The sequence below is a fragment of the Anas platyrhynchos genome, chromosome 1, assembly GCF_047663525.1.
Source record: "Anas platyrhynchos isolate ZD024472 breed Pekin duck chromosome 1, IASCAAS_PekinDuck_T2T, whole genome shotgun sequence".
NCBI lineage: Eukaryota > Metazoa > Chordata > Aves > Anseriformes > Anatidae > Anas > Anas platyrhynchos.
The window spans coordinates 27,993,614-28,065,702 of NC_092587.1; the positions used below are offsets into that span (position 1 = coordinate 27,993,614).

Here is a 72,089-nt window from a genome sequence, read left to right on the forward strand (position 1 = left end):
CAGGACCCCCTGGTCCTTCTCCTCAGAGCTCCTCTCCAGCAGGTCGCCCCCCAGCCTGTACTGATACTTCGGGTTGTTCCTTCCCAGGTGCAGGACTCTTATTTAACTTCATTTGGTTTCTTCCTGTCCATCCCTCCAGCCTGTCCAGGTCTCACTGAATGGCAGCACAGCCTTCTGGTGTGTCAGCCACTCCTCCCAGTGTCGTCGACAGACTTGCTGAGGGCGGACACTATTCCCTCATCAAAGTTGTTGATGAAGATGTTGAGCAAGACTGGACCCAGCACCGACCCCTGGGGAACATCCATCAGAGTCTGAAGTGCTTATTCAGGCAAAAAGAGAGGGATTAGACCACACATTAAACCAATCCTATTACCCTAGACCTCAGCGTTCACATCTTAGTTGATTATCTTGATTGTACACTTGCAAGCTTTTTCTGAGGTTCTCAAATCCACCAGCCTATGATCCAGTTGGTAGCCACAATCTTTTTAGATCAGGAAACAAGACTCAGAATGCAATGCTGTTGTTCATACTGGTCTCAGTAATGACTTCTTCTGAAGGCATTCATTTGCCCTATTTTATCCCTGCTAGAAATTTTCTGCCTGGCACATCCATAAGTTGCCAATATCTTTCCATCATACTGGTGGCTTTTCATAACCTTCTTGTAGGTTTTTTATCCATTTTGTTCTCCTCCTCTCTTATTTGCAGCTGAACAGTTGCCAGCTCATGGCAGAGCTGTTGAGGCTAATTAGCTCCAGAGATTGTGACTTGGCACTTTTGACTGTTTGATCACCCTATTTCTGTTGCTGAAACTGTAATCAGATTAGGCCCGAAGGGGTTCCTACAATAATAACATCAAATGTTTGATTTCATTCAATTCAAAATACTGGATTTCCTATAGATTATTTTGTGATTTCTGCTGCGATATGGGTCTTTATGGAGCAGTTGCAGACTGAAGAACAAATGCCTCACTGTGACAAGGACTACCTATTGTTTCCCCTACATTTCTAACAAAGAAGCACAAAATCAAACACGTGTTCTGCTATTTTAGTACCCACTTTGTAAATGGAGAGAATTTTAGAGAAGGATTAGACATGAAGACCAGACATCGAGGGCTTACAAATACTCTAATTACATCAAGAATAAGCAAAACTATATTATTAAGGTTTTCAGATTTAAAGACAAGCTTTCAGAAACTGAGGAAACTGAGGTTATTAAAGGGAGCCAGACTGAAGTGTTCAGAAATTCAAGTGCAGTAAAGACTCAAAAATCAAAAGCACAGAAGTTGAACTCAATCCTAAGCAAGAAGAAAAAATATGTAGGAAAGGGCTCCATACACGAACAGATGAACAGTCCTTTCAGTAGATAATATAAGGAAAGAACAATTCTACAGGGAATGAAAGATAAAAAGGTGAACAAAAGAGAGACATTATGAGGGGCTGAAAGCCCTGATCTCCAATGTAAAGATTTTATTTTATTTTATTTTATTTTATTTTATTTTATTTTATTTTATTTTATTTTATTTTATTTATTTTATTTTATTTTATTATTTTTTTTGTATATACCTGCAAAAAAAAAATTCATCCCATGCTTCTGGGTACATTGTTTGTTTCTCCTTTCTCTGTGTTATTTCTGGAATTAATTTTGTTTTCCTCTGAGTTCTATCTTTAAAAGGGAAAGGGTGAAAATCTCTCCTAAAATCAAGGTTTCTTACAAAAAATGTAACGCAAATTCCCTGTTTTATCCTTATCCTTTGTGGGAGTCTTGTCACTGCCTAAAATGTCTGCAAAGCTTTGACATTAGAACTACCCTCGCTTGCTCAATATCCAGTTTTATCTGAAAAGAAGAATCAAAGACAGAGAAAACATACTGTCTACTCTTCCTATACAGACTGTCTCCAACCTGGGGAAGCAGATTCTTCTTTAAATATCAACAAATACCTTATTAAAGCAGCATTTTTTTTTTTACTGCACTCTTTACAATATTAATAAAACATTGCATACTTAGAAATCTCAGATTTCCCACAAAACAGTATAAAAATATCAAATTGCTTTATCAAATTACTTTTCATTATGATTTGTCATAAATTAAATGTTCTTGAAAATATGAACCTGGAAACCAGTGTATCTGGAAATTCTGTTACAGTAATATAATCTGTTCTGAATTTTCGCTGTGCAAAGTTTGTCTTGACTGTCTTTTCCTCTGTTGGTATTTTGTTCTCTGTCATCAGTCTAAGTTAACAAGGGTTTTGTCAGTGATTTAGCTGTAACTGTATGAATGGACGCTATCCCCTTAAAATAATACTAATATTCTTTATATATGTATATGTATTTATATTCTTACAAAGATTGCAATTTTTCCACTTGACACTGTGAAAATAATATGACTTTTCAAGAGTGGGCTGGTTTCTTCTCTGGGCCACAAATTAATAAAGTTGATACCAGCTGCAGTCGGTTCAAAGTCATAGGACAAAGTTTTGTAAAAACATTCTGAAAGTCAATGCAATCCATAGCAAAGATCAGAAAACAATTGAGGGTAGCATATGTCCTCACTCAGCCTTTATTACTGATATTTAGCTTCAGTTGTGGAATTTAGACAGAATATATTTCTTAAATGACATTTTTTTTCTTACTTCTTTGAAAACGTACTTCCTTAAAAGTACTTCCTTAGTACTTTGAGAATGAATTGCTGTTTCAAAATGCCTCTCACAATATGCCAGCAACTTTTTTTTTTTTTTTTTTTTCCCTAAAGGATATAACCTTTTAAATCTTTCTTTTCTTCATCTAGCTCATCTACCTCTTGTTCAGCACTTTTGACCATTCAACAGTCAGCTGGAATAGTGTTCTCTGCAAGGAGAAAATGTTTTTATGCCTCATCCTAATAGATTTATTTAATAGAAGAGAAGTAAGTAATACATCTCATACTCTCAGCTGAAGAAGTACAGTTTCCTAGGGCACTAGGGAGTACACTGTTAGGAAGCCAAGTGGAACGAGATTTTATACTGCTCATCTTTAGCTGATGCTTAAGACATAATTGTATTTCAGTTGACACAGAAAGGTATATTCTCTCTCCTTCCAGATAAGGCCAAGAAAGATCAGCTGGCCAGTGCTAATAATAGACATGCCAAAAACATAGGCAGGAGCAACTATTTTTTGATTAAAGGTCTATTTGGCTATTGCTTTTTGTGCTCTGCTATTTGTTTAATTAAAGTATGAAAGGAAATACTTACTCTGTTGTCTGATTAAGAGATTTTTGGGCACCATATTGTAAGATGCAGAGAACAAAAAAGATATTATTTTTCATTACAATTATTTTTAGAATGTTAATGCAATTCCTATATGTGTAATTATACTTGCTTTGGTGTACCTGGTTGAAACCATGTAACTTGTACATGGTTGAAACCCTCGTAAAAAGTCTAACTGAGCACAAACTGTCCAGGCAAATCCTGGATCAGGTGGAGGAAGAGGCATAAATCTCCACCCCTCTGCACTGAAGAAGATGAGGCTTGTGGATAGGAAATTGCTTTCCACATAATTGTGGCTTTCTTCCATTCTCAGCTATGTTTCTTGGCCTCCACCCTTATAACCATTGAGATTTATCTCTGGTACAAGGAAAAAATCTTTACCTTCTCTTATTTCATTGTTTATTTCTTATACAGTGTTTTTCCTTATTTATTTATTTATTTGACTGGCCTTACTGAATACATGTTCCTTCTCTCACTAGATAAGGGCACAAGACTTAAAATTTTGTGACTCAGTGGTATCACTTAGGCCAAACTGTTAAATTACACTTTGGTTCCCAGCTGCCTTGTTTCTTTACATCCAGAATAGAAGTAAGGGAGTTGAACTCAATGAATGACAAGGCAGTTACAGGTTCACAGACTTCTCTGTGCTGATTAAAGTCATCACCATTTCTTGTGTTAAAAATAAATTAATAAAAGAAAAAGTAACTGAGTCATAGAATGGCTTGGGTTGGAAGGGACCTTAAAGATCATCTAGTTCCAACCCCCCTGCCATGAGCAGGGGCACCTTCCACTAGACCAGGTTGCTCAAAACCCCAACCTGGCTTTGAACATCTCCAGAGATCCAGAGATCCAGACATCTACAATTTCTCTGGGCAACATGTTCTAGTGCCTCACCACTCTCTGAGTGAAGAATTTCCTCCTAACATCCAATCTAAATCTCCCCTCTTTTAGTTTAAAACTTTTCACCTTTTCATATCACTATTTGCCTGTGTAAAAAGTCCCTATTCTATTTTATAAGCCCCCTTTAAGTACTGAAAGGCTCCAATGAGGTCTCCACGGAGTCTTCTCTTCTTCGGGCTGAGCAACCCCCGCTCTCTCTGCCCGTCTTCACAGGAGATGTGTTCCAGCCTCTGATCATCTTTGTAGCCCTTCTCTGGACAAGATCTAACAGCACATCCTTCTTGTGCTGGGGGCCCCAGACCTGGAAGCAGCACTCCAACTGGGGCTTCACAAGGGCAGAGCAGAGGGGCACAATCACCTCCCTTGCCCTGCTGGCCATGCCTCTGCTGATGCAGTCCAGGATTCAGTTGGCATTCTGGGCTGCAAGTGCATACTGCTGGCCTATGTTGAGCTTTTTGTCCACCAGAACCCCCAAGTCCTTCCCTGCATCAATGAGTTCTTCTCCCAGTCTGTACTCCTGCCTGGGATTGCCCTGACCCAGGTGCAGCACCTTAGACTTGGACCTGTTGAACCTCATTAGGTTCACATGGGCCCACTTCTCAAGCTTGTACAAGTCCCTTTGGATGGCATCCCTTTCTTCTGTCACATCAGCTGGACCACTCAGCTTGGTGTTATTGAAACAGAAATAGGTGTATCTTTTAGGAATAATAAATAAGTTCTCCTTGTTTGCATAATTACTACTGTAGTATTTTCTTAGATTATATTGATAGAAGAGATAAAGTTGCCATTAGAGCAAGAAGCCTCATTTTCCAAACTGCACCTTATTTGCATGGTGCAAAGCCAAAATATCCATACATCAAGTCAGCTGTGCAGCTGTGTGCAAGGCAGTACACAGGAGCAGGTAGAAGCGATGCTTCTGGGATTTCAGTGAGTGAAAGCCTGGACTCTTGCATGAGAGGAGCTCTGGAGATCTCACTCTCTTCTTAGGCCCTCATGAATACATGGCTGGATAGCACTACCATCTGTGTTTAAAAAATAAGTCTTCAGTGCTTTCACTGCTAGCCCTTGTTGAAAAATACAGCATATTCCAGTGCTGGTTCAATATCAATAATATTCCAGAAATTTACAGGCTGTGATAGGATTTATTTAGTTTATGGAAATCTATCTTATGAAACTCTCCTTTGTGTCTTGTGGAACAGCTGTCCAGAGATTAAGGCAGAGAAGCATTAGAAAGACCTGGAGATGCTCTCTTGGTGTAGGACAAAAATTACCTGTAACAACAGGAGAAAGGATTCAAGACAGCCAGCAAGAGCCGAGCCATTTGAAAGTCCAAATACTGAATTAGATTTCTGGCCTGGTCCAAGATCCATGATGATGCCACTAACGCTGTCAGTCTCTGGATTGTTTAATTCAAAGCAAGCCCTGTCGTATTTATTAGCTTGTACTACACCATTAGATTAGAGTGCAGGTTTGCCCTTTGAGAGAAACTCAAGGAAACTAGGTTAAGTAATATGAAGCAAAAATGTGTCATTTTAATTTCATGATCTTTGTCCCACAAACACTGCATTTTTCCATGCATGGCATGCCGTAAAAGTAGAAACCAAATGTTAACTGATTAAGCTGATTGAGAGTTTCATTTGATATCATGGGAAGGTACCCTGTACAAAGGTTGAAAACCATTTAAACAGTGAAGTGTGTTTCTTCCTCCTGTTTATAGCTGCGTGGCACAGGGTTTGTGTTTCAGGGTTGGCTGCACAAGTTAATTTTGTGACGTGCTTTTCTCTCCATTTGGCTGGATGATGCTATATGCAGTCTAGCACTAGATAATTTCATAATATAATTAGTCGTGAATTCAGTCATATTTACAATGGTGTATTACAAGTTCATCTCCAGTGTACTCACTTTGATGTTTTATAGCATTCCTGGTTCATTTAAGTTTTGGTGTCTGATCCTAGCTAGAAATAGCTGATATACTCCTAGGATCTGTCCCACTGATTTAGCATGGTTTGAGGTCAATTGTACTTGTAAGTACAATGTGGCATTGTACTTACAGGCCTTAAAACACTGCAGAAAAAGAGGCCTTCAAAACATATGCAGGAATAATTGAAAATATAGAAATTATTTGCCTGATACATGTTAATCAGAGATTAATAGCTCCTTCTTTGTGGAACGTGATCAGTTTGTTGTGCAATCTTATGTTGTGCAACATAAGATGATCACCTAAAGACAGCTGTTTGTCCAGTTAGATTTTAAGTATAATTTTTCTTCATAGCACACAGAGCCACATAAAAATAGGGAATGCAATATTTGAAATGTATCATTGAAATTTTAACTCCTAATACTATCAGATGGAGAACAGACAAACATAGCTAACACACCATAGCATCTATTAATAGGCCTGACTCCCTTTTGCAATGTCAACTGTAACACTAATCCTTGTTTTAAATCACAGTGTCTCAAATATCAGCTGTTACTAGTTGTACAGTTCTCTTTCAGTTTATATCAGAGAGCCCAATGGAGTCTTTTGAAGGACCTAGTAGGGTTAGCAAGGCTAACTTATTAGAAGTCCCTACTGTGAATGATTTCTCTTCTGAAGATGAAGATGTTAAACCTGACATTAAACATCGTTTCTCTCCACTTCCCCGAAGGCGGAATTCTGCTTCTTCAGAGGAAGAGGAGGCAGATACCCCCACCACCATTGCAAGAAAAGTTTCATTTGCTGATGCATTTGGGTTTGATCTTGTGTCTGTTAAAGAGTTTGATACATGGGAAGTTCCAAATCCAGCACAAAATAATGACTTAGAAGATGAAGTGTTCCCTCAGGAGGAATTTTTTTTATCTCAGCTGTTTACATTACCTGCTTCCCAAGAAGAACTTTTGCAAAAAGTGCGAGAGCAGAAAGTACTGCTGGAGTCAATTGTGTTCCTGCCTGGAATTACCTGTATGAACGGTATTATAAGAGTCCTCAATGTATCTTTTGAAAAGCAGGTATATGTTCGAATGACACTGGATGACTGGGTCAGTTATTACGATATCTTAGCAGAATTCATGCCTAATTCTTGTGGCAGTGAAACTGACCAGTTCTGCTTTAAGATTTCTTTAGTGCCTCCTTATCAGAGAGATGGAGCCAAAGTGGAGTTCTGTATACGATATGAGACATCAATTGGCACTTTCTGGGCAAACAACGATGACAAAAACTACACTCTGATTTGTCACAAGAAAGAAAATGTGTCCAAGCTGGATAATAAACCACACAGAGAAACTACTGATAGACATCTTAAAGGCTGCTTAAAGACAACACCAAGCAGGTGAGGTTTCATCTTCCCTTTTGTTAACTTACAAAATAGCTGGTTAATTCTAACTTTCTAACTTGCAGAAGCCAAGATTCCCATGTTGATTGTTATTGTTTATATAATAAATCAGACCAAAACTTATTTTCAGTAAAGCTCTTGCAAATATCAGACAGTAGTTTTCTGCAAACAATTGGTTGGAATCAAACATCATAGTTTTAATATATGGCATGCATGCCTCTTATATGAAAAGTAATGTGAGGGTCTACAAATTATGTGCTGTGTACTGATTTTGATCTCTGTAGCTTATAAACTGAGATGACATCAGTGGTCTGGTGAGCCTACTTTGCTCTAGACTGAAGTAGCTGTACGGTTAAAGCATTTCACATCCAGTCCCTTTGTAAGTCAACAAGAATTAAAAAGAAAAAGAAAATCCTGGAATTTCACATAATTTATTTCATATTTCATTCTCTACGTGCAGCTACTAAAACAGAAATGGCAACAGTCAGGAAGCTGGTAACTCAGGGAAGGGTTCTGTTGCAATTAGAATAGCTGGTACAAACTTTTCTGCAATTGGCTGGGCTGTTCTACAAGGTGCATCTTAGAGTAACAAATCCTCCTCCCTGCCATTGTTTAATGTTTTGTTTCACAACTGGTGAAATTAATAATGATTTATAAGGCAGAATTGGTAACATAATAAAAACAATACAATGTATTCAATATACATTGTTCTGATTAAACATAGGCAAGTATTCTGTTGATTATAAAGTGACAGTAGTTAACTTACAGCTTAACCCCATATGAAGAGAGAAGCAGGAACAGTAACTTTTAGCCTCCTACTCTGTTTTCAACTCCCTTTGTTTCTGTAAGTAAAACAATGTTACCCGTGTAAATCTAATTCTCAGGTTTTTGTTTAGTAAACTTCCTCTAAATCCATAGAAATTCTGCAGAACCAAATCTATATTTTACCTGCAGCATCCTCTGCAATACTTAAATCCCTGAACTGAATTCATCTTGATTTTTTACTTCCTGTTTTCTTGCCAAGTAAGATGGTGCTCTTTGATTTCCCAGGTTTTAACTGCCTGCACTCTTCCACTGAACAGAACTGGTGGGGAAGCGGGAACAAACCTGTGGCAGTGGCTGGAGCTTAATGAGAAGGGAATCCTCCAAGGCCATAGCCTCTCTGTTCTGTCTCCTCCTGTAGCCCAGGCTCACTGTGCTGAGAGCCTCTGGCAGCTCTAAGTGCATGAGTCCTGTGAGGGGATGTGTGAAATACAACTTAGTGCCTGCGTCACAAACATAGTGTAAGAGCAGGCCCCAGGGATAACCCAAGGTCCAGTTCATAGACAGTCCAGAGAGCTCTCCTGGCAAGGGTCTCTTGGGTCAGACCTGGTGCTTCCACAAGGAATGTTCTTGTACGTAAGAGCAGAGGGTTTAACGCATTTACCTGCTGTGTGGTCAGATCCTGACATTTGTGCCTGGTTCTGTACGTTGTATCTGTCCTTCAAGAAGTGTCACATGACTCATTCTGGGTAAATAAGGTAGCCTGAGGTATTCTGTAGAAGGGCCTTGATATCAGATAGCACAGGCATATGCAGGCAGTGTGATTTCAGGCTGAGTTCAGGTAGCCTACAAGGAGGATATGGATATGGAGAGCTGTCTTAATTTAGGGAACCCTGGGCTTCCAGCTGTGTTTGGGACTGACCTGCAAATTTAGATACAATTGGGCAGTTGATGTTAAGTGACAAAAAAACAGTGTAATTCCCTGAAAACCCTGAAGTGATATATCTAGTGTTAGTATAAACTGTAGAAACATTTAATCTGGGGAATGATCTTTTGCATGTATATGCTGAATATATTATAGATATCTCAGCCACAAACATATATTAAAAAATTGAAAGATAACATGTCTACTTCCTAACATCAAATTACCTTGTCACTTATCAGAGATGGGAAGTTGTGTCCTTCCATAACAGTACGTACCAGAATGCATATATGTATATATGTGTGTGTCTGTGTGCACATATAAATGTGCATATATTACATATATACATACGTAAGCGTACATATGTATGCACACACATACCTATTTGTTCATGTATGCAGATGTACACACAACAATTTCTGACATTAAAAACAAAGTGATCAGGTTATTGTTTACATTAAGATTGCATACACGTTTTTGGCAAACAGTTACCTACATGCACTTTCAAGACACTTTTTAGTGGCAGAAGGACGTAAAGAGTCCTTACATTAAATGAAAAAAATGTGTTACAAGTGTTTCTGGAATACAGTTTCAGTGGTCTCTATGGCTTCTGAAAGCCAGTGCTGGCAGATTGTAATCCAGGACCAATTTTATGCTACAGGGACTTCATTGACTTCACAGGAGTTACAGCTTTCACCAGTGTAAATGAGGTCAGCATCAGGGCCTTTCGTTTCAAAAGAACTAAGATGCCAACCTCCATTGCTCACTTGTTTTTCAAAGTGTCTTTGTACATGTTGCCCCTTTGAGTGAGGAGGAACACCCTGCAGACATCTGCAAAAGTACCTCATTATTCTCCTTCAGACCCTCATTAAAACTCCTTTGCTTTGATGTCTATAAAAAATTGCAAGAAAAACAAACCCCCCAAAATTGGCAAAGTGAGGCTGATGATGTGCTGTGACTACTTCATATCATGTTGAGCAGTGCTGTCTTTCCCTGCTCTCCTCAAAAAGACCTCCTCCCTTCCCCCCTTTTTCTCTCTTTCTCTTCTTGTTTCATGCTCAAATTATAAACTCTACAGAGTGTATATGTGCCGTGCTGCATGTATATAGAGTATTTAGCAAAGTGGGGTCCTGGACCATAACTAGGTTGTCCTAGAAACTGCAGCAATGCAAACAGATATACAGAGAATTAGTAACAATTTTACCTATGGATCACACAGGTAAGTAATATTGTTGTCTAAGTCTACAAACTGGACGTCTTAAATTGATGATTCCTTTATAACAACCTAAATACAATGATATTTAAAAAGGGCATTTATTTAAGCCCCTAGTTCAAATTTAGAAACCTGTTATCATTTTAATTTTTAAATCTTGGCTTAAAGGTATTTATACTTTCTCTTAAATGTGCAATTTACCTTTTCAGTTAAAAAATAGGACTGTTAAAGAATTATGTTTTTTAAGCACATAGTCTGATCCACTCTAGGGCATACTTGTGTGGCTCATTAAATGTCATTAGTGAGGATTATTTGCGTTAGTTAAGTGAAAGGAATAATATGCGCTTTCAGAGGAAGTTACTGAGGAAACACAATATGACTGTATCACGTTACCCTTAAGAATATGAACCAGGACAAAGTTGTGTGAATAAGGCCAATGAGATGGCTTCTGACATCATTATGAAAAAATAAAATCAAAATGGACTCAACCCTCAAAAATCACACCTGAAAAAAATGGTAGCAAAAGGCAAAGCTGCATAGAATAATTAATGTTGAAAACTATCTAGATTTGGATGATCAAAACCACATGTCTATTCATTCCATGTTTTATATGCTTTTGCTTCTATGCCTAGACAAGAAAAAATAGTCTTGTCCCAAACTTTCATAAAATATTTGCTTCCAACTGTATTTCTCCATGCAAAAATTCTCTCCAATATAAATTTTAACAATTTTTGTTGTTTTTTGAAAAACTTGAAGATTCACAGGAACAAAGTATCGTTTGAAACAATAGTGTCTGAATTAATTACTTTATCTTTTAGTCAATCTGAAAGTGTGCATTTAACTCATATATTTGGGGGAAAAATTGGCTCCTAAAAATGTGAAGGTTGCCACTGGAAAAAGAAAAAAAAAAAAAGAGAGAGCTTCTGTCAGAAAACAGTCCTCATTTCTATCATATATACAAACACCTCAACATCAAGAAAAACATAATTGAATTGTATCAGCTCCAGTTTTTCCTCTTTTTGTTTGACTTTTGATTTTGGGACATGGATAATGATTCTGAACACAAATTTCTCCTGGTCCTCAGGTTTGGACCACGTGATTTTGTTGTGGACCCCAGGCTCCTGCATCGGTCTGATGAGACAGGGAATGGTTGTGTGTTGCATGAGGCAAAATCCCGTAGATCATGGTGCACGGCGCAGTGATAACGACCTGCAAACCTTTCCCCCCCCTGTGGCCAGTCACTGGTGAGGCTGCACCTTATTTCTGTGCTTGGTCCTGATTTGCCATCTGTCAAGAGAGCAATTGGAACAGCAACACGAGGAAAATGTATGATAAGAATGAGAAATGTTTCTCAAAAGGCTAAAATGTATTCGGACTCCTGTCCTCTGACAAGGAAAGGGAAGCTAATATGTTTGTCATAACTGTTAGTTATCCCACTCTTAACTCTCTAAGCCCACAAATGTATCACTCTGAAATGATGTTGGTCCTGTGTTTCTCTGGTAATTGCTGGACATACTTTTCTCTGAATGGTAGTACATTGATTTATTTCCCTCCATAATGCCTCCTTAAAACAGAACACAAAATAAGTGATGTCTCATACAAGAGCTGCTCTATGTAAAATGTGTGATGAGAAGGAAGAGATTAAAAAAAAATATGGTCTGCAGGTCACCAATGCTAATTTTCATCAGATTAAATATATAATAATAGTAATTGTAAAATAGAATAATAGTAATGATAATATTACTTAGTAATAATAATAGTAATTGTCAGTTAATTTCTTCTGTGCATGAGTACTTTCCTGTCTTCATCTCCAGCCTCATCCACTTTCTGATGGAAGGCAAAGGAAATATGTTGCTGAAGACACGTGAACCAAAAATGTCCCCTTACTGCAAAGAAAGCCAATGGTGTCATGGGCTGTGTTAAGCAAAGTATTGCCAACAGGTTGAGGGAGATGTTCCTTCCCTTTACTCAGCACTAGCGAGGACACACCTGTGTCCAGCTCTGGGCTCCCCAGTACAAGAATGACATAAACATACTGAAGAGACCAAAGAAGGGCTATGAAGGGATTGGGACATTTCTCCCAATAAGGAAAGGCTGGGAGAGGCTGGGAGAGGCTGGTTCATCCTGAAGAAGAGGTGGCTCAGGGGGATCTTATCTGTGTGTATAATTATCTGAAAGTAGAAAGCAAAGAGAATAGAGCCAGACTCTTTTCAGTAGTGCCCAGTGAAAGAACAGGTGATGGGCACAAACTGGAACACAGAATGTTCTCTCTGAGCATCAGGAAGAACTTCTTTCCTCTGTGGGTGACTGAGCACTGCACAGGTTGTCCAGAGAGGTTGTGGAGTCTCCATCCTTGGAGATCTTCACAAGCTGTTCTGGGCAACCTGCTCTAGGTGGCCCTGACTGAGAAGGAGTGGTGGACCAGATGACCTTCAGAGGTCCTTTCCAACTTCATTAGTTATGTGATTCTGTGGTACATCCTGGCAGGACTGCAGTGTGCTCAGTCTTCCACAGGTGGATCGCAAACCTAAGCCTAGTTGTGCTGATAAATGCAGTTCTGCATCACCTCCTCTTGGTCTTTCCCACAAACCATTTAAAAAATGAGGACTTCTGAGGAAGATGTTTAGTTTTGCATATACTTTGCTAGGAGGAAAAACTGTATTATTCCCAGATGGTCCATTTAAAATATGACATTTAAATTATATTTCCTTTTAATCCTTTTTCTTTTGATTATTTCATATTATAATCAGAAAGGGAAAAGGAGAGCTGAAAAGGTGTTAAAACATACGTCTTCTTTGTGTACTATTATTTAATCTCAAGGTTGTTTCTGGCATCTCAAGTCACAAGTTACACCTTGATCAGCATACAGATATGGGATTTGACTAAAGTTTATTGCTATTATTAGCAAGTGATTGCAGTCACTGTTTTTACCAGCAGAGCAGCTGCTACAGAACCTATCCATTCACAGGGAGCCAGCTAAAAGCAGCACTCCCCTGCTGCTGACTCTAATCTGGTATTCCCAGCCCTTCTCCTGCCTCCTGGTCAATGCCAGTCTTTGACAGTTGTAGAAGTAGGTAGCCATCCAAATAACACTTCTCCAGGTACTTCAAGAGTGTGTTTACTGGTGAGACAATTTAAGGTGGTCTAAAATATAATTTTCAGATGAGGTAAAAACAAGCTGTGGAACTAAGGCTGAATGTTAGGATCTGTTTCTTAATAGTGATGGTAGAGTTATCTTCTAAGGAAATTGCTATAGCCTTACTCTCCAAAGTCAATTAAAATAAGCTAAGATAAACCACTTAAAAATATTCTGCAGGGAACAACCCTACTTGGACAGGTACTACACTCAGTGGTTTAATTTGTCTTTTTTTTTTTTTTTTTTTTTTTTTTTTCTATTTGTCTAATCACAATATTTCAAAATCCAGACACTCTTAGCATTTTAAATATGAAATATCTTAAAGACCCTAAGGATAGACGTCTAAGCTAATGGCACAAGGTTTTGAAAGCTATCACAGAAATGCCGAAAAAACGGGTGGAATTTATGGATGAAAATGGCATGCACATATCAAATAGACAGTTGCTAACCATACTTGTGACATACCTTTGGACAAATAAAAATGCATTGCTCCTGTATTCTATTGTTTAATGACTCTTTTGTTTAGTTAGATACCTGTTTAGCAAATTGACCCGAGCTAGTAAGGAATATTTCAATACTCTGTCTCCTGTCCACTGTCCAGTTATTGCAGTTTATAAATGTTATTTTATAAAAATATGTTCTATTACATTTATCTTGACTTGGCTAAATGTTAGTCCTGAAAAGATGTTTAAAGTCAGTGAGACATTAACGGAGAGCACTAGAGGCATTTTTAATCAATGCATTCACTACCTATGTCATCTGAGCTGTTTATTCTGATTAGGAACTTTAAGCTATGATCCAGCCACAGCTCTGCAGCTCTGAAAATTGAAGCAATTGACTCACTGACAGTGTAACTCCAGAGAACCGATTGTCTATCATATTGTTAACATAAACTGTTGATGATTTATTTTCTCAGTTACATAAAATAGAAAAATATATCCAAACAAATACTTTTTATCCTAAATGCAGTCCCTACCTCAGGGCAAAGGAAGAGCGAAGACCTTTTAAACACTGAGGGAATATGTTAGAAGTGGCTATTTGATCCCTAGGCCTTCAGTGACACACACAAAAATATTAGTTGATATGCCAAGGCATAATGGGGGGCTTGGTTTTCTGGCTGTCTCTCTGCTCTCCTTCTCCTGATCTGTAGAGCCAGCTGATACTCTGACACTAAACCCGAAGATTTATTACTGCTGGTTACTAATAACAGCTCTAAAGAGCACTGAAGAGCACTGAAATATGCAATTGAATGTAGTGCTACTGTTAGGAGTCCATGTGAACTAGGTAAAGCTGGCAGATTTTTTCTTATCTTGCACTTGGGTGCACCAAGTGAATTTGCCTTTAAATTTTTCATTGACATGTAGTAGTTGTTCCTGCAATAACATTTATGGCTCCTAGTAGTGTAAGATGTTCAAGCCTTTCATGTTGTGATAGCTGCGGAGTTTGTCAGTCTTTCTCTCTCCCCAGTTACTCCAGTAAACTTGCACCAGTATCTCTGAGGTTGTTTTTTTTTTTAGATTAGATTTTCTTCGTAGAAATATTCATAGAAATATTCAAAGTGTTCAAATTGCTAAATCATTTTGCACATGTGCAACCATTTTGAACATGGAAAAACCATGCGAGAAATATTGATATGTATCACAAAGTGACCTTCTGGCTATGTAAGAGTAAGATCGTGTATGGGGGAAAAGTTATAAATGTCTCTTCTCATGGTGATAACACTTGGAAATCTCAGTCTATTAAGATATTTACTGAGTTTAGAAGTGTTTTCCAAATTTTAGACTAGATCTGTTCTCTCTTGAGAATGACTGCCTAGGGATTTTTGTGGTCACCCATTCTGTTCTTCTGATATCTGTGCTTTAGTCTCACCTGACTGCCATCTGTCTATCTCTGAGGCATCTGTCATCTTCCTGTGTACGTGCCTCAGCATACTGCAGTCAGCCTCTAGGAAATGACTGTCCTCTGACATGTTGGTAGAAGACTGTTCCTTTTTTTTTTTTTTTTTTTCCTCCAGCTGAGCAGCTGAGTTCCAGGGAAAGACCAAGTGCCACAGAGCCTAAGGACTTTTTCTTCTCATATCTACCCCAAATAGGTCCAGTTTGGAAGAACTGCAAGACCAGTTGATGGTACTTGCTTTTCTCTCCTTACGTCTTTTAAAACTGGGAGAAAAAAGCAAGAGAAGGACAAAAAACCTCCACCCCCAACTCCTTTCTACAACATCATTTTGATATTTGACCATGTCCCTTCCAGAAAAAATAGAAACCAAAGTTCTCCTCTGACCTCAGACTGAGCTTAGTCCTTAGGAAACTTGACTCCTGGACACAGGCACCCCAGCAGTAAGGTGTTGCACCACTAATTCACAATGGAGTTGTTGATAGATCTTCTAGCCTTTTCCAAGGGAATCTTTCCCTAAAAAACTTGTTGCTGAAGTAGCTAGCCCAATCTGTCAAGGGACTTTAGCAGCTTTCTAACACTTCTATGTACAGAACAGTGGTGTGACAAGACTTCTGACCCATTTTCTTTTCAACATTTTTATGTAGATATCATAATAATGTACCACAATATCATGACAGGGCTATAAGAAAGCCTGACAAAAGTTGCAATGTGCCTTTTCGTAGTTTCTTAGTTCATAGTTCATAGTTTTGGATTAATTTGAGACTTCTGCTTTTTTTTTTTTTTTTTTTTTTTTCCTTTGCATGTGTGTGTTCTTCATATCTATAATAATGAGATTTGGGGATAGACAAGGCTATGTTAAAGGTTAGAACCTGGCACCAAATTGGATTGTGCTCCCGTTTCAGGCACACAGGCACTAAAATCTTCAAAAAGACAGATATGCATCTGTATTAAAAAAAATAAATAAATGTATGAATGTTTTGGCATTAAAACTCAAGGTCTTTTTTAATGAGCTAGAAAATAAAGACTAATTTCTTGGGACTCTGTTTGCTTTGAGGCAGTGATTATTCTCATCCCAAACCAGGCCAATGCATTTTGTTCTGTGCCACCTATGTCCCTGCTTCAATCATAAACTAGGACTGAAAAATGAAAATATTAGTAATTGGAAAATATAATCCCCTGGATAGCACCAATCCAATAATCTTAATAAAAATAGGTTTATTACAAACATTGCCTGAACCCTGCTGGGAATTATCTTTTCAGAAAAAAAACACTCAAATTCCCTCACAGCTGCTCTCTTGATCAATTGTTCCCCTCGATACTATTAATCATCATACTATATACTGCTTATTCTTAGCATCCTTTTCCACTCCACTTTCCAAACTTCCTTTCAAATTTCTCCTTGTTTAGAAACTACTGACAGTCTTTTATTCGTCCTTTTGCAGGCCCACCTTTTGCTCTTTTCTGGTTTCAGCCCTTTTTTTGGGTCATGAGATGACCCAAACTAACAGGTATTTCTTGTATTTTCCAGGTAGGGGAATAAAACAAGTTAATATTCTCTTTCTCAGATTTCAAACACTTAAATAGAGGTTCTTTTAGACTCTATTTTTGTGCAAACTGCTTGTGAAAGTTGCTAAACTGACACTCCTGATAATGCAGTCTTCTGTTCACAGCATAGTTTCAAAATGGTAGTTTCTGGTGCTGGTCTCCATTGTTGTGCCAGTGTGCAAATATCCTCATCTACCACTCTAATGATGAGCGGGTCACTGTCTCCATGCCTCTATCCTCTGTGTCCTGACTATCAACAAGGGAGCTAATTAGTGTCAGTCCCATTTGTTTGGTGACACCTATTTACTAAGGACTAGATGGAGCCTTCTCTAACTCTTCTGGTAGTTGAAGGTCATATAAGAAAATCAATGCTGTCTAGATTTGTAATAAAGGTTCTGATTTTACATACAGCTTCATTCTAATAGGATCACTTGTAACAGCATAGTATTTTTTAAAAACTATTCAGTAATTTCCACTTAATGTTCACATGGCCATTCATTTATGTCTGTTCATACTTTTTTTTTTTTTTTACTTTTTTTTTTTCTTCCAGTTTTTGCTTTAATTTCTGTAACTTTTTCTGTGTGGTCTCAATTATTTAGAATCTAACAATGTACTTTAAACAATCATTTTCCACATTGTTTAAATTATTTTCTTGTTGTGCTTCTGTTTTTCAAATACTTTTTTAAATAATGTAAACACAAATAAAAAGCAATGGTACTGCCACAGGTGGCACATGCACATTGCACTGACGTGAAATAGAAACTTTGTGGCTCCAGCACACATAGTATCTCTACAATGTGGAATCACCTGAAGCTGAAAACTCTTAGGTAGGAAGCAGCCATATTTTTAAGTGAAGTAGTCGTGTAAGTAGAAATTCAGATGTGTGTTAGGAGAGTGAACTAAAAGACCAGAAATAAGAAATAGTGTTAGCTGAGCTTCAGTATCATTTGATCACTATATGACATGGCTGTGATGCTCCTAAGTCGAGCACAACCATTAAGATCAGCCCTTCTTAACAATAAGTAAAAGCCTTAAAATTACTTAGAACATTTCCCTGAAAGGTGGTACAGCTGAGCACTTAGTCTCTTGCAACTTTCTTTCAAAGCCACTTTAACTGATTTTTTTTCCCCTACTAATGGATTTGGTACTTCAGAGATCATATATGCTGCAGTGTTGACACTGACTGCCTTTTGCTGTTTGCTGTCTTTGTTCTGCTGCTCACTTTGTCCTCTCCTCACAAACCAAAGGCAGACACTCTGTCCAGTTTTGATTGTGCATGCCTAGGTTTTCTGCCTTCTTGGTCAATCATAATTGTCCAGTTGGCTATCACTCTCCATAGGGAACAATATATGAATTTTATCCCTATGTCCTCTCTTAAAAAAGCAGAGGACCCTTTAATTTTCTCAGGTAGTAATGTTTCTTTTCTTATATTTTCTTAATATTTATCAATGTCTATTGCAATGTGTCTTCTTATACAGTGCACATCTTTTTTACTGCACCCTAATCTTTATTTAATGCAAATCTTGCTTGAATGATTGAAATTCTTTAGTAATCATAGGAAAAAGAAAAAAAAATAAAAGTCTTATTCTGTATTTAGATGATTCCTCAGGAAAAATATATTCCCTTAATTTCTAGCAAATTCTTATCAATACCTTTATATACAAAATGTTACAAAGATAAGCTATTCTTATCTAATGGTTTTTAGGAGTTTGAGACAGTCTCAGCAGGAGTTGCTGAGGGATGAAACTTCTAATGATGATTTAAAGCAGTGAAGTGTGTAGGCTGAAACTGAAATAATTATTGCTGTAACCCTCTAAGCACTCTAAGTTCCTCAAGAGAAAATACTCTGTTCAGAACAGACCCCGAACAACAAAATGCTAAAAAAGTGAAAAAAAAAAAAGAAAAAGAAAAAAAAAAAAAAGAGAGAGAAAACCCTTGGAGCAGGATGATAATTTAGAACTAGGATCAGTATAATGTGAGGATGTTCTCAACAACTACTCACAAATGCATCAGACATCACAATTAAAAAGGAATAATAATTATGGTCCCATTCTAAAGTATGTAATATTCTATTCCATTCAATAAGCCATGAACACTTTAAAACCATCAGTGTAATCCACAAACCTATATTTACAACATTAAACTGGATGTTCTGCCTTTTCAATAACTGTCATCTCATCTCTATTATTTTCACCTCAGACTCTAATTGTTTCTTTTATAGGAGCTAACCTACCAGTGTCCTTGGCAGTACAGTTTATGGCTCGTGCATTTACAGTAATTGTTTGGGCAATTTGCCACACAGTATAACAATCTTCACATCACAATCAGTTTTTATAATAAACAGCATTAGTTGTGAAAAATACAAGTGATGCATGATTCTTATGGTAGATAAAGGGCACTGAAGATGCCCTTTAGAAAAAGAAAGGAAAATGCTCAAGCCTTGAACTGCTTGAGAAAAATACTGATGTCACAATAGAGCTAATTAATTTGATGGTACAAACAAGAGGGGGAAAGGGCCTTGCATTCATTAGTGTCAATTCCAAATGAGAGCATACCGTTCATAAAAATAATATTCTGCCTTCATTTAGACAAAATGTTCAGGTAAACAAACGAGATATAAGCACCAGTTCCTGCAATAACAATGATTTATCTCCTTAGCTTTATCAAGATTCTTTCTGTTTAGCTGCAGGGAGCTCAAGTCCTGGGTAGGTACAACTTGCAGGAAGACCTTGAGAATGAGGCCAGGTCCTGCTGCCCACCAGCCTGGCTGGTTCCAATGTGGCCAGCACTGCCAGGTGCAGCTACCAGGCATGGTATGGTCTGCTCCTGGGAAGCAGAGCACTTCAGGACTCCTCTCCACCACAGAGAGGTTGTTGCACATGAGGATACCCTGCTGCGTGCAGCTCTGCTGCAGGCATTTTGTGGCCTCTGGACTCTCAGGTGCCTGGAAATAACAGGTGAAGCACTGTGCTATGGAAAGTCTGTTTGGCAGATCTCCAACACGCACAGCCTCCTGGGTTAGAAATTCTCTAGAGTAGAAATAAGGTAAATACCCTCTTACATTGGTGTAGCAACAGGCATGGGAAGGTAATCCTCAGCCTCCCTGTCATCTCCATGCCACCTGACAGCCTCGGCTTTTGCTTAGGCACAGTGAAGCCAGGCCCCAGGGAGCACAAAGGTGGCTTCAAGCCAAGGTGGTGCCTCCCCTTCTTGAGCTATGCTGTGAATTCTCTGGCAGCACCAGAGCTTGGGACTAGTATTTATAGGATGTTGGAAACATGTGTGATAAGAAATCCTCGAGAGGTTGTATTGTAAGACTATAACTTCAACAATTGATAACACGGTCATGAATCTTAAGCAGTAGGAGACTTGTCCCTGTGGTGAATTTTGGACTGAGCCTTACGGAGACAAGGAATGAGTTTATCTTTACTCATTAAATACTTGTTTCATATAGTCAGTGAGGGAAATAGAACTGAAATAATTATGGAGATCCCACCACTCGAAAGTGCACACTTCAGAGATCCACATACTGAGATTCTTGGTGGATCTTAAAACCCTATCACAAGTTGTACTTTGACAGACAGGCCAGGACATGATTTTCATCTAGATCCCAAAGGGTGGTTGGAATGCACCTTCAGTGGCAGTCTCACCATAAAGAGACTAGAATCAAGCTTATGTTTTTACTTACAAATAAAGCATTTTCTTCTCGGCATGATTTGGTTTTGTTATTATTTTCTCCTCTGTTGCACTGGTATTTTAAGGCCAATAATAGAGTAAGGTTTTAAATGTAATTGTCCAGTAAGCCAAAAGTTTACAGGGTTTATATCAGTTAAAAAAAAAAAAAAAAAGAGAGAGAGAGAGACAGTATGTACTGTGTCATACAAACAAATTTATAGAATATTAAAGCTCTGTTAAGAACTTCATGCGTACTTAGTCTTCCTACTTCTTTCCCATATTAATTCTTCTTTAGAAATTTGTTTTTGTTATGAGCTTGTGGGTTTTGAATGACATTACCTATGATACTACTGATGCTGAGAATTACATGTGAAAAATCCTGATGTGAAGAAACATCTATTGATGTGAAGAAACTGCTATTTTAACCTAACTCCTTCAAGCATCTTACAGTCTTTATGCTTCCCATGCACACATAACATTTTAAAAATATTTTTCATTGCTTTTTTTTTTTTTTAATATAAATGTAGCTATTTCATTTTCTACTTCATTCTGCTTCTAATACAACACAAACCAAGCCAAACCAACAGACCATCCCTCCTCAATCCTTCCTCTTCTCTTTAGCTCTGAGGGATTACAGTTCTGCAGGATCACTGTTGGTCTCCAATGACATCTCAAACCTAACCACTTACTTTCATGGATTTGCTTTTTCCTCTTCTGGTTCTCAATAAAATATTACCAACACATTTAACTACTTCTTTTCAAGAATCTCATATGTTGTTTACATCACTGTGGAATAAATCTTTAGCAAGCCTGGCTAGATATAAAAGGACCAATTGCATTGAATATAGATAGTACATTAGGCTTCTCTTAGGTTTAGAAATTAGACCTGATATTAAAACAGAATTACTGTATAGTTAACTTTTAAGTCTTGCCAAGTCCTTTTATTTTAACTTCAGCTCTGCTTCAGAAGGATCATTTTGATGAGTACGCCTTGAAGTAAAATCCAGAAGCATGAAAGATTCTGCGATGGTCTAATGTTACCTGGATTTTAAAATAAAATAATATCCCCAATTTTTCTCTCTTATATAACTAATTATTTGAGAAATATAGTTTTAAATATCTTAACATCACCATACCTCCTTAAATTTCAGACTGAATAAAATATTTCCATATTTAAATATAAGACAGTATAAAATTATTATTGTTACATTAATTTAAAGAAATTGGCAGGTAACCTTTTATCTTTCCATACTCTATATTCTGACAATGTTAGTTTTCGTTCATATTCTGTAAAATAAATATCTTGTAATTTAAGTGTAAAGGTACAACATAAATGGATATAACACAGAACAATGCAAACTGTGTGGGAGGTTATACAAACATACAGACACAATTTCTGCCAAATATTTGTGTGAATTAAAACCATGACAAGCTATAACAACTCCACCCATTATGAAGAGATTAGTAGCTCCTGGCTATAGGCCCAATCCTAGTGTAGCCTAGACCAAAGCACCTGCTGTTCTGATGAAATGAGCACTAACTCTCAGGGCATATAGCTATGAAGGAGTGCATAATATAGAGCTGGACTGGGATTAGGGGACCATGAAGTCTTATCCCCTGGGAAACATGTTGTACAAGCCCATTCACAAAAGTGTTTTTCCTTACCACTCAATTGCTTCCTACCTTCAATTGTTTCCTACCTTCTCAATTGCTTGCATCTGGTACTTGCAGTGAAAAATTGGTCCAGGATATGCTTTTCTAATGCTTACAAATCTTTTAAGTTTCCACAGCAAATGTTCTTGGCAACTCTTTCTATTAATATATTAACAGTCTTGTTGTTTAATATCTTTTCTACCCTCTCAGTATTTACCTCTCTGCTATTTAAATAGAGGACATTTGTTTCTCCTCTCTTTTCTATATTTTGCTAAAGTAAAAATAGAAATACTATTTGCCTCCTTGGTTATGATTTTCACCCTGCTTGTCTTCTTGTAGTTCTCTTCTGCACCTGTTCCAGTCTGAAATAATCTTTCTTGAAATTCTTGAACTGGTAAGGAGTTCTTACCAGTGCCTGGTGCTTGGACATGAGCATTTCCTGGAAATCTTTCGTTACTGGGACATATTACTCTCTGACATATTACTGCAGAACCCTGCTCACTGTGTTGTCACAGCCAGCTCACACTTAGAAATGTTGGCTTAGAAATGTTGTCTGACAAAAACAATCTCAGATTTTTCTTATTCGTCTGTTTCTTCCAATTTGTGAACCCTCATTTTGTAGCAGAAACTATTTCTAGTCCCTAAATATATAACCCAGCACTTTATAATTTTGAATTGCATCCCTTATCTATTATTCTTATCCTCCAGGCCACCCATTTCTTTCAATCCTCCTCTGCATTGGTGATGTCTCCCAACTTCCTATCTGCCACAGATTTAATTTAACTTTGACTTTTGTGCCGTGGTCTGTAATAAAATGACTGAGTGATCACACGGCTGGTCCTCTCAAATTCCAGGGTGATGTCTGCCAGCTCGGCACAGCCTGTCTTGCAGGGCCCTGCTTGGCATCAAGCCTCTCTCCCACCTCTGAGCTCCAGCTCTGATCTCCCTCCTCTCCAGTTTAATTAATAAATTTCCCAGGTGGCTGCATAACAAATGCTTTAATGAAGTCCAGATAGATCAGATAACTGATTTTTAGACAAGGGAAATACAGTAATCTTATCAAAGACAGATATTATCAGGTGAGTCTGGCATTTTTATGTCATTTGCCATTTATCTGTATTTATTCTCTCCTTTTTAGTTTTATTCTAAGTCTATTGTGAAAACTTTTTGGAGATACCTGGGTCTATGGTTGCCCGGACACTACTTCCCTCCTTTTTCCTTGATATAGCTACTACTTTTCCTAGTCTTCCAATACCGTTACAATAGTATCTGTACCAATATGATGGATTTGAATAGCAAAGAATTTCAACTTCTGTTCTTTCCTCTTTTGGGTCTGTCAATATTTGGGGTTGGAGATTATCTGCTTCTCTTAATTGGAACATATTTAAACAAGTTCTGTTCCCAGACTGAATTAAATAATATAATTTTCTATGTCTGTGTTCCCATCAATTATACCCTAATCATCATGCTCTCCTGAATGAGGTTCTGCCCCATTAGCAGCAGTGGGGTAGAACACTTTCAGTCTTTTGATTGGAGAGTTGTACATAGATTCTGAAATCTTAATCAAAACTTACTTCTAAAAAAAAAATCCTATTTGACTCAAAAAGGCCAATTCCAAAGCCTTGATGTATCCTACTGTATCCCAACCCTTTCTGAAGTCAAAACAATACATTTATTATTATTATTATTTTTTCCCCCATTCACTCATACATTCTCTACCTAATCTTCACATCTTTAGGTGATCATCTTTATGGTTCAAGTTTATCTTTTTGTTTGTTTGGGATGCAAACAGAGCAACTTTGAGACTTCTGAACTCCATATAATGTCCATCAACTTTTCATAATGTCCATCACCTTTTCAGTCCTCTCAGTTCTACTAACTAGTCCTTGATCTTTTCATTTGTTCTCTCTAAATGTGAAATCATAGTGATAACCTATTCTCATTCCTGCTTTCTTTTTATCACTCAGTCCAAGTGAATGGTAGTTCCTTCAAGAATGAATCATATGAGCATAAGTATTTTTTGAAGCTGGTAGAAATTCTTAAGTTCCTGATATACTTTATGAAGATGTACTCCATTCACCTGAAGGAGAAAAAACAACTGAGCTTCTACAGGTACAAAGGTATTTATTTTGGAGGGGAACTGCACTGGCTGATATCATTATTTTTTCTAGCCTGATTTTTTATCAGAATATCTGGTTTCACTTAAAAATAAAAATAAAGATTTTAGAACTGAACACAAATGTTGTGTCTCTCAATACACAATGTACATACATTTAGATCCTCCCAAACCACAGTGAAATAATTAACTTAGAAAATTAACCTGCTCATGGAATTCTAATTGTGAGCTAGGTGCTTTTCAAAAGCTACAGAGAAAAAACTGTAACTAGACAAATATGTTCCATATATATATATATATATATATATATATAAAAGGGAAAGGGAAAGGACTCTCTTGAAAAGCATTATTGTCAAATAATTAAATATTTGGTAGTAGAGATTTTATCCCATCTAACTGTCACTGCTTGTTAAAGTGGCTAATATTTATGGACTTTGGGGAAATATTTATCTCTTTAAGTTGTACTTGTATTTCGGAGATTGTTCTGTGATTATACCAACCTATAGACTAAACATCTTCATACAATTTCTTAGATTAAAGAAGTGCTGTTAAATTGCTATTGTTTTATGTACATTGTGATCCTCAAAACAGTAGTGTTAATATCCTCAATTTCGGATAATTTCAGATTTCCCATTAGAATAATTACCTGAAGATAAATATTTCTGATCTAGAAGTAAAATAAGGAAAATATTGAATTTCCTCCACTGAATTTCCTTTCAGCCAGGCATTGGCAGGACAGTGGTGTACAAATTATGGGCTACAAACTTACAATCTTTATAAAATTCAGTGCAACAAGCAGGTTAGTTAGAAACAAGTCATGTTAGAAGTCCTGAAGTGGTGTGCTCTTGTCTTTTGCTGTGGATCCAGGCTGTAAGGCTGTATTATTGTTGATATTTATAACCTCTGTTGCAGCTATGAAAAGAAACTTGTGGACCAGGGCTCTATATGCTACCAGAATAAGAGTTAAGGACAAACGCAGCACTAGTCACAACAGAAGAAAAACTGGGTTGCTCAGGTCACACATGGTATGGTACAGTCCAGCTGCTAAAACTCATTAGCTATGTTCCGGGTTGAATTTGAAGTCACACTGTGGGATTCACTTCAGCTAATTTTTGTTACCTAAAACATATGGTTCCAGTCTAAGGCAGTCACTGTAGTCTTTTCCAGAGGCAGAAAAGCTCCTTCAAAGGATATTTCTCTTTATCTTGTGAGAAAAATCTCAATAATTTTTTCAGACAGGGTCTTCTGTGAAGCAGAAGAATTTTAGAAGAATTTTATTCATAACTGCAATGGCGAGCGTCCTGCAAGCAGGAGCGCATGGTAAAAGTTTATCATAACCTTATATTCCTATTGCCCAACACCTGGTTTCTCCCATTTCCTCATTGACTGGGTACTATAGGTTCACAACATACTCAACACCCATACCATATATGTACAATTTTATTTGACCAAACATTATTTTCTCCTTTTCCTCTTTTGTTCCTCGTGACTAGAGGGCCTGTGATTTTTGTATTTACTGATTTTGCACTGCTCATCCTGTTTTTCTTAGTTATCCTCCTTATTTTGGGACAGTGGGACCTTCTCCTTATCTTCTTAACATACTCCCCACTGCTATGCTACTGTCATGCCTGCACAATCACTTTTGAATATGCAAGGTTAGTGGAATTTTACACTGCAAAAACACCTTCTTTTGCAAAAACACAACTTTATTTCTCACAATCTCACTGGTGATGTCCAAGACAGAGGGAAAGAATCTCTCCTCAGAAGTGTTGGTCTCTCATCAGTGATGATACGGGTAAAGTACACATTTGCCTGAACACAGGTGCTTAGAAAACTAAGGCTAGATGAGGTAAAACCCATTCTGGCATATGTCTATAAGCATACAGCTTAAAGCAGCTTTATTATACATTTAAATGTTCAGAAAAGAGGTGCTCCTTTTTAACAACTTTATTCAAAGACTGTGTCTATATTTACATAAAAAATTTTTGTGACACCAGAAACACAGAAACCAAACATATTAATGGAAAAGGAATGTAGGAGGCTAGGAATACAATCCTTTTTTTTTTCCATGTAATGAGAAATAAGGTAAGGAGTCAGGATAGTACATCCAGCTTCAAGAGCAGTTGGCAAATCTGACGTCCAGTTTCTCACAAAAAGGTCTACACCCTGGCAGTTTGGATTTTGGATGTGTGTGCAGTGTTTTTAATCTCCTCAGGCTGTGATAGAAGCCGAATGTGCCACTGCATCTTGTATGTAAGCTCCAGCTGCCAGTAGACTATTACATCAGATAGGGGAATCCCTTCTTCTGGGAGTGTTTCTTGAAGGACAAGAGTGGGTCAAACTCCATGTCTTTAAGGAGCAAGTGAGGGCCCTTTCTATCAGAAAAAGATGCCATCCCTGCTTCCTGAGAGTTATGTCTACGTAGCTGAAAGCCGCATGAGGCCAGTTGTATTCAAATAAAGACTTTGAAAACCTTTTTTTCATGTCTATGTGGTTCAGGATCATTATTTTTGTGTGACTAACTCAGCTCATGTGTTGTACAGAGTTTTGGCTACTAATTTTGCTTTTGTAGATACCTAGATTTGTACCTAAGCTCTTGTATGAATCTATCTCATAGTCAACCCACAACTTACTTGTCTAGGCTTATGGAGACAGGTGGCTGAAAAAGATGCAAAGAAGCAGAATGAAACTGGGGACTAGGTGTAACACTAAGAGAAGCATTTGAATATCACAAAAAAAAAAAAAAAAAAAAAAAAAGATGAATAAATATTAAAGAGTGATAGTTTACCTTAAAAAAAAAACACAGATTTCCTGAAAATAAAGGCCTTGCTCTGCCAGCCTTTTCAGGAAGAAATGCAGATTATTCTGATTATAGCAACTGTTGGCAGAAGAAAGTACAACTTGGTGTGAGTAGGAGAATGAGAAATTTGCGGAGGCTATGCATTTAGCAGAACTCAAAAATGACATGACATTCATATGCATATCAAGAATATTCAGCATTATCACAATTAAAGGTGAAAAAGAACTGTTGAAAGAGTGTTAAATCTTGTGCCTCAAGGACAACCTCTAACAACAAAAACCCAAGAGGATATTTAATAGGGCAATGCAGTTTATCCCATGTCTTTTTCTACAAGAACTTTACATCTTTCCGTGAAGTACCTGATCATGGCCAGTATCAGAGATCAGATGCTAAGCTGGAAGGATCTTCTGTCTGCTTTTGCCTGGCAATCCCTGGAAAGGCTGTATTTTAAAAAGTTGGTGACAGCCGATGTCTAGGTTCTTTTAATGAAGTATAAATTTAGAAACCTCCTTCTGAATTAAGCATTTTAGGTGGCAGAGTTAATGTTATATCAATTTGAAGGAAAGAACCTAGAATAAAATAGAAAGGGAAAAGATTAATATTTGAAAATTAGAAAGTAATTTTCAGTAACACAGGTGGACGGCTGGTTGAAAAATGTATAAATTAAGACCTACAGGAAAAAAAAATATCTACCTCATAAAGAAAGCATTAAGAGTGATATAATAATTTACATTTTACATAAGTGACATTCTTTTTAGATTTCCCCCCCATTATACTAAAGGTTACATCCCTATAAGCACACAACTCCAACTGCTATCACTTTGCATTGATACCGATGAGGACAGCAGACACTCAACATCTTTCTGTAGGTGTTTGTTGTATCGGACCTGGCCTTTGTTTTCACAGCCAGAAAAGCAACAGCAAAAATTGCACCAGCTGCAGGGAAGCAGAATTCATTCCTATCGGCCAGCCATAGCTTAGCAACAGGATTTATACTGCATGCATGCAGGGAGAATCTTTTGATTTATTTCAGGTAAAAAAAGATAACTTTTTTCCAGAAATTTCTGTATACAAATATTTGAAAAATATAAGCAAGAGAGAGGCCCAGTCTCCTAAGCACATACCTCCTTCCAGACCCTTGTCTGACCTCAAAGTTACTCTCTCTTGTCACTGACCCATCTAATCACCTTTGTGCTGCTTTCTCAGAAAAGGCCTGGGAAAACCCATCAGCTTTGCAATGTAATCTGAAGGTCATCACATTTTCATTTTCTTGGCCAATTCTTTCTTTGACCAAGACTTAATATTGGGTTCTTCAAAAAAGCTACATTTGATAAAGCAGTTACCTTCAGAATTTCAAACAGCTTTTAAAATGTTGTGTAATTAACCATCTGTCTTTATAGCTGAGTCTAAGAGGAATTAGAACAATATTTTTTTTTTTTACAGAATAACACAATAAGTTTATTTTTGTTTAACAGCAAAGAAGAAATATTGGCAACGTCTGATGATGATGTATGGAATAATTCAAGAACTTCAGGTACAACACCTGGTTTAATTAGCTTTCCTTACTGCCCTTGTTAATTAAAAACATACTGTAACAAACAATCCCATGGAAATTATTCAAGTATGTTTTTGTTAACTCTTCAGACAAAAGCATCCCAGAGATTGTTTATTCGCAAGCAGAAGACAAAGAGACTGATCCACCTAATGAAAATATAAAAGATAAAAATGCAGAATACAACCAGGGTGATCATGAAGATGATGAAAAAGAATTAGAGTTGCTGGTAAGTGTTATACAATTATATCTACAGTTTTAAATGATATGAATCCATTTACTCTTCAAAGCTGGTGAAATGCCCCCTTTTAACAGAGCTGACTGATGTACTAATTTACAAATGTAAAGCCTTGGTCTGTACTTTCATTGAATCTCTAACTGATTCAACAATAGAAGGTGCTTTGATTTCAGCGTAGTGCATCAACTTTTTCTGGTCTTAAATTAATGACTTCTCCCTTTTACTTCTTTACCAGAGGCTCTAAGTGACAGTTTGAAGGAATTAGACGACTAATATTTCAAAGATCTCTCATCCTAGTATCTAGGATGGGTATATTCTTACATAAACGCTTTATATTTGGTATAATTCTTTTATTTATGGTACTGTTAGCCTTTTATTTTTTTTCAACAGATACCTATGTAATGTGCTATATGAACAAAATACATACATATATATATATATTTTATATAACAGATTTTTCTATGTCAGTATTTGGCATTACATTTGTTATAATAAATTTCACACTCAGTGAGCATTCAATCTATTTGGATTTGTGTGTGTGCATGTGTGTGGTTTGGCTTGCATTTTTCAGTATGAAAGAAAAAAATGGCAATAAATGAGACACATACAGCTATCTATTATTCTCAGTGTCTGTTCTCAGCTCATATCATTTGGGTGCATAGATTCATAATCATAGATTATAATAGCTATCACCTGTGAAAATGTGAATGTTGAATCAGGAGAGGAAGATGAGAACCATTCTTTTTTTCTTTTTCTTTTTTTTTTCTTCTTTTCCTTATTGATATATAGAGAATAATTTGCCTTATATGAATATATTTTTCTTGCCTTTTCTCAAAAAAAAAAGTTCCAAATTGTTGCCTATTGTGGGACATTTCACTGCCTGAAAGTCAGTCTCTCTCTCTCTGTCTGTCTATCTCTCTCTCTTTTTCTTTTATGATGAAACATAAAAAAGGAGGACCTCTAAAATCCCTTGTTGTTCTCAGTCCACTCTGTTACAGAAAGCAGGATCAAATATAACCGTTTGTTTATCAATTGCCAGGATTGTCTGTACAATAAATGAAGGGGGAGCTATAATTTAGATGTTAATTTGCACTATGCGCTCTTTAATGAATTAAACAATGAAGGCTTATAATAGATGGAAATACAACCAAATCTTTGAAACGCACAGGCATTGGCTCACAAGACAGCTGTGCAGTTGACAAGTAACATGAGCCTTATGTGAGAAGAAGGGGAAATCGTAAGATTTGCATATAATTATTGAGATCATGCAAATGTCAGTTATGAGGAGGGGAAAAAAACACAGGCATCTCACTGTTAAATCCTGACAGTTGGCATCACCGAAGAACTCAAATACACTTGAGCACCGGTTGGCAGAGGGTCATTAAAACAGAATTTGCAGAGACATTAGCTCCCTCACTTTTCTTTGAGTGACGTTTTGCTATTAATAGTTTGCAGAGGCTTTGCAGAAAACATATTAATAAGAGAAACTGTAATGGGGGTATCTACAGCAAGTGCAAATGCATAAAGGGGTGCCCAAGAAGCTAGCCTCTAATTGATCAGCTAGTGCTATCACTGTGACTATGCTAAAGTGAGAAGAGAGTGTAATGACAAGCAGGCATAACTGAATAATACAATATGGTATTTGGAAGCTGGGAGGGAGAGTGATTAGTTTCTGGCCTTTTACTTTGCTAATCTCATTTCCAACTCATGTCTTACTAGATTGTCTAAAAACAGTCTGGTTGAAGCCTATAAAATGGTCCCTGAGAGAAATGAAGCAAAGATAATCCTTACAGTATTTGTCAGTGTGAAATATGTCTTTGTTTTACTGGACAATACTGTACATTACCAGGCTTTGATGTACTGTATCAATGCCCTCATTTAAGCGCCAGTCCTCCCCCCTCCAATGCCTCCCTCTCTCCAAACCTAGAACTGAATGTGCAGAGAATGAATTAGCTTCCCTTTAAGGGAATATTCTCTTCAGATTTAATTTGTATAAAATGCACTAGCAGCTTACTGAACTCATGAATAAAGAGAGAGGGTTCTGAATTCTATTTTATTTCCTGCTCCTTTCAACACCACTATAAAGCTCATTACCTATGTTAAAAAATACATACAATGCAAATTTTGCAAATGGTTTGGAACACGTTTCCATAAAAGCTTTGTTACTGAAAACAAAACTTTCAATAACAAAATCCTGCCTCATTCATTTGGCATATTTTTGTAAAGCGCTTTTTGATCATTCTTTTCTATTCTATTGTTTCAGCTAAATCAGCACTTCACAGGAGCTAAAGGTACCTCTACCAGAGATGAAAGGAATTTAGACACAACAGAACCAGTTAATTTTCCAAGTGAAACTGAAAGATTGGAGAAAAAGCTAACCAGTAGAGAAAGAAGCAGTGACTTGCTGAGGCACCCTGTGCCTATCGGTTCCTCATCTGAAAATACTTCACAAGAGATAGGAAAAGAATTAAAAGATAATGCTAAGTATTCCATAAGAGATCGTAATAGTCAGCCATTAGGAAAGGAAGTCACTGCTGGCTCAGCAAACAGCAGCAAGCAGTCTTGGGATCATACTGGTACCAGTGATACCCTTTCATCAGCAAAATATTTTCCTGGAACAAAGCAGAATGAGGCTATCGATACTGTGGCTACTATCTCAAGCCGACAAGGAGAAAGCCATACAGATATTTCAAGAGGTGAAACAGACAGTGCCTCAGGAAGTAAGATGATGGAGAGGTTATTCATCAGTGAGGATGCTGCTGATACCTCAAAAGAGACCTGTGAAATGAGACCAGAAACCATTTCTTCAGTGCATGATGAATCCCTGCAATTAAATACGTGCATAACAGAAACGCTGGATGGCAATGCTAATCCAGCTCCAGAGCACCAGCCGCCGCAAACGACTCACCAAACTCTGGATTCATTGTTGTCAGCCACTGACAAAAATGAAGGAAAAATCAAGATGATTGAAAGCAAAGTTCGGGTACATTTAAAAGGAGATTTATATGCCGACACTTTTGCAAATGCTGATGGCTCAATAGATTCCACAAAAAGCCAATACACACACACAAAAGGAGCTGGTGAAATGTCAGAAAAGAACTATAGCACTGATACAGAGAAGGAGAAGAAAGTCATTGAAGTAGCAGACTTAGCACTAATCGGAGAGGAAGAAGCACCCAAGTTTTTCAAATCACACAGAAAACATTCTACTAAAACCTTCAACACATCATCCCTGTCTGCTGAAGACAACAGGCATGCACCCGGGCCTAAGCAAGCAGATCCCAGGGCCTGCTCCCTGGGGGACGAAAGCAGAGCTGAAGACACTCAGGAACACAGAGGATTCACAAGGTTAAAAGACAGAGGAAAGTCAGACAACAGAAATAATGTAAGACTTATAGGGAAGGAAAGTGAAGCAAATGCCACAGAACAGGTGTGGAAAAAAGCAGATAGTGGGGTTCGGTGGGAAGCAGGGGGTGATGCGAGGTCTCAGAGTATGGCTTACACAGAAGAGCTGTTTACCTGCCAAGAGACAGAGAGTTGTGAAAAGTCTCCTGTCTCTGAGCATGGTATTACAGGGAAAGCAGAGGCAGGTACAGCTTATATAATTAAAACAACATCAGAAAGTGCTCCAGAAAAAATGTCTGCCAGTGAAAAAGCAGTAATTGCTAAGCTACCTCAAGAGACCGTACTAAGTGACAGGCCCACAGAGGAAAAGGAAACAGCGTTTGATACACATGAAGGGAGAAATGATGGTTCACATTATGCTCTTTGTCAACTCAACACAGTGGGTGTATTATATGACACCGAATTTGAAAAGGAATCAGTTTTAGATACTTATAATGCACGCGTACATGAAACACTGCAAAGAGAAATGATGTCTGTATGCAATAGCAGGGAAAAACGTGCCAAAGCAAAATCAGACATTGGCAATATTCTACCTGTAGGAGAAGCCATAAAGGCTTCTGCTATGGGAAAGAAAGATGGCTTGGGGCAGGGTTTATATTCAGAAGAAGTATCTAAATGTTCCTTGAGCACCCAAAAACACCTATATGGTGAGGAAGTGGAAGAGCTCTATAGGGAAGAAAGCTACCTTGGAACACCTTCCTATCTGCATGCTAAAGCTGAAACAAAAATGTCACCCTCTGGTACAAACACTATGCCCAGTTACCACTATAAAAGCTCTTCAGTGGCATCTTCTGAAGGGTTCACTGTGGCAGGAGACATGGGCCATCCATATATTCACTCTGATTTCAAAGTAATTGAAAAGGTTTTTGCTGAGTCAGGATGTGATTTAAGTCTACCAAATGAAATGACATGTATTAACAAAAACCTCTCTTCTGAAGCTGGAAGAAAAGAAGTACCTTCCACTTCAGACATGGCCATTTCTAGGGAAGAAAGAGGGAAGAATATAGGTCAATGTTTCCATCAAGCAGAATTCAAACAAGAGAAGTCATTGAGGCCAGAAATTTCAATTAGTGAGCCTACCAAAGAACTTGGCAGGAAGGGCTCTGATTCTGACCATTTAATAACTGAGGAGAAAACACGAAATTGGCTTGATGATTCACAGAATGAAAAGCAGCATGTTTCTAATTCTGCAGATATTTCTGACCAGAAAAGTGAAGGACATGTGCTGCCTAATGAATCTCCAGGTTTAAAACATATTGGTTACAAAATCTTTTATTTCTTTTTCTTTCTTGTGCTTGCTGCAACGCTCTATCACTATGATTTGATGGTTTGTCTTGCACTCTACCTGTTCTCCTTGTATTGGTTATACTGGGAAGGAGGAAGAAGCAAGGAGTCTGTCAAGAAAGAATAACATTCTTTGATTGTCAGCTGTGCTCAGGATCCATGGTCAATATTCTCCAACTCCTCCAAAACATTTTCACTGTTAAAGAGCTTATTCATTGTTAGAACCAAAGCAAGGTTTCCACTGAAGCATCTTTTAAAAAAGATTACATATGAAGTTGAGCCTTCATATAAGTAATTATACTATATAGGACCATTATGTTTGGATCATTAAATACCTACATGAATATGAGATCTGAAGCACGTCAACTTAAAATGAAGTACAGCTGTTGCTCCTTAGCAGGCTATGAAGAGGCAATGCTTCATATCTCTTTAGTACTTAAAAACACCATTTTCTTGCATTAATTTCTTTTGCAGTAAAGCTTCATTTTTTTTCTGGGATTTTTTTTTTTTTTTTTTTTCCTAAGGAGTACATATTACAGGGAAAGGTATAATAACTAACTCAGTATTTTGCTACTGATATTGCAGTTGATAATCTGTTAGTGTAATTAAGCAATACTCTAAGAAATGTGACATCTGCTGATAGGCTATTTTCTTCTTCCAGATTTTTATTTTGTGGTTTTGACTTAGTGCTACATTGAAACCCCTGTTTGAAAATTGTAAAGTTAGACTCTAGTTACATCATGAAACTTTCTGGATATACCTGTGTAGAGGAATGGACATATTTTCCACCCTGAAGAGATAGAAGGTCACAGCCAGAGGCCTCTTACAATTCATGCACTTGCACAAATATTTTTGTTTTATTTGTAAATGACGATTGTGTAACACAATTGAGAATTTCACTGAACTGAGTGTTATTCCAGGCAAATGCTTTGAATGATATTTTTTTTCACCAGTGTTGTTTGAGCATATCTAAAAATCATTAAATAAATTTTACAAAGGAGTGCTATGACTGAGCATGTCTGAATTAGGCTTATTGCTTTTTTCTATGGCTTGTTACCTAAAGATAATCATGCACCAAGAGAAAATTCAGGAAACAGCCCTGGTGTTTAGTGTGATTTAGGTGAGACATAAAAGTCTGGTGTCTGCCCTAAGAAGAGCCCAGAGAAACAGACCTCACACAGCAGGCATCCTGTAGGCTCCTGTTTACTGCAGGTATGCTGGAGACTCCACTGCTCCAACATCACTGGTCTCTCATACAGGGTCATGCCCAAAGTTTGTCAGGGAGGAAAGGATGGACAGGTTATGTTGCACTACAGCTATTTTCCAGATGACGGCCACAAATGCTATGATAGGCTCTATATTAAAACAAGCACCAAGGCTGTATGTTACTGGAAACCTAGAATTTAAGAAGAAAAGGGATGTTTTAAGGCTTTTTTTTTGTTGTTGTCTTTTTTACCTTTTTTTTTCTTTCCTCTCCTTGGCTCAATACTGCCAGTGTGAAATTATTGCCAGTGTGAAATATCACATTGACTGTGAAAGGTTTGGTTGTAATACATGGCTGAAGCTCCATAATAATCAAGTTATTTAGTTGTTAGCTCTGCAACAAGTCTTTTAATGTTGGTTTAAAACTTATTTACATGTTTCAGGATGTTAGGAGACTCTGTTACAGGAGGGACCTTGACATTCTTGTTCTCAAGGCAAGTAAAATTTTGGAACTTTGTGGGAATGATGCATTCAGTGGGAGTGAGCAAATGTGTGGGTGATCTGTTGCTGATGTGCATGCTGACAGCTGGATGCCTTGACAACTCTTGATAGCAATCCATAAATGAGTTTTAGTGATGGGCTGGAGGCACTGATGGGGTACGCAGAAGTCTGTAATACTAGTCTAGATCTTCAAAGGCATATAGAAGCCAAATGCTCATTGAGATAAAGAAATTAATTCAATAGGTATTAGGAGCTAGATCCAATAAAAAACTTAGGCTTAGAGTTAAAGCAGGATTGAGGTTGAATCTGTGTAAGTCCAAAATAATGATCTCAAACTCTTCTTTACCTGGAGACCACAAACATTGAAAGAATCTAGCCTTTTTATGATGAACCTAGGCACTTTTTAAAAGAGCATGACATTCCCTTACTTTTGGCGGTTGCTCTCTGCAGTTTGACAGGTCCCTGGTCTAAGTGGTTCAGCATTTAAACCTCACTAGGGTAGAGAACTTTGGTGTTACTTCACTTCCCAGTACATTGGGAACTCTCAGGTAGTGCCTAATATATTCTGACAGGGTCAAGGTTCTCAGTTGGAGGGTTAAAAAGGTGAAGAAAGCACCCTGCATCTGTCATGCTGAAATTGTCACTTTGCAGTCGAGTACCAGACCCCTGGGGCCTGAGAGACCAAGAACACAAGAAAAATCATAGTCTAATAGTTTTAAAAAACAGACCAGAAGAAAGAATCTTTAGTTTCAGTTCCCAGTTCAAAGTGTTTCTCAAACTAATTTACCCTATAATATTAAAAAAATAAATAAATCAGAAAATTCAGAGTGAGGACCAAAACTCAGGTTCCTGTCCTGTTAGGTAAATGTAGTCTATTAAACTGCAGGATTCAAATCCGTGTTTGAATATCTTCAGTTTTACCAAATTTATGCCTTCCACCCATCAGGATATATTTTGACAATGAGACTACTATTATTTTCAAGAGGAATCTGGTCCCCAGGGCTTGGAAGTATCCATATGCATAGGTGGGCTCTTACTTTTTCAAATTAATTAGCTCAAAGTGGTTCCCTGGCCAAAATTATAGCTACCATTGGCTTTCCATTTGAGGCTAGAGAATTTGCAGCCCACATTCTGAGAGAGTTTTCTTCTCTCAGAGCTTTGGTCCTGAAAGAGATCTGTAATATGTGAAAGATCTGATTTTTAGAAAAATCTAAGTCAGACCTACAAATGCCTGAGAGACCTAAATAACCTTGAACACCTTGGACACAGGCCTTATTGCAAGCAGAGCTGAGCAGCCCAGCCATCATGGAAGTGGACAAGCTTGCTTGTAATTTTTGTTGAATCTTGGGGAATCCAAGGAGTACATACTTCGGGACTCTTGTGCACTTTGACCTGGAAGCCAAGATATCCTGCAGCCACAGGAACTCTTGTGTGGTAGTCTTTGTTTGTAGTATGGAAGTTGAAAGTGGTTTCTCATTTATTTCAGCCCAAGTTATTTGGTTGTTTGACAAAGATTCAGCTCAACTAATTGGACAGCAATAAAAGAGGTCAGGGATAACTGATAGGTCCAGGAGTATGGGTAGAAGAAAGTTGTTTGATTGAATCAGTGTCTAGAGAACAGCAGAAAAATATTCTGGAGAGCCCAGGAAAATCAGTATGATCTGAAAAAAAAGAATGTGGATGATAAATAGAGAGGATATACTAGTACAGACATTCTTTAAAAATTAGTGGGTTTCAACAATGTGTCATAATACATTTAAACCAGTTGCTAAGTATTAGCTAAAGTTTAGCTAAGTTGCTTCAATTTCTACAGAAAGCTAGCTCAAAATAGCTGTATTTCTGTGTCCAACAAATTAGTCTGGGTATGCCTTTTTAGCAGGTACAGTCATTCAGAGTTGGAATTTACGGTAAATATTTGAATGTTAGAATAAGCATATTTCACCTGCATACAAGTGGAATACTGTTAGCATTTCTCAGATTTGGAATGGGATTTTTATGTTCTATGTTTAAGATATTTAGTCAGCATATCGTACATTATGATTGCAAAATAGGACTCTAGACTGATCTGTGAACACAGGTGCCTGAACTTTTAAGTACCTATGTACTTAAAACAACAAAGCAAGTAATTTTATCTTTTTTTTTTTTTTTTAATTATTTGTCATTTGATAAGATATCTTTTAAAAATCCTCTTACTTTTGTTTGTAGTATGAAAACAACACCATTATGACATTGGCAAAATATTCATCTTTTACTTATTTCAGGGAAGAAATAAGTAGAATGTGTAGTTTTTTTTTTTGCTGTGATTCATTTTGCTTGCCTACTAGGCCTCAGTAACATATTTATAGTCAATAGTTTCATTTCTGGTAGTTTCTAGTTATTTCTTCAGGCTACACTACAGAAAGAAGTTATGACTCTCTGTGACAGGCCCATGGCCATGAAAGGTTCAACCCTGATACAATATAGTGGAAAAAAAGCTTGCTTGTATTGCTACAGGTATATGAGGTATATACATCTCATACCATGGGAATTATGTCCCATGACTATTATCTGAATTGTACATGTAACAAATAAACACATTTTTGTATTGTGGCATATATAATTTATTGAATTTACTTAAATAGAAATATGGGGCAGCAGGGAAAGGAGTGGGAAGAATGTCTGTATCCACATACCTTGCTAGGAGATAGTGAGAACAAACTACATCATTAATTTAAAAAATATTTGATGTTAATTGCTTGTTGCTTCTTATCCATCAGTAATTTTTGTCTTGGCACTAGATAGGCTGCACAAACAAGCTATAGGCTTCTAAAGGTCAATGTAATATTGAAAATGAAAAATAAGGTGGACAAACTATGAACTAGAACCATAGAGGAAGGTTAGTATGGTAATTTTCTGTGTCACTATACTAATTTTTTGGTACCTGAGTGGTATATACACTGCTGAAGTAAATGCCTAAGCTCTCTAGTCATCAAACCTAAGAGAATCAAAATAGATATTGTGTTGGAAAGGAAGCAGACTAAGTTATCTAACAGGAGAACCTGATAGCAGGGCTGGGTCTTACATCCTTGCCCTGTCAGAGGGATTAGGTACTTAATTCTGGGCTGCAGGGGAATGTTTTTATCAGATCAGGTTTCATATCCTGCAGCCTTCTTGTGCAGTGAGGTACCTAAACTGCTACTTTCAAAAACAGAACACTTTGCAGAAAACAATCCCAGAGACTTGGGACTGAGGATAGGAGAAGTTTAACTCCTTAAAGCATGCACTAGGACATTCATCTAAGAGGGAACATACGGATACAATCCTTGTTCCTAGAAAAACTCAAATATTTTATGTGAAATTCTAATAAGATAAGTAATAAGTACAAAACTGACACCAAGATTTCATATATCCTCAGCTAGGTCTGCTTCCTCAGATTATAAAATCATTCTTCCAGGGCTACACCAGTGCCTCATGAATCAGTGCTGGAGGATTGTTCAAGTCATGAAGGTATCATAGAAAAAGGGGTAACATCACCAGTGGCTGAACCCATTGTGCTTTTTGAACACCTTGAGCTGGTATCTGTGCTCTAAGTTTAGGCCTCTGATTGGACCAAGTAACTGGACTGGTAAAATGCTTAAATGTCTCAAAAGATAAGTGGAATTTGTGGATTCCTCCTAAATCCCAACACAGGATTATATCTTCAAGCAACTATGTCCTTTTGTGGATCTCTGCTAAGCTTTCTAAAACTTGTATTTTTTTTCTGAAAGCACTGTCTGCAAAGCAAACCATAGAGATACATAGATAATAAGGGAACTCGTGATGCTTTGCTGACCTAAGAGGTCTTGAAGCTGCTGAGGGTTCAGAATCGAGGTGGTAGTCCGGAGTTCTGGTCTTTAGGTATAGGGGGGGAATTTCAGACCAAAACTAAAAGCTCAGATATACATCTGAGTGAAGACAATATTTGTGAAACAGGGTAGGTAGGCTGAAGGGAACTGATAGTTTCTCAGTTCTGAACAGACATGAAGTAGGTGAGCTGAGTCATTTAATGAGTGAGGTATGTATAACTTGGTGGTACATACACGGTATGTGTGTGCATATGTGTAGGTGGCACTAGGACAAGTGGGTGGAAAGGTGAGAACTAGATTTCATGGGTGAGTGAAGAAGAAATAATAAACAGAATGGATAATTGTAAAGTTTCTGAACAGCCTCTCTAAAAACACGAGAGTTTAATAAGTTCTGAGTAGGTTGGACAGATAAATATGGTATTAGCTATATAGATTAAAGTACTAAAAATGAAAGTATATGCTAACTTCTTTCGGTAACTGTTATCAGTTACTACTTAATAGCATTGCAGTGGATTATATCTTGCCCTTGAAGTTAATATTCAGTGATTTAAGATCAGAGAATGGCTCTGAGGACCAGAAAAAAAGACTTTCTCAGGATGGTGTACCCTCCATGAAGGGACTACTGCCAGCTGAGCTGGAGTGGGAAAATTACCTCATAGCCTTTTTCTCATCTCAGTCCCCAATGACAAGAACCTATGGGTATTAGCAGTAAACAAGGAGCACATGGTACACATCAGACTATAAGAATGTAAGGAAATTCAGTGAGGAAATACAAAAATATCTTAACTAATTAAGCTTCCGTACTTCCTGTGTGGCCTTGTAAAGTTCTGAGCCACCTAGGATTTTCTCTTTTTCCCCCCTCTTTTTTTTTTTTTCTCTTTGTTTGCTTTTTTTTTTTTTTTTTTTTTTTTTCCCATTTGTTTTTGTTGGTTAGTTTTGTTCTTTGGCTGTAAAAAGACATTCAGATTCCCAGGGACCACAGGGCACGAACATGCCTTGCATATCCTCTTATCTCTGATAGCAAGTAGATCACAGAAAAGTAGTCTCATATGAGCCTCTATACTGGTTGTATTTTTGTGGAAATTTCTTCTCCTTTCCACCAGTGTAATCTTTCTGGGCCTAAGCTTGCCAAGTACTTGTGTTCCTGGCACTGTCTTCTCCAAGACAGAAGACTGCTCCATACTGCTATACTTCCCAAAAAACTCCGAAGGGGGAATGAGAACTGCCAAAGGATAGATAGTGAAGGAACCATCTTACTAATTAAAGTTCTTTATTCCAGTGCAACCAGGAGCAGATTGAACTCTTTAAATACAGCAACAGTGATCTCTTTGGGGAAAAGCCCTGGTCAAGCTCCTTCATACAAGCTATACGCTTTTCTGTCCCTCTGTGTATTACGGATCAACTGAGATCCATGACTGACAGATGGCAAGAGTAGGAAGTCTTTTGTGTACATTTCTTACCTCTTAGAATAGTCTAGGCTGTTGAATGGTTCAGGGACAGAGACAATAAAGGAAGAGTGACAGAGAGAAAGCAAGCAAGCTTGTCTGTACTGTTCCAGAGGAGGCAAGAGGTTCAGAAATAAGCAAATTATCTTCTGAGTTCATTTGAGTTTGTGATCAACACATCACTGTTCTCATGCTGCACTTCGGAAAAGGACACAAAACCAGATGTGCCTTTTCATTTTCATTTCCAGCATATTAGTAATAACAAAAACTTAATTATAAGACGGCTAATTGATGAAGGTTGTGATCCTGGCTGTAAAGGCAATGCCTCTGTTGGCCTTACAGGCGAAAGGGACAGGCTGCCGTAAATGCAGAGCATTTGGATGGAGTGGCCAGGACGTGCTAACTGCCCACTTTGCTGGGATTTTACTTCCATGTTTCACGTACACCCACTCACGTGACCATTATCAGTCTCTTAAGTCACCTATGTCCTGAAGCACAGACACTTGTCTTCAATCTTATTTTAATTTGCATGGTAAATTTCCAGTACAGTAATACTCTGTTTTATTCATTACATGATATATAATTTGATATAAAGAAATGTTTAAATAAGCTGTTCATTGTCTTGAAATTGTAAAACATTGCAAGATATAAAGTACAAGAAACTCAACACTACGAACTGCTACTGCGACCTTTTAGACTAGCTGATCTGGACAGACTTACACCTGTAGCTGTACATCATCTTTAGCATAGATATATTGACTGAGAAGCAAACATAATGATTTTTTAAAAGTGTGTTGCCTGAAATTGCATAAAGCAATAGCATGACTTGCCATGTAAAAAATGTATTTTCCTTTTACTTCTACAAAAGTAAAGAACTTACAAATTTATTAAACACAGGTTATAAATTAATGACAACTGTAATCTCATCAATACTAATTTTAATAAAACAATGCTAAACCATTTCTATTTTGTGGATGCAAAGCTACACATTTTACCATGTACAAGACATCACAATTTTCATATTTCTTTGATTTGTGGAATATTTAAGTTATATTTTTGTGAGCAAATCTGCTTCACTGGCCAAAGGGCTGGACCCAGGAAAGGGCTTAGGTGGCTACCAATGAGGAGTGAAACCCCAGGCATCTGTATAAGACCTTTGTGTTCTCTATGCAATGCAATGAAAAATGAAGCACTTCTGAATGACATCTTAGAAACCTGACTATAGGTTATTTTCTAGTTTTGAAAAGAAAGTCATCTGGTGAGTATAGACAAATTCTGAAACATAGAAGTCACAGGTCAGTGGACACAGTGGGGAAGATATCTTACCCACTGATACCAAGCTATCAGTACTCTGCAGTCTTATCCCCTGTGAACTCCCTGTTCTGAACTTCAGGTGGGGCATTGAGATGCCCCACCACTACTTGCACATTTGTATTTCCTTCTCCAAGGTCACAGGGAGGAAGAGATATCAGGTATATGTGAGGTCTCCTAACAGGGTTGACCAGGGCAGACCGTGGATCCTGCTTCACAGTCAAAAGCTGCCATGAACCATTTTGATTTTGGATTAACATAACTAAACTGCACCTAATTCTTCTTTTAAACACTTGAGACCTTTATAAGCTAACGTTATCCAACCTATTCAGTGCATGAGAAGAGATAGCAATTTGGAATAGAACTTTGGAATGTTACTCTTAAATAAGTTAGTAATAAAAAGTTACAATTCCCCTTCGATACCTACCTTCTTTCTTTCCTGACAATATTTTGCCTCCTGTTTGGTATCAGAATTATAATTAAGAGAACTTTCTTATTAAGTGCCCTGTTCTTTAATACTTATGTCTTTTTAACCATTCATATTCCACAAGTACTCTCATTCAATTCAACCTTATGATTAGTGCATTTGTCCTTTTATACTTTTGATGAACACAAAGACAAAGACAAATATTTACTCAAAGATATAATAAATATATTAATCATATGCAAATAAAAAGATTATTTAATTTATTACCTTTACATTATTAGTAAGCAAATCATGACCCAAGGCAGACAGATGCCAAATAGGCTGGTTCTGGCAGTCAAAAAGATAAAGCTCTGCCATGGAGAATCTGAAGAGAAGTGACTGCAAAAGCAGCAAAGTCAAACTCCTGGCCCTGCAATTCTATTGAACAACTACTCTCCTAAAAGGACAGGAACTCTTCTAGTACAACAGATGCTCAAAATTTCAGGGAGAACTCGTCTAACCACATAAAAAAAAAAAATAAATTACAATCCTTCAAGTGCCTACCATGTTGTCTTCACAATATTTTTCACCTTATTTAGTATCCATGGTAAAGAATATTATTTCTGCTATAATTTTGGCATGAAGGATCCTGCAGAGGCTGTGCTGTGACTGTAGATATGTTTAAATAGTACATTACTGATAGATGAAGGCTTGGTCAGCATGAGGCTGCTCACCTGCAGGGCAAAAATTGTTAAACACTGCCAGTGTGACAAGTGAGCCCTCCCTGTGAAGAGTTATTCTGATCTACTGAGATGGGAAAGTAGTTTTTGGTTGTCTTAAAGTATGGGACAACTAGCCCACATCTGCTTGGAGGGAAAGCAGAAATAGTTCATACATTGACTGAGTAATGCTTGAGGTGGCTGGGGAGACTTAAAGTTACTGGAGGGATTTAAAGTCATTCAAACCAAATTATTTCACAGATCTCAGTCTGGAATATATAAACTTTAGACAAATTCTTCACTTGGTTTTGCTTATAAAATCTTATTGAATTCATATAAATAATAAAGAAGTATAAATTATAAGTTGCATTGTGTCATTCTGTAGCTCAAGAAGTTGATGAAAATTTCACATTGATAATTAATTCTTTTAAAGTATTAATGGAACAACTTTCCCATAAAAATCTACGCATTGGACAGTGCTGAAGAAAAAATGCTTAAAGCAGCATGCCTAGGACATGACCTGTGGAGATTGTCTATGTTGCCCACCATAGACTGGTAGGTCTAACAAATCACACTGTATTACTTTTTAGGTAATTTTGGCTACAGATTTTGTTACGTTCTACAGCAATAATATATTTCATTACACAGTATTGACAACACCTCCTTGTTATTATTACTGGTGCTCTATATGCATATTTTGGGCTAAATATTTTCCCATAACAAGATACTTAAAAACACAGCTGGATATTCATCTCTTGAAAATTAATGGAAATTAAAAACACCATAGAAAATCACAGACACAACAAGGACATTTTTTGAGGATCCTGGATACTTGCTGGGAGCTGTGGACATTTCCTTTGAGCTATGAAATGAGAAAAAAGCAGATGAGAGGGCAGAGGAAAAACAAAGAAACCATTGTAGCACAATCCCCTTGTGCATGGGTGAATTTCCAGACAGCAATCCTTACCTGTCCTGCAAGCACTGATTAGGCTGGCAATAGCTCCCCTCTTTATGATCTATCCTCCTGCAGTGCCTGGAGAATGGGACTAGGGTGGGTTGGATTTGTGGGCCAAATCCTCAGGTGGCTGGCTCTATCATTTAGTGTAGGGATCCCCTGAGCTCCTGGGCCCTCTGGTTGTTTAAGACAGAAGAAGGTCCAGTTGGCACCCACAACCAGAGCTGCAGGGGGTAATACTGAGGGTAGAAATGGGGAAAAGTCTGCACTGGAGTGGAATCTGGCTCTTTTCAGCAGGTATGTAAACTATTCATGCCTTGGACAGCTTTTAACTCAGTGTTTTAGCAATGCTTGGCATAACAAGGCCCAAATTTTTGAGTCTAAGGAGTAACAGCTGTGTTTTTAAAGGTATTAAGGTAGTGAAATCAATGAAAGGTGGTTAAATCACCTTTTAATTGGTCTCTTACCCCTTAATAAAAGGTATGGGATACCTTTTTCTTTTGTAAAACATTTTCAGAGCATTTACTATATTATTTTTATTCTAACAAGTAAAGAGATTTTAAGACCAGGTGGAAGCGTATAATAGGGGCAACGTGAGAGACGCTGGCCAAATGGGGAAAAATATCTCTAAAACTTGCTGGCTGTTTCATCTGCAGGCAAGAGGAATTGCAGGCTGATGGCAGCTGACAGGAGCCAGAGCTCAGGGATGTGGGATGTGAGTGTCCCAGGAGTCAAAATGTTCTTTGACATCTCTGGCAAAAAATGACCATCATTATTATGATCTCCTGCATAGCACAGATCATGGCACTTCAAATAATGATCCCAGGATGAGAAAGTGTCTTTTAAAAATGGACCAATTCTTGATTTAAGGAGGAAGAATGAGAATGTATTGTGTCCTTTGATAATCTGTTCCAGTGGTTAATTATTCTCATTGTCAAAAATATGTGTCTTTTTTTTCTTGTTTGGATGTATGCTAATTTCAAACAGGTGTTTGGTTTTATTGTGCAATTAAAACACTGGAGAAATCTACAAGGCACTTTACACAAATGAAAATTCTGAAATGCTTTTTTATTATAAAACTTTTCAATAGTATAATTATGATAAAACAGTTTTTCAACTCTCCCTCTAACTGGCTTGTAATGATTTTGGAAAGAATTTGGCACTTTAAAGCTATAATTAGGAGGTAAAGATGTAAGACATTTTTATTTCTATAATATGAATTTATCTTTTATTTTAATTGTGAAAAAAAAAAACAAAAAACACAATATTTTAAGTTAGTGTTTTTTACCAGCTTAACTCTTATAAGAACACTCCTATAACATAAGGATTGGCTTCTGCAGTCAAAGTGGGACTACACTAAGCATGGGATAAACAACTCTGAACCAACCCCAGAATAAAATTATTCTCAGAGCCAAAGTGAGGTTCACTTCTCAAAGAATGGGGAAAAAATGGAGCTACAACAGGATAAGACCCACGTGCTCTTTTTGCACGGCCATTGCATCCCATTTTGCTGCCTGAACAGAGTCACTACACACACCTGCCCCCCTCCCTATGGCCCAAAACACTGCTTTCTCTTACCACCTCTACCATCCTACAGCTCACCAGCAGCCACCCCACAGTCTGCCTTCCTTCTTGGCAAGTGCTTGGCAGCAGCAGTGCTGCCTGCTTGTGCATGCTGCCTGCAGAACCATGTGGCTGCATCCAGAACAGGGAAAAGACGTAGTTTACAGGGACATTGCCTAAGGGTCAGAAGCAGGCGTGGAGATCAGCCACAAGTGATGGTGATGGTGTCAGTGGTTCAGACTAAAACCTGTACAAGGCTAGAGTAATGTGATATGAAATGGCATCTGCTGGCAGCAGTGTGGCATGGGATGCATTAGCCCCCACCTTCTGCATGCTGTGGCTGGGGAGAGACACATTTGGTGTTCTGTTTGGTGTTTGTTTAGTACTATGGCTCTTCTTGCCAAAGCTCTGCCTTATGTCCTCATATAGATAACTAGCATATCTCATATGGAAGATCTGCGTGCATTTCCTCTCTTCACATGCATTATTAGCGATGAGAGTTTGTAACATCTCAGGGAAGAGCAGAATTTTCTTCTCTGGATTACAACCAGATCTTGATATACAAGGCACAGCGTTCAAACATGGTAATATTTGCATAGCTCACTTCTTTCCTTACAGTTCAGGAGGTAGAAGGGAACCAGCAGCATGGTAAGCAATATGTCCTGCTGGGCCAGGCATATTTCTTTTGTGAATCCGAGCAGCTCCTGTGGCAGCTTAGATAAGCTGAAATGCAAGCTCTTCAAGCAAAACATCAGGTGAAGATGTGACTTTATGCTGGCCAGTAGGAAAAAATGATCAGGGAGGTCGCAAGTGAAATGTCAGGAAAGAGGCATACCATTTGGCACGTTAGTGAAGGTGCCTTGTGATTTTGGGTGCTTGGTTGAAATAGAATATGGGCCAGGCATCTTTGGATGGGCACAGGAGCTGCTTTTGGAAATATTAGCTGTGATGTCTCACACATGATGTAGTCACACCGTACTCAACAGGGCACTGGGGGTCATGACACAGTACAGAATTTGCACCTACAGTGTATGCACAGAAGAGCCCATTGCTGCTTTTACACCTGTGTCAAGTGAGATCCTTTCCTAGAGTTAGGATGTTGACTTGCATAAAATTAGGACAAATAAGATCATGTACTGAATAGTTGTCATAAAAATCTTCAATAATTATAGTTTACGCTAAGATATAAAAACATAAATTAAAGTTTGTATCACTGATTTCAAAGTCTGATGTTAGATATTTGTAATTACAACTAAATCTGTAATAAGCCAGGCTAAATGAGAATGAGATTTACAGAGGGTTAGTTTAAATGCTAATTTTTTCTTTTATTGTTATTTTTACTTCCAAAAATGTTGTTGCATACTGCATTGCTCAGAAATTCATTTAATTTATTTGATAAAGGTATTATCTTTTTACTGTGAGATGTGCTTGTGAGTCACACTGCAGTGAGACAAACAATGCTATATTCGGCAGCTCAGCAGCACTGATGTAGCTATAGAAAGGAGCTGTGTCCCAGGCAGTGCATGAATCTTTAACAAGGCTATCAGTACTCCACCTAGATGCTATAGTTATGGTCACATTAGGAATAACAGCTAAAACTGTACAGATATGTGGTTTCCAAATCGTTACTGCTGATGCTTATGTACTAGATTTGGCAGAAAGAACACAAATTGAATTTCAAATGTCCAACGTGGCAAAGCTGAGCTGTCAATGGAAAAAAATGCTTTTTACTTTGTAAAGCGAGCCCATTTTTTTAACTGAATTTATACAAATTCTGCATTTTAAAATATCATATGTACACCTATAGTTGCAAACTCTACAAGTAAGAACGTAAGAAGAAACTAAGAATGCCTGCTGTGTTAAATGGCACAAGTTTTTTAGCGTGCACAATCTCAGTACCATTAGTCTCAATCCTTTTTAGTCCACCACACCAGAGAAGTGAGCTAGACAAAGTGAGTAAGTGAATTCTCCATCATTCACTTCTTTATGTTATTTTGAGGATCAATAAGTACGCATTCAAAGGAACTGAGGTTAAGCCACTCATTAATCCTGCCTCCCAGAGATTCTAAAATATGATTTCCTTTTCTTTGTGATCACCTTTAAAGCATGCAAAATGAAGTTTATGAAAAGTGGGAATAATATGGAAAAGAACTTGATGGAAGATTAAGCAAGAATTTGTACTGGGAAAACTCAGTGTTCATTGAATAGGTCTTGTAATCTGTTGTTTGGTCACTTGTAGTTCTTTATTCTTAGTAATATTTTTGCTCTGGAAACTGTTCTCTATCTGTGTTTAGTTTTCTTTTTTCCAATATACAAGTGCTGCTTCACATTCAGAAAGCATGTTCTTGAACGTAAACAGCATTTGGACAACATTTTCGATATAATAAATCTGGAACATAAACAAAGAAACTTTCAATGCATGAGACCAAATTCAATGAAAAGCTGCTTAGAACTGCCAGACAGCTCAGAATGGTTTTACTCATGCATCCCAATATTTTTTCACCCCATATTTTTTTTTTCTTTTTCTTCTTTTGTCTGTCTTTTCAGTAAAGAGGGAGTGACTGCCACTCAGGTTATACAGCAAGGTCCTCGGAACAGCAAGGCATGTGACTGCTGCAATTCTTTTCTTTTTATCCCTGTAACCAAAATGTTTTACCTTGCAATGCACATTGCTGTGCATTTGTGCTTTTCTACTTGGAGTTTCTAAGTTGGGACTCACAGCAGCAGGTGCTCCATCTGTTTGAACAGTACTGTACAGACTGGCTATCAGGAAGATCTGCTTCTGTTTGATTTTGTGTTTACTTTGGCAAAACACCTCAAGCTAAAGTTTATTATTCTGAAACAACTTTAAAACTTGCTTGGGACTGAATGATTCAGGGTTTGTACAAACAGATATATATCTGTGCTGAAATATACCTCTGGCTTGGAAACAGGATAATTACATATGCCTGAGCTAATAACCTACTTTGGAATATGAATAAAGAAAATTTGATTTGGTTTGCATCCATCTGCTTAGACTTGACATAAATTGTCATTCAGATCAGTGTCTACCCAGAATGACAGAAAAAGTGATGTAACTAACTGAACCCAGTTCACTGTACAAAAAGATGTTCCAATATGAAGAGAGGAAGGAAACATGCACATGGGGCTATGGGGACAAGGCGACCCACCTTTCCAGCAGTAGTTTCCTCTAAAATCAACTGTCAGCATGTATCCCAACAATCTAATTTGAAAGATTTCTTGTAATGTAACATTATAAACTAACATTTTAAAAATAAATGCATAACAGGCCTTAAAGAGAAATTATATTACACTTATATTAATTTTTTTTTTTTTTAAAATAAATGGTCTGGATTCTAACTTTCCTAGAGAAAGAATTTACATTTTATTTCTGTGAAAAGTTGGTGAATTTGTATGAAAGTCTAGTCACATACCCTGCATGAGTGATAGAGAAGAAAATATAGACCTTCTTGTCTAGATAATTCATTGCAGTACCAACCCTATTCTGCAATGTTAATGGGGTACTGTACAAGATTCCACTGTATAGGAAACCACTCTTAAATCCATTCATCTCCTTTCCATCACAACCACAGGAAAAGAAAGACAATGGCAGGATGGATTTTATGTCTATTCAGTCACATTTTGTACACAAAGAGGGTACCAACATATTGTTAGTCTTGCTCTTTATTAATTGCTTCACTGGCTATTGACTCAAGCTCAAGTGGTATATTTTTTAAAAGCATTAATAATCTCTTTGTGTTCCAGGCCAGTGTTCCTCTATCTTTTCAGGATGATGGCTCTTATTTCAAGTCAATATTACAACCATCCTTCCTACATTTATTGTAGAGTTAGAATAAAAATGTTTACACATGATAACAGTGATGAGCTGCTTTAATCCAGTGTGTTTTGAAAGAATGACTCTGTCCATGTCTAAAAATAAACCATAATAACATGTCTTTGATCCCTGTAACCAAAATGTTTTACGTTCCACACCCTGACCCCTTTTAGGCTTCCACACCCTGGCTGCCCCAGTCTGGAGCATGACACATTCCCGAGGAGGTGTCTAGCTTCCCTATCCACACTGTAGGACAAGGCAGATGCCATGCCCCCAGCTCTTATCCCTGCTGAGACAAAAGAATAGATTTGCACCCAGGATGGAGAGCTAGGAAGCACTATGCAATTCAGCATTTTGATTCTAGACAGAAGTCATTGGTCTTTTAAAGCTGAAGTCCTACAGGGACTGAAATAGCAGGGAAGGATCATTTGTAGTGGTTGAACGAAGCAGACCTCAGGTACTTTGAATGTTTTGACCCCCTGAGTTATTCTGGGACTCCTTTTCTTTGACATGGATGGTAGTCATACTTTCAGCTCTTTGCAACCCCCCTAATTTTGCAGTCAGTAATGAAGTATCATAGGGTAAAGATGATCCTGCTTCTCCTGGCAGATGGTGGCTGCTGGCTGAGGAGGTGTCTGATATCCGATTCTGCAGATCTCCCCCCTAGTCACAGAGCCCAGCATTTTCTTTGGAAACCACACACATATGTAGACTCAGTCATGACCAGAGTACTTATTTCACTGCACCTTAGACTTCATTTGGCCTTTTTATTTTGTGGAATTCCATAAATTCTCCTCCTCCAAGCTGAAACTTTTGGCACCAATTCACTGCAATCACCTTGGCAAACTAGGATGTTTTTCTGTACTTGAATCCCTCTCTCTTTTAAGCCATTACAGAGCAATTCAGTCAGCCTTTTAAAAGCACAGTAACATTAATTCAGCCCAAAAGCATATCAGAGTAGAAACAGCTTTCTATACTTATGAAATAATGGGCAGCTAATGCTGCTGTGTTGTATGAAAACTCCGATCACAAAGCTAAAGAGACTATAGACACTGCTGTCTGTGCAAGAAGGCTGTTGGGTCCAGCTAGGCTTTCTGATTCTGATTTGCAGAGGGACCTGGACAGGTTGGATTGATGGGCAGAAACCAATTGGATGAGGTTCAACAGGCTAACTGCTGGGTTCTGCATTTTGGCCATAACACTGCCATGCAGCGCTATAGGCTTGGGGAAGAGTGGCTGGAAAGCTGTGCAGAGGAAAAGGATCTGGGAGTGTTGGTCGATGCTCATCTGAACATGAGCCAGCAGTATGCCCAGGTGGCCAAGAAGACCAACAACGTCCTGGCTTGTATCAGGAATAGTGTAACCAGCAGGACCAGGGAGGTGATCATCTTCCTGTACTCTGCTCTGCTGAGGCCGCACCTCAAGTACTGTGTTCAGCTTTGGGACCCTCACTACAAGAAGGACATCAAGGCCCTGGAACATGTCCAGAGAAGGGCTGTGAAGCTGGTGAAGGGCCTGGAACAGAAGTCCTATGAGGAATGGTTGAGGAAACTTGAGTTGTTTAGTCTGGAGAAGAGGAGGCTCAGGGGAGACCTTTTTGCTTTCTACAACTATCTGAAAGGAAGTTCTGGGGAGCTGGGGGTTGGCTTCTTCTCACAGATAACTAGTGATAGGACTAGAGGGAATGGCCTCAAGTTGTGCCAGGGGAGGTTTAAGTTGGAAATTAGGAGACATTTTTTCCCAGAAAGAGCAGTCAGGCATTGGAATGGGTTGCTGAGGATGGTGGTGGAGTCACTGTCCCTGATGATGTTCAAGGAACGGTTGGACGTGGTGCTTAGGGATATGGTCTAGTGGGTGATATTGATGGTAGGGGGATGGTTGGACCAGATGATCTTGGAGGTCTTTTCCCACCCTAATGATCCTATGATTCTATGAAATTGAAGTTCTTGGAAATCTTCTGTTTACTATTTTTTCTTTCCTAGTCTCAATCTAACTGGGGAGGAAACCTTTGCTAAAAGTGCTCTATGAATAAAAGAGGCATAGAATGAGCAACTATTATACATGATTTCCTCACTCACATGGACACCCCTATAACTCACTAATGAGATCAACGCTTGTGAGTTACTAATGTCTCTTATTGGAAATAGGTTAGTCATATTTTATGGTGAATTTAATGTATCCTCAATTCATGTATATTAGCATTTCCTGTGTACATTACTATGTTTATAGTCCAGTTCTTTATTTTGTTGCATTACAATTTTAAATATTCTGAAGGTCTTTTAGATACAGAAAATACGTATAAAATAGGGCTACAATTTACTGATTAAATACCCTTAATGATTACTGAAAAATAAAAATAATTATTTTAATTCTATTTTTTTTTTCATTGTTACTTTCAAATGCTTTTATCAGCTAATGTGAAGAGGCCTATCAAAAGAAAAAAAAATCATATATCTAATTTTATTTTGCTTTTCTAAAATCCCCTAGAGATGTAATGCAAACTGCAGCTTGGCTGATGTTTTCCAGAATGTGTTATGCTGTGACATGGCAACTATGCAAACTCTGTTGAAATAACACACTGCATACTGGTTTCAGACAAGCAATTTTCTGTAACGTACAATTCTATTTTATTTTTTGGGACTCCATTCCTCAGTATGTACATGTTACAGACAGTAAGAAATTCAATAAGGGATTTTTTCAGTACTTTTTGCTTTATCTAATACAACACAATTTTCATGCAAAAACATAATAACAATGTAACATTATATCATGAACTTTAGTTGGTGTTTCTGCACAGAAGATAACAATCATGAGGGAAATGTGACCTACCCACTTCAAGTGATTTTATCTGTCTTTTGACCCACTGCTATTTCATGGGCAGAAAATAAGTCTGAGTACAAATATTGCACATGAATCTGTACTTTTCCTTATCTTGGGAACACTGATATACTTTTTCACTGTATCTGAATTTGTTTTACACAGTACCATATTAGGTGTCCCTTACAAAGAGTAATACAGTGCTAAACTAAACATCTGACCTGATAAAAACTGGAATCACCTTCAAAGTCACACCCTATGCATCATGTTTCCAATTTAAAGTAGACGTTTGAAGTACACTGATTCCTGGGTTAAATGTTCCTGAATACAAGTGAAACCTGTGTTACAGAATCTAAGACTATTTAAACACATTGTGAGCACAGCACTGCAAACGTACCTTTAGAGGCTTGCAAATTCTAACATTTCTGTCTGAGAGGCCAAGATAAGGAGTGCTTACTACAGTAGGAGGTAAATAAAGGCAAATACCCAGCAGTCAAAGATTGATTGCAATGGGTGTTTTGAAAGGTCAGAAACTTACCCTCCTGATGAGGAAGCACCTATTTTTGCCTAGGTGAAGGCCCACAGAGATAGAAGATTATATTCTATCCCACAGAAATGCCACCTGAAAAATAACAGCAGACTGATAGAAACAAGTGATGCCATCACACCTGAGTCTTTTGGGCATATCAGGATGTAAACAGTAAGGGACAACTTAGTAAAATATGTTGGTATGTATGTAAAATATGTTGTTTTGAGATAGTTGGATCCATGATGACAGGATTTTGGATGTGGTTTGTCCATGCCCTAGATGCAGATGACAGGTTAGGTGTGATAGATATGTGAGAGCATCCCTTCCCAGCACTAGCTTGGGGGGGTCAGGAGGGGTTTGACTCCTTTTCATGTGGCTCAGAGGTAGAATGAACAGACCTAGCTGAGTCCAAGGATAATGAGCTCATGGAAATCTGTTAGGCATTTTTAGAGCTGGGAACAATAAGAAACATCGTAGCAAAACCCAGCTGATACCCGTGGAATCAAACTGGCTCCTGACAGATTTCTTTGCCTTGGTCTGGAAGAACTTGAACTGATTCCATGTTGCTCCACTAATTCTTCTCTCTCTCCACAGCCTAAAACTGAACACAGTACTTGAGGTGCATCCTTGGTCCTGCTGGCTACTCTATTTTTGATACAAGCCAAGATGCTCTTGGCTTTCTTGGCCACCTGGTCATACTGCCAGCTCATGTTCAGGTGAGCATCAACCAACATCCTTTTCCTTTGCACAACTTTTCAGCCATTCTTCCCACAGACTCTCTGCCCTAAATTTCTTTGTATAAGTTCTTCTTACTATAATGAAATTTGTCAATCCTAAAGAAACTGAACTACATCAACAACCAAACACCAACAAACATCCCCAAATCCCAAACACTTGTAATTTTTAAGTGACCATAGAATCATGGAATGGTCTGAGTTGGGAAGCACCTTGAAGATCATCTACTTCCAACTAACTCCTTTACAAGGGCAGGGACACTTTCCACTAGACCAGGTTGCTCGAAGCACTGGATGGGGCTGGCTGACCTGACTTTGAACACTTCCAGGGAAGGGGTATCTATAACTTATCTGGACAACCTGTTCCAGTGCCTCACCAACCTTATAGTGAATAATTTCTTCCTTATATCTAATGCAAACCTGCCCTCTTTTTTTCTTTTTCTTACCCCTTGTCCTCTCAATAGGTAGATAAATAGAAAATATACTGATTTTAGAAAACACTTTGTAAGGAAAACTCATTTGATGAGGACAAAAGCAACATGTCTACATAATGTCTCTGCAAGCTTTTTCAGTATCAAGGTTTCAACTGCAAAGATAGACAAATATGACACTAAGATTAGGGTGGGAATCTACAGTATCATTATTTTGACAACACTGAAATATATATATATAAATATATATATATGTACTAAAAATATTATCCAATCAACATAATCAAATAAATAATTAGGTCCATTATTACTTTGGAATGAAGAACAGGGCAAACATCTAGAAATACCTGGGAAGAGTTAGGGCTGTGAAAATATCTCTTATCTGTCCCCCAGCTATGCTGAGTAAGGGCTCCTGGGTACAGGTAACATAAAAGTTGAGTTGACAGCTAACAAGATGCTGAGAAATACTCCATTAGCTTACTCATCCGATTAACATCTGAAGTTGATTTTTTTCCTCTCTAGGTTTAGTGGAAATATTTACAAACAACAAAAAAGGGGAAATAGTTTTTTTTCTTTATATGTTAATTCCATTACATTTTTGTGCCATTAAAAGCACTAAATGAGACCAATCAAAGGTGGAAACTTCATACTGTTTTGATAGAACACAAATGGAATCAAATGCTGAATTAACATTTTTAGTACAAATCGGAGCAAGAGACTATTCAATAAACAGTGGAATTCTTTTTGTAAACACTCAGTTTTTGAAGACTGTTCATGTTCTGCATTTCATTGTTCTAAGATTTTCTAAAAAATGTCAGGGTACATTTTTGAACATATGCTGGGACAAATTTTCTTCAAACAGTTTTTATTTTACTAATAACACTAATAGAATTAATATTCTCAAACCATTTTCACTACATGATATTTTGTTTTCCTTGAGTGTGAATACTAAAAAAATCTATGGTGTTTTGATAATGTTTAAACTTGAAATACAGAGAAACATTTCATAATAAATCTCACATTACACCCTCAACAGGCAGGATACAGTTTGTGCTAGCTTACTCTACTCTTAATGGAGGCAAATGCTTTCTCCATGCAGTCCCTCTTCTCACATATCTGTCTTAAAAATAACAGCATTAAAGATGTGATATGCCGGTAACACTCATTAGGCCAGACCTGGAGCAATTCATACTGTGAGTTTCTAGATATTATAAAGTAATCTAAAATTCTGACACTAAGTAACACTCACGATAGCCTCATCATACTAGTATCTGAAATGTCCCACTAGAAGAACCGATGTGATTTGCTGGCTGATTCCCATCCTGATGGGGAATGTGCAAGCCATTCTGGTCAGTGAAAAAGATTGCTCAGCTTCAAGGAATATGTCTGGCTGTTTATATTCCATATTTTCCAGGAATGGAAAGCTTTTTTGCTTGATGAAGAAATTGAATCTGAAGTGGAAAAAAAATAAAAATACACACTTGCTTTCTGAATGCCACTTTATATGAACAGTCTGGCACATTTTTAAAATTTTAGCATATTTTCTGCAATACAACATGTACTACAGGGAAGGTAACATCCTTTTTCATATATAATCAATACTGTACCAACCCAGTTCAAAGGCAAGTCAGGCTAACAATACTTTGAGATGGCTGGCACATTATGCATTCTGAAAATTCTAATTTTATGTAAATTTGGGAAATGTATGCATGTGCCAGAGTTGCTCTTTGTTCATGCACTGTTTTAGCATGTCTAAGTAGGAGAGGCTGCCATACAACATGGGTTGCAAAACAGCAGATGGGGGTGATTTAGTCTCTGAGGAACTCTAATTTCCTCTGAAAAAGTACTCAGGTTTGTTATTTTATTACTATGGGGAAATATATATTTTTAAATATATTAACAGTTAGTGCTTGTCTAGTTGGAAAATATCTCAGAATATCTTTAAGAAATAGTTCTCTGTGTGGACACTAATTCCTCCATAGGAGTCCACTGTGAAAATGGATTAAGTTAAACTGGAAAAAAAAAAAGAAAAAGATGTCTTAGTGTTGAAGAGCATCTACACAGACAGAGCACAGCAGTTATTGTGCTTGAAATTCATTCCCTGTTGTTTTTTGTTGTAGCTTCCCCACATAGACAGACCCACACTTTATTACCTATATATGGACTAATGTTATAAAATGCTACTATGTCTTTCTGCATTTACTGATAAAATTCTGCGGCGAAGACTGATTAGGGGTGACAAAACTTTGCAGTCAGAGGTTGAATAGTGCATCCCTGAAATACTTATTTTATGCAGATTTAGAAAATAAATACATTTACAATGGTTTTCTCTTTGTTCTGCCACTGTTCTGGCATGTCAGATTAGTGGTAGATGCCACACAGCAGGAGCTAGGAAATTCTGTCTGAAAAAGAGATGAGGTTTAGAGCCATTTTAGTCCCTGTCAAGACCAGAGTTCTCAAGCAAAGGGACACAGATTTAATACTGTTGTAATCAGGATATTTTCAACATTTAAAGGGTTCGTGTTTGTGTTGTCAGATTATTTGCTGGAGTTTCATAGCCAAGCAAGTGTGTGCATGTGGTGGGGGTGTAGGAAGAAAGGCAGCTTGTATGTACTGTGCTCTTTTCTACTACTTCAGCCTCAAGAAGATATAAGACTAGAACAACTTTGATGTAGCATGTCAAATTGATGTTCCTGAAATCTTCATTTTGGTTATTATCTTTCAGATATTAAATGCAAAGTTGGCTCTGTCTTACTGGCACTCGGATGAGGTCAACATACACAGAGCATGATCCACCACTCATTGGAGTTTGTGTTAAAGTTCCCACTGCTGTTAACTGCACCGAATCAGGATACTTATGCTAAACTTCTGCTGTTTCAGAGAAGTGTGGTTAGATTATACTGTCTGCAATCTGTGGCTTTTCTACAACATCAAGATTTATTTGCCTGTAGAAATACTATGTTCAACTGAAAATCCATGATTCATCTGAGATTTTTGAACATAAAAGTAGGTAGCAATAATTGGAAGAATCTGTTATAAAAAATACTGGTTGCAGTACTCCCCCCCCCAAAACAAAACAAAACAAAAACCACTGAATATTGTCCAGGGAACAATCACAAAATTCTCTGTGGTGATGATGAACCTTTAGTGATTAAGACCCAATTACCACTCTGTTCAACTATGAAGAAATAAAAGCATGCATTAGATCAGAGAGAGAGGGAGAGAGATTCAGCTTGTGGGACGGGATATGGAAGTCTTTTCATTTCTATTTTTCATTGGAGAAGATTCTGTTCTATCCTAACTATCACTCTGTATAAATCATCACAAATTTGAGATGTGAAGCTTGCTGCTGTTGTTGGCATTTGAACCTGATGTCAAAATATTTTTTCTGCTTTACCTGTGAAGTATACAACTTATACTGAATGTCCTTAGAACAGTCTTTTTGGTAGACTCCGACCATTTCATGCTGAGAAATCTGGGTTCAGGTATACAGGTAAACTAATATTGTTAACATTCACTAGACCACTTTCTCCCTCATGAAGCTTGAGTTTCAAGTAGTACCTATCAAATTACCAGTGGGAGAAAATATTGAATAGCCTGAGTGTTCTTTCACAATTGTGTAGTCTTGTGCCTGAAATGAAAGAGGTGCAGAAGCTTCACTTGCCTAGTGGTGGCACAAGCAACCCCTCAACCTGCCTCATAAGTAAAAGCACAATCTGTCCCATGACTTTTTCACTAACTATATCTTTCACGACACTTCAAATGCTAGTTTGCATAGTAACCAAATTGTTCTTTTGTATTTTCACAGTTGACATAGTCTTGAGTCTTGGATCCAGTCTTTTGTCCAAACCTGGCAAGTTTACCAGTGTGTAACCTCACTGTGTAGCTTTGCATGACTACATATTGTCAACATGTTCAAAGGAACTGGGCTTCACATTAATTCAGGAACATGCATGACCCAAGTAAACTCTGGAGAGCAGAATGTCTGATTTTCCAGGCTATGTGATTATATATAAACCCAAAATACATATCCTAGAACATAGGGACAACCTGTAAAGCTAGTACATTGGTATGATTGAAGCAACAAAATATATATAATCTTCCCATTTTAATAAAATTTTTAGTTCCACTTAAACTGCTTATATTTATAGTGAATATAAAACAAATAGAATTTTATCTTGATACTTATATTTATTAACCTATTATATTATCTGTATATGTTTTTTTTTTTTTTTTTTTTCCTTTGCATTTCTTTTTTTCCCATGTATTAGAATTACATTTGAGCACTTATTGTGTCAGGCTACATCTGCAGCTCACCTCTTTCCTTGATCCACTTATGAAGGGTGCCTCCTTCAGTGACAAAACTCAGTGCAGGTTTGTCTTTGATATTTCAACTCTCATAGTCATGTCCAGCCTCAAAGATTTATATCGCATGTGCTATTGATGTAATAACATTTGTATTTTTTTTTAATGTTTTCACTTAAAACTGCAGTGTACCCTCAGCAGGGTTTAGCTGATGTTTTATACTGCAATTGCACACTTGAAAACTGAGATTTTGAGGAGATGGACTGTGAGAGTTTTTGTACCTAGCACCAAAACATGCTGCATTCAAGCTCTGCTTGTCTTCTCAGATGAAAACTGCAAAGAAGGGGTGACGGGAATGTGTAGGTGTAATTGTATAATCAGGTGCATAGTGCTGTATTTTAGCATATACTGTCCCCTGCTGGGAATAATGATATTACTGCTAAAAGTAGTTTTTAAGTACAAGTATGTGTTCATCCTTCATTCAGAAAGGTAGGCTGATGAAGCCTTCCTTGTCTTTCTCTCTCAGACAAAGGTACGGCTGCCCTGCCCCTTCTCTCGATCACCACCATGCCAAGAATTTCCCTTTGCTGAGGATTTCAGCCCTTCAGAGGGGATTGCTGTAGGCAGGATGCACTGTAGGTGCTCCTTCAGGTGGGAAATGTCATAGTTTGGCATTTCTGTAGGATGAGGTACCATGTCTGATCTCTGGGCTGGTTGCTCTAGGGAAAATCTCATGGTGTCAGTGATTGCCTGCTGGCTGCTCCACACAGCCCTCACTGAGCTTCAGAACCATTTTATTTTTCCAGAAGATGCCAAATGGAAAGGAGGACTCTCAGCAACCAATCCTTGTTTTATTGGAGAAATTAAAGATGAATGACACTGGAAGTTCCTGGCCAATAGCCTGTGAGGTTATTTCAGTGTCCATGCTACATATCAATGAAGTCCTTCACTGAACAAGACTGGTGTCATTAATATAAAGCTGACACTGGGGAATCAGCTGGAATTTTTTGTACTGCATGATTTTGTCCAGGCTCCTCCTTTTATTTCACTTTAAAGTTTCACTCAGATCTATGCACTAGGTAAATTTGTGCCATTAATTCCTACCTTGCAGTGACAACATGAGGAGTTTGAGGGACTGAAGACCCTCAGTCAATGAAGGACTGATTCTTCATTGACTAGCTTTCCACTTTGAAGACTGAATTTCTAAAACTCATGTGACATTTTATGTAAAACTTAGCAATGCATCAAACATGATGGCTGACTGCTAAAGGTCTTAAAAAATATATTTATATTTTGAAAATTAAGCAGCCTGTGTGTAATTTTCAGTAACCAAGAATGATTTTTGTTAGCTGCATTTTATGTTGATGTCTCTCTGTTTGTTAATTACCATTTTGTTTTATCTTTCTCAGCAGCTGTTTGTCTTCACTTTTAGAGGGTAAGCTGTGTCACAGACTCAATGTGCTACCAAATATTTGTTTTTCTTGGAATCTCAGAACTGAGTGTTTTGGATAAGAGCATTTTTCACTGTGAACTTCCCTGTTCAGATCCTTTTTCAACACATCGTGTAGATAATATTAATAAAGCTATAAAATAATGTGAGTAGGGATCCTCAGTATTATCTATTCCCTTGTTTAGAAATATAGTCATAAATGAGAAAAAAAATAGATGCTCTGTAAGACTCTGTCCTTATGGCAACTCAGTTTATTAGACAAAATAACCATTCAAAACATACTTCTATTATTTAACTAAAATTTCTTTATCATTTTTCATTCTCTAAAGTATTTAGGTTTGATATAAATGATTTCAACATCCACCAGGTTCACAGGAGAAACATGAACCACAGATAACTGCTTCACAGAGCTGATGGTTTCAGTGCTGTATCCTTAATTTACTGATGCTTATCCACCTTTCTCTCGGCTCCACTTGTGAGAAAACTACAAGCTAGATGTGTAATTTTGGAAACTAAAAATCTAAGTTAAATTCACAAAGGAAAGTGCGCTTTGTGTAACATAGGGCACAAACACATGAAAGGTGAGACCAGGCTGAGCTCTTGTCCCTACTCTATGCTGCTGGAAAGAAACCAGATCCAGGCTGAAACCTCTATTGCAAAGGTGACGCTGTCCCCATATTAATAAACTGAAAGGGAGGTCATATTAGTGTGGGTGCTTTGCTTTTTTATGTTCTGGAGTTGATTCACTCTGGCTGAAGTGTTGAAGTTTCACTATAATATACCCTAGGCCCTGGTGTTGAAGGTATTCTCCTGGTAAGTCAGAGATTTGTGTAGAAGTTTCTTTAACAATGAGCTAAAAGCTCCTGTTCCACAGCCCCCAGCACAGACACAGGATTTGTTGCACTGGGGAGAAACTGTGAAAGGTAATGAAAGCAATTTTTTCTTCCCATTTCCCCCAGTTACGTTTAATAAAAGGATGACATAGGGGCCAAACACAAGAAGAAAGTCCAGGCTGATTATCAGTGTTAGGAAATGTTTTGTATGGGATTTCTTAGTGGATTTAGGATGCTGAGATAAGCTCCTCAAGTTTGGTACCATACGAACCTCACTGGTGAAAGTGAAGGATATCTACAATACTTCAAAATATAATCCCAAACCCTACATCCTCTACAGTCTGTCAGTCTGTTTCTGTGTTGCTTGGACAAAAAGAAAAAAGAAAAAAAAAAAGTATTTTTGACAGAAAAGGTAGTTTGGTGTCTAAATCTTATGATGAATTTTGTATAGAGCTATCCTATATTCCCACAATATGTAGACATGATATTTTATTCTTGATTTACATGCTCCCCAGGTTGGTCCCTAACATGCAGTATATGGTACTCAAACACCTACAAAATTAAGAGTTAATTGAGTTGAAGTTTTGAAAATGTAAGCTGGAATTTAGGGTATAAATTGTAAGTTCAGCACAATGGACATCTTTTCTGGTAGTAACAAGATACAATAACTCTATAATCCTTGAAAACCCACTCTTCAGAGATGCAAGATGTGGGTAGCAAGAAAATACCTTTGCTATAATTTAGTGATATTGAAATATTAGGACAAACTTCAAAAGTATAGTCAGAAGCTAGATACTTAGCTGTCACTTGAGGCCTTACAGCCCTTTTCTTTTGATGAGCAATTGTCTGCAGGACAGCCAAGAGACCGGGTCTACCTCACAGCAAATGCCTAGGATTTAGGCAGAGGACAGGAGAGACAACATGAAGTGAGTTATTTCTACATCCCAACTGCCTAACCTATATTTCTATTATTCCTATTGCAAGTGAAAATGTCTGTCTGAGAGAGCCATGGCAAGCACTGTCTAGGATTTGGTTGGTGACTTACAACAGGAGAGTTGACACTGTTCTGTCCTGCTTGACTTTCTCTGTTGCAAAGCTTAAAGAAAATGTGGTTTTTTTACATCTGTTCTGAACCTAAAACTTTTTGAAGAAAAAAATGCCAACAGGAAATAATAGAAAAAAATGATTCCTTTGCAGTAGTTTTGTTTTGATTTAAACTAGACTAGAAAGCATGAAAAATTAGTTATAGGAGAGGTATCACACCACAGCTGCTCTTGCGCTGTTCTTACTGAAGATTTTTATCAAGAAATGTCTGCTATGTTTAGGTGTTCACAGCGACACCTCTCAATCTTAATGTTACTCTATAAAATAACACTGATGTCTGTCTTCCTAAGCACCGTATTGATTAATACAATGACATCTATATAATTAAATATGCAGATGGGTGTTTTAAATTAAGTTTAAAAACATTTTGAGTTGCGGTAATTCAACCAAATTCACTATGTAAATATCAAACCATTTTTACAAGGTGGTACCTTTACAAGGTATACAAACCATCTTTACAATTTTGATATTGAAACTACACTCTCTGAACTTTTTGTCTCTCAATACAGCACGCAGCAGTGGCATTATACTCCTGTTCTTCCATTGTCACGTGTATGTCAGAGGTTGATGAGTTGTAGAAATTGTTGAGGTTGTCATAAAAAATCATCTTTGCTCTGGGGTTCATGTTGACTTAATAGAAAGAAATAATTTTGTTTAAATTGTTTTTTATTTATGTTCAGGTCAATAAAAATCCAGAGAGGAAACAAATGGCTCTCAGTGTAACTGGAGTTTTTCTCCTGGTTTGGATAAGCATATGTTTGTATAAACCATCTGAATTATCCAAACTTCTTTGTTGTGTATTTTAGGACAGAAACTATAAAAGTATGGTTTATAGAAAATATAGAAAATATATGTCATGCTGTGTTATCTGGAGGGTTAAAAAGAAATACTCTTTTTTACCCTAATAAAGATTTCAACTTACATTTATTTCATGGGAGAACAGTGATGCCAAGCCAGTCTTTTCAGTCATCTCTTAAAAACAATACATACAGAAATAGTCACCGGATTAAAAAAATAATGTTTATATGAGAGAAAAATTTGTGTACATAGGAATATTAGGCTTTGTAAGAATGTAATACTTCCAGATGTGACCAGTTCTAATTATTAGTTTTACAGAAAGTCAACTATACTTTGCAACGTATGGAATTTTAATGAAGCTAGATAAAACTTCATTGGATCCAGCACATTTTGGCTCATATTGAGCTGTGTGATTTAGGTCTTGCAGGGTGGAGTGCTACCTTGCTTGGTGAGCTGAATAATTATTTATGTCTCAGTGAACACTAATATCACCCCTTATCTAACTTTACCCAGGCTGTCAAGTTAGCTGATCCTAAAGGGATCGTTCTGCAGGGCAATGTTGTCCCACATGGTGGGTCAGGGTCCAGCTGCCCTTTTCTCATTCTGTGGGGATGGCTTGAAAGTGCTGGAACAATGGTTTTACACCACATTGATTTTATAATCCCTAATCTAATGTCTCCAGGGGGGACTATAATTCTATGTAACAGGCATAAAACAAAGAGATAAATGTTAAAGTTCCTAATGAAAATGAAGGCATCAAGGACCCACAGAGGATCTCTGTATTTATTTTCAGGATAGGGATTCATGCTAGTTAGGTAAATTATTTTTGAAAAAGCATGTTTCTTAGAATGGTGCAGTACAAATAATGTATGTAGGATGGTGCCAAGGTTTGTCAAGTTGCTAAATTGAACCCACATTGATTCCACATTAATCGAGTTTATATAATTTAGTGATGCTGTGCAGTAGGCCTTTATGAAAGAGTATTTATACCTAAGGTATGCACTGAGGCAGTGAGACATAAGGCTGAATTTATGCCATTTAGCATCACATACTCCTACAGATGTAGTCTAGAGAGTTTTATTTTGACTTAGAGTGCAAAATTAATAAAGATTGAGAAAATTATTTGAAGTGTCAATTCATAATATACTCCTGGCTTTTGTCTACAACTCCACGGTTGTTTCAGTGTACAGAAATAGTGGATGTTTCTGTTTTGTATTGGAAGCATGCGCAACTCCAATAGAAGGCCTGGATGAGAATAAAACTATGATTCTAATAATATTAATGATGAACTTGAAAAAATCGACACTGAACTCTGTAAAAACATGGCATTACAATCATTTTTGCAATTTTTGCAAATTCTCTTAAATTCCTGCTCCTGTTCTCTGGTATCCTTGTAGCACTTCCATCGTGGTGCAGTCTGCACATTAATATACAGCCTTTCTTCTCCAGCATGCAGATCACTTATGAAAATACTGAAAAGTAACAAAATAAGAAAGACCCCTGTGAAAGCCCACTCTGTGGATCCTCTTAGTCCTGACAGTGAACCACTAATAAATATTCTCTGAGTATAGTTTTTCACTCTTCACATAGCAGTTCCAAGAAAGTAATATTCTCCTGTCTGTCTTTTAAGATGGTTATGTGAGGTAAGTTTCAAAAAGCTGTGCTAAAGTGAAGATATGACACCCACTGTTCTCTGCTATACTCTGTTATTTTGTGCTGTCATACAGGGCATTTAGGATGGGTTGATTTGATTTGATTTTGACACTTCCATACTAGCTATTACTGACCTTATTTTTTTCAGAAGTTTACTCATCATTAGGTTCCATATTTGTGCCTACAACTTTTTTAATCCCTAAAGGAAAACTAATAGTTTCTTACTAATCTTCTAACTTCACAATTTCCTTGTCTTCTTTTTAAAGATGGTCACTACAGCTGTAATCTTCTAGTCTTCCGGGGCTTCCCTTGGGTTCTGAAAGTTTCCAGAAATAACAGCTCTACTGTTGTTTCATCTGGTACTCTCAAGTGTATGAATTTTATTTGGCTCATCTGGTTGGAAAATACTGAACATATCCACATATCCTCTAACTTCACCTTTTGAGGAGTAAATGCCCTAGTTTGCAGTTCTCACTAACTTTTGGCATTTCCTGTCCTCATAACAGGGACGTCAAAGGGAAATATTTGCTTGCATTTTGGACAGTCTAGCATGTGGTCCAGTGTATTAGTTTAGATCATAAATTAAGGTAAGCTTGCGCTGTCATCATTCAAGACAGTGAACTACAGTGTCTGAGGTTTGGAACATACATCTATTTCTTTCTACATGACTATGGGGTAGTTAATTTTGGTAAAACAGTAGGCAAACAGTAGGGGGAAGAAACATATGCAATTGCTTCCTTCAGTGCTTGGGGTACAATGATGCCACAAAGCAGAACTGCAGGCTTCAAGTGACCAGTTGAACTAGAAGATGTAGTTGACATCAGCAGAATGTTTGTTTTTCTCTTGCAAACCCTAAAAAAAAGAGAACTTTTTTTTTTTTTTTTCTTTCTGACATTTCTCCTGTAATGTGGTATTTGGAGTCTTCGTATGCATGCTCATGTCAGTGAGCCTGCAGAATTATAGACACTGAAGTTGGACCTGTCCCAGGCTCTGCCTCAGACCTGCTGGCTGAAAAACTGTGTTTGAACTAGGAAATCCAAATTCAGAAAACTCAGTCTATGCTGTGAACTAGTGCAAGTTTCATTGTCCTTTTGTACTTCAGTTTCCCAGCTGCAAAGTGAAGGTAATGATACTTTGCCTCCTTTTAATGTCTAAGATCTACAGATAAAATTATCATATAAGACAAGTCTGTGCAGACTATTTGGCTAGAAGCTTATTTTGCTGTTCTGTTGGATCTATATCTTGTATGATTGCCTGAGACTCAGCTGATCCATCTGATTTTAGTGTATTACTATCTTGGTTTAACATTCAGAAGTCCTGAACCTTGCCTTTCTTTATAAGTACATTTAAACAAATTTATATTGTAAACGTATATATCCATACCTTTTACCTGCAGTGCAGTCACAGATTGAGCATACTAGCGTGAAAACGGGTAGTTGAGCATAAATGATGAATGAGCAAGAAAAAAAAAAATCAAATATTTTCTTAAATATTTAAATCTGAGGAGATTTGAGAATTAAAAGAAAAAAAATAAATTCTGAAAGAGCATTGAACATTTCTTGACATTGAACTTTGTAGCTATCAGGAGTGGCAATGGAGTAAAACTGTTAACTGGCATCCTTTCATCATCATAGTAAGAGAAGCTGTTATACTTTGTATGGAACAACTAAGTGCTCATCAGACAAATGAGGGAAGGATACTTGGTGGACACACAGCTTCCTGATGAAGTCCAGCCACAGCAGGCCCAGGAACACATCCACGGAAATTGAGCAAAGACGATGCTCTTATGTTTGAGCTGTAGTACAGAGTCTGGTCTCTGACTAGTTTTGTCCTCTTTGGGCATGTGTAATGTAGATGTCTGCAGCTACATGGATATTGATGCCCCAAGTAAAAAAAAAAAAAAAAAAAGTCTACCCCCCAAAAAGGGCCAAAGGGTCCATGTTGATTACTCAGCCTAATGGCTGAAGTCTAAGCTTAAAATATCTCCCAAAATTCCTCCATGAAGCTCATGGTTGTTCACTATCTGCACATCTTTTATTGAATGTTAATGGCTTTTCAGAGTCACCCTGAAGACTCTGAACAGGCTCTGAACATTTGAAGGAGTTTCCACAAAGAAACAGTTTTCCTTTCTTATCTTCTGTGTTTTCAGAAGATGCTACAGGGTCATTGAACAACACAGATAATGAGGAGCTAATTCTTCTTGCAAATCTAACAACTGTGATGTAACCTCAGCTAATCACTCAGGAATATCCAGTCCTGCTAAAAATACCCAGTGGCTGAGATTTTACTTGGTAAATTCTTTTTCTTTGTAACAGGAATTAGGTGAAAGGCAGGTGTTTTTAAGACCACCTTTTCTGATGTGCTCAAGATTCTGGATAACAAGCAGGAAGTGTCTATGTTCTAGCAACCTCTCATGGAAGTTCTGAACTCTGTAATTCTCTCTGGTCTTTCCCCAGACTTTCCCCAACTTCATCTTTGCAAATATGCCTCCAGACATCTGTTTTGTGCCTGTGTGTTGCAAGTGTGATGAATGCTTTTAATGCCGCTCCAGATACTTTATGTAGTAAATAAAGGCAGGGACAGAATCTCATGGTTTATTCACACAATTCAAAATAATAAATTATAGCAAGTTTGATTCCTCTTTAATTCAAAAACACTTATCCTGTTATCATGTTAGTCACTGAAAATGCCTTTAATGATGAAAATGCAAAAGTTAGCAAGAAATACCATGCATTACTCTAAAATTTAGGTAACTAACATTTCAAATATAAAAATAATTGCAAACTTAAGAACAATTAAAGTACATATGAATTCTTCATGCTACATAACGAATAGGCTCAAAACATAATAATGCAAGAAAATACATTTAAATTGATTTCATAGTGCAGTTCTAACAAAACTCAAAAGCAATATTAAATAAATAATACATAAACTGAAGTATATACATATATTTCCTATAGGAAACATGACTAGAAATTGAAGTTATTGAATTTCCTTTTCAAAAATGTGGAAGAAAATGTACAAGAAAACAAAATATTAAATGAACATAAAAAGTGAACCAAAACAGTAAGAACAGTATTTCATTGTGTCCACTGCACATATAGGTCTGTGTAAAATAATTCCTAAAATCCATGTACATGTATATGACCCTCAAATTAGGACATAAAAAAAGGTTTCAAAAGAAAAGTTTTCATTAATTATTCTTTATAGCAACAAATGTCTTTTCAGTGTCATGCATTCCAGACATTGCATTTCAGTTTTTAACAACAGAATTTACAAGATAGTATAATTTGAGGTTAGTCATAGAAGACTTGAAAGATCAAGTTATTGGGAATGACTATACATTTCAGATTACAATACTTCTTTCAGAAAATGTGATTTGTTTCCTGCAATAAAATAATTACTGGAAGCTTAAAATAGCACTGCATTTGGGTATCCAGCCTGGGTAACTTTCCCAGGCAGGAATTTGGGCACAGCTATTCTAGACAGCACTGCATAGGCACTCCTAATGAAAGAAGCATGTGATTATACACTGCACATCAATTAAAAGTGTGGGTCTTAAAAGTCAGACATATCTAAAATGTGCAAGAACACTCTGCAGCAGTGAACACGGGTCTGTCCCTGTTCTATTTTTCATGGTGACTTGGCCATGGCTTGACTGCCTATAAGGTGAGAAATCATGCATAAAAAAAAAAAAAAAAAGAAAAAAAAAAAAAAAGAAAATAAAAGGGTGGATGTCTCACACCCGCAAAGCAAAAGGGGTTCAAATCTTTTCAAGGGAATAAGTAGTAGGACACAGAAAACTGTTTAAGTATTTCGGTGTGGCTTTTTATATTAAAGTTCAAAGGAAATTCTTCAGAATTGCACATTGACATGAAAATGTCAGCCATCACAAAGTGCGAGTTTGACTTTTCTCCCCAAATGTTCAACTGAACACCATAGATATCATAACCTCTCCACTGAGCTGAACTTTCTAATTAACAAATAATCATTTAAGTAAACAGTGCATAAATGAGTATACCTACTTTGCTGGAAAATGAGTTCAGGAAAGATTTCTAAAATGCATTTCTTTGTTTCCTCATTCACCTGTTACTGTCTTTTCTTCTTTCCCTTCTTTCAAGTGTAAATTATATTTAGACTAGCATGGCAACATGTAATTACATTCATTTTCATTATCTCATAATTTGGCTTGGGAATCTATACTGTATGCACAAAATGCTGATTGCCTGCAGCTGTGGACAAACGATTATTTAGATACGCAAGCCAGTTGATGATATGAACCAGAAACTTGGAGGAAAGTCATTCTCAGTCTTGGTGCATGGTAGAACAGCTCGAACCCCTAGGGCACATTTGGACTAAAGGGCCCAGATAAACGCATCTACTGTATTTGTTTTGGCATCAGCCCACAACAGTATACAATCTCCTTGACTACTCTCAGTACAAATATTTACTTCCAAATGTTTCTGTGATTTAGACAGCTGTCCAATTTTAGGCAGTACAATAGCAAAGTGATACTGAATGGCATTTATTTTAACCAATTTTACTAACTATCACACTCCTGGTCTTCATTTCTTCACAGCCTACTGTTTATTTAGCAGGTGATATATTTTAAATTAAATAAATAAATGCATAAATGAAGTAGAAAAGAAAGGTAGCCAAGATAAATAGAAAGCTATGAAAATGATTATTTCACATAGCTTTCTGAATGAGAAAATATATGTCTGCAATTAACTGTAACACCTGTGTTTCTCAGATGTCAAAACTAAAAAATAAACAACCACCACCACCAACAAAAAAAAACCTGAATCAAACAGAATTACCTTCAACCTCCTCAAAAGGTTACCTTTACCTCAAAAAAAAAAAAAAAAAAAAAAAAAAAAAAAGAGAGAGAGAGAAAGGCAGAAAACATATTCTCATAGAACAGAAATTAAACTGATTTGCTAGAAGAAAAAAAAAATGGAAACAAGCATGTATGTGCTTGTAAAAGAGGATTTTAATTTCATGAGCCCATAAGTTTTTAAAGATAAGAAAAAAACCAGTATGGTTAGGGTTAGCTGCATGTACTTTTTTCCTTTAGATAGGGGTGGAAAAGATAGCCTTTCGATATTCTTTTCAATGTTTATTTATTTATTTATTTATTATTATTATTATGAATAGTTTTATTTCTAACCAAAACATTTTCCATTTAGTACATAATACCAAACCTTGCCGTAAGTTCTGTACTATCATTCAGCTTTGCTTAATGCCTAATTTGGAAACCCATATCTGTAATAAAACTTCAAAATTAAATTTCATCTGTCCTTTGTTTGTGTAACATAGTTAGGTTTAAGTATTTGAAGATGAAAATCACTGTACTAACTATTAGATATATATAATTGCTTTTTTTTTTTTTTTTTTTTTTTTTTTCTTTCCAGAACCCAGGTGATTTTATTAGGTCAAGTCCATGATATATTTTGTTTTGTTTTGTTTTGTTTTGTTTTTTTCTTTATAGGGCAGAAGATAATTTCAGTTAGCATCCTATTTTAACAGCCTGACTGGAGATGCTTTAGAAAGATATGTATTTTAAGACTGTGACAATGAAAGGTTTCATTTTAAAATCTGTCCTAAAAATACAGAATCAGATTACATTAACTATATAATCAGACATACATTAACTATAGAACTTCATTGGGATCATATAATCAGATCTAACGCAGTATTTCAGAGATGATACCTGTTCAGAATCTCTCTTGCTTTACTTAGTAATTTTGCATTACTTCTTCCTCATTTGTTCTCTATTTACATAAAAAAACCCTCATACACACACAAAAAACCCACAACAGTATTTATAACAAAACACATATGCATAACATTATCAGTACATTTATCTATGAAGCTTTACCATTGTCGTCTGTAATGCTTTAAGAACAAAAAGGCTGTATCTTGGTATTGTTAATAATTATTAGAAAAGTGTGCAAATGTAGCAGTCCTGTCCCAGGGTTTCGTAAGTAAGGTCATGGTACAATAAGGGTTGCAAGCTCTGTAAGCATTAGTTGTATTTGCATATGTCAGAACAGTCTGTGAATACTAACGGCACAAACACTTCACATCTGCTTCTGTTTACTCCCATGCTAACAGTCAAAAGTACAAAAGTACTGTGTTAATTGCTCTGTTACATACTGACTGTTGACACATTCTCCACAGAGCTTTCATAAATACACTGTTGCAAACAAACTACTAATGACTTTGCTTATTTCCAGCCCATCTTTAAAGGAAATCCAGAATATATACACAGATTAATGATTCCTCTATTTAGCAGTGTGTCTTGTTGCTTGCTATTGTGGAAGCTTGTATAAAGGCAGTATCAATTAAGTAGCAATTATCTATGAAGTGGGAAAAAAAAGTGATGATATAAATAAGTAATGCTCATGGAGTGAGAATTTCTGAAAACAACTTGAGGTGAACTCTGAGGCAAGGGCACCGACTAGTGAACAAACCCACTCCATCTGCTCTTCTATCTAAAACCATTAAAGCCCAATGTGATGTCTGACTAAACAGCAATGATACCTGTGGGCCTCCATTGAAATTTTTCACTACATATGACATGCCCTGGAGAAATTTTTAAAAAATAGAATGGGAGCTGAGGGAAAAAAAATAAGACTCCTAAAACCCACCACTAACAAGCTAATCATATTTAAATTTGTGCTTCAAGTTTCTTTTTGCTGTGACACTTCAGTATATGAATATAATTATTTTGTTATTAAAAAACAACAGAAGAATGCAAACTAAATCCAGTATTATAGTTAGAATGGTATTCAGTTTCTGACAATGGTTTGCTTGTTTCCAAAGAAAAGAGAAAATCCCATAGTACACCTAGCCTTCCTCAAGCAGCAAGCACTGGTAGTTTTCTGAATGTCCTTTCTCTTCTGATATTTAAATCTGTCACCCTCTAAGAATCTTTCCAAAATGGTGATGGTGTTTTCTCCACCTCCAGCACTCAGCTGTACATTCATTGCTACGAACACAGAGTAAGAGTGTTCTTTTCTTTCTCTTTCTTTCTTTCTTTCTTTCTTTCTTTCTTTCTTTCTTTCTTTCTTTCTTTCTTTCTTTCTTTCTTTCTTTCTTTCTTTCTTTCTTTCTTTCTTTCTTTCTTTCTTTCTTTCTTTCTTTCTTTCTTTCTTTCTTTCTTTCTTTCTTTCTTTCTTTCTTTCTTTCTTTCTTTCTTTCTTTCTTTCTTTCTTTCTTTCTTTCTTTTCTTTCTTTCTTTCTTTCTTTCTTTCTTTCTTTCTTTCTTTCTTTCTTTCTCTCTTTCTTTCTTTCTCTCTTTCTTTCTTTCTTTCTTTCTTTCTTTCTTTCTTTCTCTCTTTCTCTCTTTCTTTCTCTCTTTCTTTCTTTCTCTCTTTCTCTTTCTCTCTTTCTCTCTTTCTCTCTTTCCCTCTTTCTCTCTTTCTTTCTCTCTCTCTCTCTCTCTCTCTCTCTCTCCCTTCCTTCCTTCCTTCCTCCTTCCTTCCTTCCTCCTTTCCTTTCCTTTTTTTTTTTTTTTTTTTTTTTGGGGGGGGGGAGGAGGGCATTTTATGACACATTGTTATGAAGTTAGACTTCTTTATCTTTTTTGTTATCATGTGTCTGTCTCCTGCATTTATCTTTACTCATTTTGATCAGGACAATCCAGAATGCATGACAGTCACCAGGAGCAAGCCACTCATTTATTAACTTAATCTTATTTATTCATCCATGTACTATACATCTAATCAGGGTAGTAAAGCATTTTAACTAACAAGCCAAGTTGCCATTTTCCCTAGTGAATATCTTGCAGATCTCCCCATTTTATTCTATGTAGGGCAGGTGGAGATACACAAGGTATGCCTTAGGTCTGTAAAGATACATTCTCTTGCAGCCACCCCAGTGAAGTCCCAGGCCTCACTTATGGCCACTATTTGTTGCCTTCATGCTTAGCTCATACTGCACTCCAGCCATAGCCTGTGGCTGTCCTACTTCCCTGTCTCTTTATGTGCCAGTGCCTATGAATCATTCTTATGCATATT

At 37.2% G+C, this 72,089-nt stretch overlaps 1 protein-coding gene across 1 annotated transcript; it reads left to right on the top strand.

Moving 5' to 3' along the window:
• Positions 1 to 6,597: 6,597 nt before the first annotated feature.
• PPP1R3A (protein phosphatase 1 regulatory subunit 3A) lies at positions 6,598 to 41,580 on the top strand. The gene is made up of 4 exons (XM_005010990.6): positions 6,598 to 7,449; positions 28,646 to 28,704; positions 28,815 to 28,951; positions 31,224 to 41,580. Exons 1-4 carry the CDS (start codon positions 6,656 to 6,658, stop codon positions 33,774 to 33,776), a joined length of 3,543 nt encoding a protein of 1,180 aa, XP_005011047.4. The 5' UTR covers positions 6,598 to 6,655; the 3' UTR covers positions 33,777 to 41,580.
• Positions 41,581 to 72,089: the final 30,509 nt, after the last annotated feature.

Coding starts and splice junctions, on each gene's coding strand:
- PPP1R3A (XM_005010990.6), top strand. CDS start 6,656: ATGGAGTCTTTTGAAGGACCTAGTAGGGTTAGCAAGGCTAACTTATTA. Junction 7,450..28,645: donor TTAAAGACAACACCAAGCAG/GTGAGGTTTCAT, acceptor TTTGTTTAACAG/CAAAGAAGAAATATTGGCAA. Junction 28,705..28,814: donor GAATAATTCAAGAACTTCAG/GTACAACACCTG, acceptor TTAACTCTTCAG/ACAAAAGCATCCCAGAGATT.